At 39.8% G+C, this 70944-nt stretch overlaps 6 protein-coding genes, 1 long non-coding RNA gene and 4 other non-coding genes across 13 annotated transcripts; 5 read left to right on the top strand and 6 right to left on the bottom strand.

Annotated features, from left to right (window-relative positions):
- Positions 1–11286: 11286 nt before the first annotated feature.
- LOC125255922 lies at positions 11287–13204 on the bottom strand. 2 transcript variants are annotated; one of them, XR_007182031.1, is made up of 3 exons: positions 12978–13204; positions 12724–12782; positions 11287–12350 (listed from the first exon to the last, which is right to left on the bottom strand). It is a non-coding gene; the product is annotated as an uncharacterized LOC125255922 (long non-coding RNA). The 2 variants fall into 2 exon arrangements; XR_007182030.1 differs by having other exon boundaries at positions 12724–13204.
- A 31-nt stretch (positions 13205–13235) lies between these two features.
- On the top strand, positions 13236–15032 carry LOC125255921 (transmembrane protein 238-like). The gene is made up of 2 exons (XM_048171459.1): positions 13236–13868; positions 14797–15032. The coding sequence occupies exon 1, from the start codon at positions 13304–13306 to the stop codon at positions 13856–13858; it is 555 nt and encodes a 184-aa protein (XP_048027416.1). The 5' UTR covers positions 13236–13303; the 3' UTR covers positions 13859–13868; positions 14797–15032.
- Positions 15033–16901: 1869 nt separating this feature from the next.
- On the bottom strand, positions 16902–24467 carry foxk2a (forkhead box K2a). The gene is made up of 9 exons (XM_048171457.1): positions 23962–24467; positions 22926–23120; positions 22669–22810; positions 22437–22583; positions 21438–21631; positions 20758–20948; positions 19889–20170; positions 19174–19359; positions 16902–18499 (listed from the first exon to the last, which is right to left on the bottom strand). Exons 1-9 carry the CDS (start codon positions 24252–24254, stop codon positions 18345–18347), a joined length of 1785 nt encoding a protein of 594 aa, XP_048027414.1. The 5' UTR covers positions 24255–24467; the 3' UTR covers positions 16902–18344.
- Positions 24468–25033: 566 nt separating this feature from the next.
- On the bottom strand, positions 25034–30572 carry wdr45b (WD repeat domain 45B). Its single transcript, XM_048171458.1, has 10 exons — positions 30122–30572; positions 28858–28932; positions 28376–28477; positions 28087–28174; positions 27397–27491; positions 27080–27270; positions 26801–26886; positions 26624–26725; positions 26377–26498; positions 25034–26190 (listed from the first exon to the last, which is right to left on the bottom strand). Exons 1-10 carry the CDS (start codon positions 30186–30188, stop codon positions 26084–26086), a joined length of 1035 nt encoding a protein of 344 aa, XP_048027415.1. The 5' UTR covers positions 30189–30572; the 3' UTR covers positions 25034–26083.
- An 85-nt stretch (positions 30573–30657) lies between these two features.
- On the top strand, positions 30658–30730 carry trnar-ccu. The gene has a single exon. It is a non-coding gene; the product is annotated as a tRNA-Arg (tRNA).
- A 241-nt stretch (positions 30731–30971) lies between these two features.
- On the top strand, positions 30972–31043 carry trnaq-cug. Its single transcript has one exon. It is a non-coding gene; the product is annotated as a tRNA-Gln (tRNA).
- A 482-nt stretch (positions 31044–31525) lies between these two features.
- Positions 31526–33219, top strand: mrpl58 (mitochondrial ribosomal protein L58). The gene is made up of 6 exons (XM_048171414.1): positions 31526–31729; positions 31858–31885; positions 31976–32035; positions 32528–32610; positions 32684–32853; positions 32928–33219. The coding sequence occupies exons 1-6, from the start codon at positions 31556–31558 to the stop codon at positions 33010–33012; spliced, it is 600 nt and encodes a 199-aa protein (XP_048027371.1). The 5' UTR covers positions 31526–31555; the 3' UTR covers positions 33013–33219.
- Positions 33220–33435: 216 nt separating this feature from the next.
- Positions 33436–33507, bottom strand: trnam-cau. The gene has a single exon. It is a non-coding gene; the product is annotated as a tRNA-Met (tRNA).
- A 189-nt stretch (positions 33508–33696) lies between these two features.
- trnar-ucg lies at positions 33697–33769 on the bottom strand. Its single transcript has one exon. It is a non-coding gene; the product is annotated as a tRNA-Arg (tRNA).
- Positions 33770–34232: 463 nt separating this feature from the next.
- On the bottom strand, positions 34233–38172 carry si:ch1073-357b18.4 (uncharacterized protein LOC797129 homolog). Its single transcript, XM_048171455.1, has 4 exons — positions 37800–38172; positions 36080–36151; positions 35634–35914; positions 34233–35260 (listed from the first exon to the last, which is right to left on the bottom strand). Exons 1-4 carry the CDS (start codon positions 37930–37932, stop codon positions 34643–34645), a joined length of 1104 nt encoding a protein of 367 aa, XP_048027412.1. The 5' UTR covers positions 37933–38172; the 3' UTR covers positions 34233–34642.
- A 2375-nt stretch (positions 38173–40547) lies between these two features.
- LOC125255852 lies at positions 40548–50979 on the top strand. 2 transcript variants are annotated; one of them, XM_048171351.1, is made up of 3 exons: positions 40548–47664; positions 47939–48248; positions 48350–50979. In XM_048171351.1, exons 2-3 carry the CDS (start codon positions 48173–48175, stop codon positions 48847–48849), a joined length of 576 nt encoding a protein of 191 aa, XP_048027308.1. In that variant the 5' UTR covers positions 40548–47664; positions 47939–48172; the 3' UTR covers positions 48850–50979. The 2 variants fall into 2 exon arrangements, with proteins under 2 accessions (XP_048027308.1, XP_048027307.1); XM_048171350.1 differs by having other exon boundaries at positions 40548–48248.
- The last annotated feature ends 19965 nt before the right edge of the window (positions 50980–70944 follow it).

The following is a 70944-nucleotide window of genomic DNA, read 5'->3' as shown; positions in this document are numbered from 1 at the left end:
AAAGCTTCTCCCTTTAATCTGGGAGAGGCGGACAGGGACCTTCCCTGGCTCGATTGGGACAGACTCCATCCCCGAGCCTCTGGATGTCAGAGGACACGTCATTATGATGCCTAATAGAGATTCAGAGGAACACACACACAATGAACGAATATGCTGGAAAAACATCTAATGCATCTGTCGTGACGCTTTCAGAACTTTCTAAAGCCGTTTTACTACAGCGAGACATTCATATCATGTATCATGTCACGATTCGATACATATCACGATACTGAACTCACGATACGATATTATTGTGGTACTCCAAGACATATGGTAAAAGCATAACAAAAAATGTACTGTTGATTAAAATGCTAATTTTGATTTCATATAAGCGTGGACTTGGTGTCGGTAACCCAATGCACAGGACAATGCTGACACCAGAATAAAAATATTCATTTGCCATTATCAGCACCCACACATATTCCCCCATTGCATTATTATACATTATATTCAACATTATATATAGTAGTTTTTAATGTAGTACTGACACTAAAACTCTGTAAACTTGAATTTTTTCCGCACACAGTACTTTTCATTTTGGGTGAACTATGCACAACACATTTTGTCACTATCCACAATACGATATTGTTGCATTTCCGATTTCAGCTTCGGATTAAATATTTTAACAGTGCAGACGTATGTGCTGAATCCAGTCCAAACTATGAGTGTGAGGTACTGTTCTGAATAATGGACTGTTATGGATAAAAACATCAGAAATTATTCATTGTAACTGTTTACAGTGTAACCTTGACAGCTCAATCCTCCTTCCAAAAGTCACGGCAGCACCCAGAAGAACCGAAGCTCTCTGATTTTACATTCAGACGGGCACCTTGAACTTAGTGATTCAGGAAGATTTTATTTATTTTTTGTTTAGAGCTGTTTGGTTGGAAGAGTTGAGGGAATTGGGAAGCGAGACGGCGGGTTTACACACTCAGACGTGAGTGTAAGACGAGGTCGCGGGCTGGCGTCGCACCGGAGGCCGACAGAGGCAGGCGTGTGGGGATACTCCACTCCATGAAGGGTTAGGAAAGACTCTAGTAAACTGGGAAGTTGCTACTATAGTGCGTCTCGTGAACAGAAGCTCTCAGACTCTTACATTCAGACAGGGGCGCCCCGAACTTAGTAGTCTTTAGTTAAATATTTTTACTTCCCAATGCAATATATTGCATATATTTTTATTTCTTCTGTGATTATTTTAACTCCTTTTCTATGTAAATCACTTTGAATTACCACTGTGTATGAAATGTGCTTTATAAATAAGCTTGCCTTGCCTACAGTACACGGGTAGCTGTTCATTAGTTATTAGTTAGTGGAGGGTAAAAACAGATGTTTATATATGTGAAAAGGAGGCTTCAAAGACAAACTTAAAGTTCATTATGACTGACACTAGAGGAGCTGCGACTGTCAAATCCAGAGATCGTAGAGAGTGAAAAGATCCAATCAAACTTCAAGACAAAAAATGAGAATAACTCATTATCCTGACATTCATATGAGGTCATGCATTGGTACAGTAGTTCTGTGCTTCTACAGCTGCATCTCTCCAACATGACCACATATAGACTGTTTCAACCAGACTTAAATGCAAGACTAAATCTGCTAAAATGATCATTCTGTGTGAGAACAGAACTAGTGATGGTTGACAGTAAACACTTTAACTTGTTTGGTTTGGGAGAAAAGCAATATTAGCAGGCGGAGCCCCATTAATGTCCCACCAGCTGTGTTGTGTTCATGTTAACTCTCTCTGTATGAGACACACAGTCAACATCTGTGAATGAATCCAGACTCATTCCTGTGCTCAGCTCATCAGACCGGCGTTCAGCAGAGAGCTGAACTGAAGATACACTTACACTGATTTAAAGGGATAGTTCACATTCTGTCATCAAGCACTTGGAACAACAAACCATGACACAATGTTCAATGCAGATACACGCTCAATGTAAATACACACTGTAAATACATGCATTTCATGTATGATGGCACAAAGTTCAAGAATTAGCCATCAAATCGAATTTAAAAATAAGAAATAAGAATTTTGAAATAAGAAATAAGAATTTACAATAAGCTTCATTTGTTAACAATGCATGAACTAACAAGGAGCAAAATAATCTTACAGCATTTATTAACCTTTGTTAATGCCTACAGGAACAGGCACAGAGTCTTGTTTAAACGGACCAAATACACACTGACAAAAGAAAAGATCGGAGCAGCTAAGAGGAACTATTCTGAAAGGCCGAGAAACCAGTTTTCAGCTCACGACCCTGCGTCAGCGTGGAAAGGCCAGAACGACATTACTAAGTATATACATGTGCTGGTCATATAATTAGAATATCATCAAAAAGTTGATTTATTTTACTAATTCCATTCAAAAATTGAAACTTGTATATTATATTCATTCATTACACACAGACTGATATATTTCAAATGTTTATTTCTTTTAATTTTGATGATTATAACTGACAACTAAGGAAAATCCCAAATTCAGTATCTCAGAAAATTAGAATATTACTTAAGACCAATACAAAGAAAGGATTTTTAGAAATCTTGGCCGACTGAAAAGTATGAACATGAAAAGTATGAGCATGTACAGCACTCAATGCTTAGTTGGGGCTCCTTTTGCCTGAATTACTGCAGCAATGCGGCGTGGCATGGAGTCGATCAGTCTGTGGCACTGCTCAGGTGTTATGAGAGCCCAGGTTGCTCTGATAGTGGCCTTCAGCTCTTCTGCATTATTGGGTCTGGCATATCGCATCTTCCTCTTCACAATACCCCATAGATTTTCTATGGGGTTAAGGTCAGGCGAGTTTGCTGGCCAATTAAGAACAGGGATACCATGGTCCTTAAACCAGGTACTGGTAGCTTTGGCACTGTGTGCAGGTTTCAAGTCCTGTTGGAAAATGAAATCTGCATCTCCATAAAGTTGGTCAGCAGCAGGAAGCATGAAGTGCTCTAAAACTTCCTGGTATACGGCTGCGTTGACCTTGGACCTCAGAAAACACAGTGCACCAACACCAGCAGATGACATGGCACCCCAAACCATCACTGACTGTGGAAACTTTACACTGGACCTCAAGCAACGTGGATTGTGTTCCTCTCCTCTCTTCCTCCAGACTCTGGGACCCTGATTTCCAAAGGAAATGCAAAATTTACTTCCATCAGAGAACATAACTTTGGACCACTCAGCAGCAGTCCAGTCCTTTTTGTCTTTAGACGCTTCTGACGCTGTCTGTTGTTCAAGAGTGGCTTGACACAAGGAATGCGACAGCTGAAACCCATGTCCTGCATACGTCTGTGCGTAGTGGTTCTTGAAGCACTGACTCCAGCTGCAGTCCACTCTTTGTGAATCTCCCACACATTTTTGAATGGGTTTTGTTTCACAATCCTCTCCAGGGTGTGGTTATCCCTATTGCTTGTACACTTTTTTTCTACCACATCTTTTCCTTCCCTTCGCCTCTCTATTAATGTGCTTGGACACAGAGCTCTGTGAACAGCCAGCCTCTTTTGCAATGACCTTTTGTGTCTTGCCCTCCCTGTGCAAGGTGTCAATGGTCGTCTTTTGGACAACTGTCAAGTCAGCAGTCTTCCCCATGATTGTGTAGCCTACAGAACTAGACTGAGAGACCATTTAAAGGCCTTTGCAGGTGAAATAAACATTTGAAATATATCAGTCTGTGTGTAATGAATGAATATAATATACAAGTTTCACTTTTTGAATGGAATTAGTGAAATAAATCAACTTTTTGATGATATTCTAACTATATGACCAGCACCTGTAACATATAGTCATATACTAACATAACTCCTCCCTCTACACCAGTGACTGCACCTCCAAAGACCCTCTGTCAAGCTCCTGAAGTTTGCAGACAACACCACATTCATTGGCCTCATCCAGGACGGTGACGAGTCTGCCTGCAGTCAGGAGGTTAAAGAGCTGGCTGTCTGGTGCAGTCACAACAACCTGGAGCTGAACACACTCAAAACAGTGGAGATGATAGTGGGCTTCAGGAGAAACACCCCAGCATTATTCCCACTCGACATCATGGACAGCACTGTGGCACCAGCATCTCTCAGGACCTGAAGTGGGAGTTCCACATATACTCCACTGTCAAAGAGGACCAGCAGAGACTGAACTTATTTCACTAGCTGAGGAAGATCAACCTGCCGCAGTTCTACTCTGCAGTCACCAAATCCATCCTCTGCACTTCTATGACTGTCTGGTTCAGCTCAGCTACCAAATCAGACCTTAGAAGATTACAGCTGAGCGAATCACTGGTACACCTCTTCCCACTCTCCAAGAACTGAGTGAGTAGAAGGGATGGCAAAATCATTCTGGACTCTCACACCCGAGCCACTTCCTCTTTGAACCCTACAGAGAACTGAACTCCAGAACAACGGTTTCTACCCTCAGGCAGTCCATCTCATGAACAGTTAATGCCCCCGCTGGCAATAAACGTGCAATACACAACACTATTACATTTATTTATTTAACACACCATCCTTCTTATTTACAGTTCCTTGCATTTGTACATAACATGCCTGTAGACACATATACCGTCTATTGTTATTTTTTAAAATATTTTGTATAGGGTTATTTCCTATTCACTTATTCTATTTTTATTCTTTTTATTTTATGTATTGTCCCAGTAATTGTGCTGTGGAAGCTTCGGTCAACAAACAAATTCCTCGTATGTGTAAACATAAATAAAGCTCTTTCTGATTCTGATTACAGAAAAACAGTTTTTCAAAAATCCCTTACTGTACTTTAAACTAATGTTAACAGATACAACTTTTGCTCTTAATGATGTATTACTAAATGTTGAGATTACACTGGTATTCCTATCATTATGTGGACATTCCATAGACGTAATTGTTTTTATAATGTACAAACTGTATATTCTCTCCTCTACACTAACCTACCCCAAATCTACCCATCACACAAAATGTTCTGCATTTTTACATTTTCAAAAAACATTGTGTATGATTTATAAGCTTCTTTCCTCATGGGGACCTAAACAATGTCACCAAGGTCAAAATTTACTGGTATTACTATACTTGTGGGGACATTTGGTCCCAATAACACAGTGCTGCCCGACCAAAAAACTTCTTTTTTTTTTTTTTTTAAATGGAGTGTCTGCATTGAAGCATGGAGGCATAGTGGGCAAGTGGAAATAACATGGCTTTTTTAACACAGCATAACTCTCAATCCTGAGACTCGGCCTCCGAACACTGTGCAGGCCTATCAATATCCTTGTCTTATGATGCCCTTTCATGAAGGCCAAGTTGGCCTGGGTGAGATAACTAAGGTACATGCTGGAGGAGTTTTCTGAAACCTGACCAGCAAGCTAAGCCTCTCACAATAGCATCTGCGGCAGGGCTTTATATATTACGCACAAGCTGCAGCGCTGAGTCTGGAAACATTAAATCATTGTGTTCTGCGACGTCTTAATAATTCAAGTCACTGAATTGTCATCCGTTTTGTTGGCTCAAAACCAAGACAGTCGTTATAATGCGTGTTTGCCCCACACTGTGAGGTGGATGGCGTGAATCAGAAAATGTGTGCTGATAATGATGGGGTCGTGCGATGACAATGACTCAGTTAATTGCTATAACCTTTTCTTGCCAAGCTGGAGCTGCATGTCAGCGCTGGAGGGAAATTTGGCTTGTTGCTGTTCCGCTTCATTGATTGCTGTATTTGCTGATTTACGCACTGTGTCATGACAGGCCAAACTAAGACATGACGCTCACAAACACTATCACACCGTCACAAAACAAACTGAAGAATTCAAGTTTATAAGAGAGGGAATTCAAAGACAAGCACATATAGACACACTGAAAAAATACTGTCAAATACAATATGATTTGACATCACTTAAAGGGATAGTTTACCCAAATAAAATAAAACGTAATGATGAAATGACAATTTAACAATGAGAGAATTTATTCATTTTAACATTTAATAGCAACCTAATAATTCCTTGAATTCAAAATGTGCGAAACTGTCGGCAGCGGAGTTCAGTTCAAACAGTCGGACAATGATGCCTACAGAGCCAGAGAATATATAAAGACAAAACGGGTATAGTCTAATTTAATTACGGTTAATGCTTAATAAACTGGTAAACTTTTTATCTGTAAAACAATGATGAACTGTAATAAAGTGCTCTCCCCTTCATTACTGCCGTATCCAGCATCGCTCCAGAGACTGGATCATGAACAGTCTGTATTGAACCATCCTTGAGTAACAACTTTTTAGCAAAACCTGTGTTTTGCATTGTCCCTCGTTCACAAAGCAGTCTGGTGTAAAATGATTTGTGCAGACATAAACAAATTTAGGTATAGGGGGCGCATTCTCTTCAAAAACAAAACGAATCCACTGTGTCTTCAGCGGCTCTGATGTCGGGAGCACATGAAGACTGTTATGTTCACTCTTACATCCAACAACAAAACACCAGACATTGCTGTCGCTAAAGCTGCTCCGGCTGGGAGAAAATGGCGGACGGTGTACAACTCGCTCAGGCGAGTCTATGCTAATATGGTCAGCAGTCGTGGGCGGGGCCTGTGCAAAGCGACGTCACTTTGCCCATAATCTGCAAATGGCTTGTTCTGAGACGCTGCTTATGATTTATGGGGTATAAAAAAAGAGGAGGGGTGGATTTTTATCATTATAAGGTGGTTGTGTTCACACACTGCCAAAACACATTTATGTTCAAACACCATGTAAAAGTGAATTTTGCATAATAGATGTCCTTTAAGGTAGGATACAGCATACAGTAACGCACCACCGAAACAGAGCAGGAATGCGGTTCCTCTCGTGGATGTGCCCGTGTCCATTTACTGTCTGCCATGGGGACCTGCTGAAACGCTCCACGCTTCTCTGAATGAGGCCAAATCCACGGATCGGTCTTGGCATGCACTAGTGGGCCGCGGGAAGCACTACAAATCGCTCGCATCCACCCGTCCTGCCAAATCCCACATCGGGAGCGCATGCTAGTCAGAGGACAAATGTGATAGATGGCACGTCTTCTGAGCCGTCAGAGGGTTTGTTTTACAATTAGACATCTCCAGGTGGTGTGCGGCCCGGCGAAGCTAAACGAAGAAGGCTGAATCCTGTTTGCGTCAGACTCGGGTGAGTGTCTGACAGTTAGGTCCCTCATAAATGTTGCCTGAGATCTCATTATGCCAGACCTTCGGCCCGTTCCTGATGGGGTTTAGCCACATGTCCTTGACACGCAGATACAAGCGCAGATATTTTTCACAGTGGCGTCCGGAGAATCGTAATTGCATTGGGCGCGTGCTTCAAAGCACAGTGCTGCTAATTCAAAACAACTTGATCCGTGGGTAAACAAGTATATGTGTGGATATGAATACATAAAGAAAAAACGCCTTTTGTTACTATCATACTTATGAAGTGATTATTCATGCTCAGATCCCTTAGTCCCCAAATAAATGAAAAGAGCTTAGTTCTGCAGGCTCATTAAACAGACAACGGCTGAAACAACTCATAACAGATCAATGAAGCACTAGCTGATCATAATGATGCTTTCAAACGAGAGCCGCAGTGGTGAAGTGTCAAATTGCACACTTCCGTCCAATTAAATTATCATCTACGCTGCATTCGGGGCAAAATACGATGTTGCTCATTGTTTGTTTTTTGGAAAGTGAAGAATCTCAGCCGATCTATGGTGGTGTGGCTCGAGAGGAAAATCCACCTGATTGAAAACACTCTTCAGCAGAAGCTCAGAGATGAATCCAGTGTGTAGGACAGCACAGGCAGCTGATTTCTGTTTTCATTACACATGCAAGTATTGCTCTTACATACTTGAACAGGCAAGACAGTTTGTCAGGACTTCATCCCAATATCAAATGTCTTCAAGTCAGCAATAAAATCTGACAACAATGCTTTAGATGCTGCTTCTATAGCTCAAATCAGACTAAAAAACACATTTTTCATTCTGGTCCAGCTATTAAAAAGGCGTCTGGCTCTTTTAACTGCCAACTGATCATTGCATTTTTCTACAGATGCTCAGTCTCTCTGTCTTTGAATAGATTCTGGCCGATACCAATAAATATATAACTGATATGGTATTAATATATCATGAGATTGCTGAAGTTTATGCCCTTACCTAAATGAAAAGTTAAAAGTCAGAACAAGAACCCTGAAAACATAACCCATGAAACGTAAACTATAACTATCATCATAATGCTCAGGTTTTTTAGCCCCAGCACATGAAATGAAGACGTACAAATGATTTTATAACAGAACGGCCCTGAAACGATGGAACTAAATCTGTTTCGTTCTTATATTATCACGTGTATCCCTCAGCACAAGCTGCGTTCAGTGCTGACACAGGCATATACTCATTTACCATCTGTAAGAGAAAACACATCAAAGAAATAAAAGATGACAGAAGAATATACCTGCAATACTCAAAAATGACAAAACATCCAAAGTCAGGAGAGAAATTCGCTTCTGACAATTGGAAAATGAATGTAGTCGACTTTTTTGTCTCTGAGGGAAGACGTTTTGAGATTATAAAGATTATAATAAAGAATGTAATGCAATTTCAATAGCAGATGTCTCATGGGAACCCATGCGGTGTCGAGCGCCTGACAAAACATTAGCTGGAAGACGGTAAAAAGGTTCCTTTACTTCAGAGAAATAAGATGAAGAGGCAATGACTGAGCAGTCTTTAAAGCTGCAGTCTGTAACTTTTCTCGATTCAAAATTATCCAAAATCAATTTTTGAGCAAGGACATAACCAGCCAGTGTTCAAATCTCCTTACCTTGGCCCGATACACAACGGTAAGCTTGTTATAATGTTTACTAATTCGGATGGTACTGGTAGGTTTTTCACGGGAAATTCGAGCATGCAGCCGTTCGTCTTTGCATCATTACGTCAGGCATGAAGAAGTAGTTCCAGCTAGCAGTCTCTATCATGTGAGGATCATTTATCCTTTTCTCACAGCAGCTGCAATAATTAGACTAATCATACTGATGGCGGATTGTATGGTATGACAAATCAATGTTAGAGATTAGACTGTACAGAAATTGAAATCTACAGGTAATGCTAATACACACTAAATACACACAGTCACGCAATGCTGATGTTGTTAACATTAACGATTTTAGAAAAAGTATAACAATAATATTAATTTCCACAGTTTGATGTGATATGAGCCAAGCGATCCTTAGATTTATTCACCATTGGCAGTGTGATTTAGTCCAATGCTTTTTTTCCCCTCAGTTGGTCAGAACAAAAGTGGCAGATTTGTTATTCGATCAGATGACATTTTCAAGTGAAAATTCTTATTTTGGTCATTCTTCCACCCGTGCGGTGACTGACGGCCACATATTCTCCTCAAAACATCAGATTCATCCGCGCTGAGGAGCCGTGCCGATGCACAACATACGAAAAGATGATAATTCTGCAAATAACTGCAAATGCAGGATTCAAACAGAGATGGCGTCAAAGAGGCAAAACTTACAGACTGCAGCTGTAATAACGGCATAAACCATTGAAAACTGGAGATGTACAGCTTTTAGTCCATATCTACATGCAGGGGTTTTCCAACCGAAAGACCGCAGGGAAGAGCAAAATAAAGTTTTACAAAAAATATTTTATTCATAATTGTAATCAAGTTGGAATCAAGAAATGCTAGTGTAGTATACAATTAACTTTTAGTACACAGATGCATTAAAAATGTCTTTCTCATCCAGAAAGACGGACCAAAAATCCTGATGACTCATCCTGCGCCACACAGATTTCTGTCCAATCAAACGCTTCACCTGCCCTGACACACCCTGCAGCCAATCAGCACACGTTACCGGCAGCTTATCCTGAAGAATGCCTCTTGTCCTCGAGATAAAGAGAGTCACTCTTTTCTTCTTTTAACAGGTTGTAAATTGAAGTTGGCTCCTGATGAATGCAGTGGTTTGAGTCTATTCCATCAATTACAGTTGGCAACACAATACAGGTTAGCTGTCAGCAGGCAGAAGTTACACTTGTTGTACGGATGGGCTTTATCAGCGTACATGCAGCTAAACACCTCATGTGGGCTTCAATTCACAGATAGCAATAAAAAGAATAGCCAGGAATGACGACAAAATCATAATCACCCCAGATGGATGAATCAACTGTGCGTTTAGATAAACCTGCTGTGTGAGGATCTGTTCGGAGAGATAAGACTGATCTCTGTTTCTGTCCTCGAGCTGCAGGCCTCGTGTTTATCGCTGCGAAATCAAAGGCGTAGGGATCGACTCTAGCGTGGGACGAGCAGGACGGAGCTGCGGCCCAAACGCACGTATGTATCAGACGAGCTGATGGAAACACGCACGTGTCACGGGACGCCAGCGCATCGTCTTTCAGCCTGATTAAGAAGTGACATTCATCACGCCGCTGTCAGATAAGATACGTGGCTCTCGCGTTCAACGTGTACAGCACTTACACTTTAGCTATTATTCGAAGGATTTCTTCAACTACCACACAAATCCTAGCGGTAAGCCGTCACTGAGAAGGATAATAAAAAAACAAATTAGCCTCCTTCCCTTCCCACTCCTTTTTTCTGAATTATTGTGCTGTGGCACGGCTGATATGAAAGCTCTCAGGAAGGTGATGAACGGCGAGTGTAAACATTCAGCTGTGATTAGTGACGACGAGAGCTTAGAGCCGCATGGCCATCCGCGATAAATAAGCGACCTTGGGGACGCGGAAGGACTGACGCTAAGAGCCGGTGCACTTTGACCCTGGAAGTCACAAAACGCTGCCTGCAGCGTCAACAGATCCAGAGATGACAGCCTTGCCGTTCGAGTCTCCTCGATATGATGCACGACTCGCTGGTGTTTCAGGCGGCTCTCGTCCGAGGAAACATCTGATTCCGTGAGACTGTCATACGTTTGGGAAAGCTGCAGGTAAGAGAGAGCGAGGCGGGCAGCAGCGATGCCTCTGATAGCAGAATGTCTGCTTAAATGCTCGGGAAGCTCAAGCGTGTCAGAGCTACAGATCCTCTGGGAAATCAAGACTTGGAGGAAGGCAGACTCTCTGGAAAGATCCCCGGCTCCAAGCACTGAGATCTGACATTTTGAAATGTGAAGTTTTGGACCACCTGCTGTAAACGGAGGTCCGTTCTGAGGCCTGATTAGAAAGAGCTGTGAAAGACCTAATTTGTCTTGTTACGTCTGGAGATCGGCTCTGATTCTTCAAGCTGAGAATCTCTCCTGTAATGAGATCAGAGCCATCGCTGTCTTCATTCATCTTCTGACGCTGAATTATGCAGCGTAGATCTGTTCTTCACAAAAGCTGTTCTAGGAAAAATAAATATTTGACATCATTTCCAATAGGCTTTGGGATCTTGTAAAAACATTCAATCAGAGACAGTAGGTGACGTTCTCCTGAGATGATCGACACGCCGATCACAAAACAGAACAATTGAAATCTTACAAGATGTTTTAGTACTGAAAATATGCCATCTTTTGATCGGGAGAAATGAGTGTTGCTGCTGCAAGCTATCGAGGAAAAATATTGTTTTTTACAGAATTATCAAGATTCAGGCTATTAAAAGAACAGCTTAGCCTCTTTGAGTAATGAATGAGTTACCGTCCTCCAGTGATTATCTCAATACACATCATGATATACAGCTATTGTGAATCTCACAGCTTCCAACAAAATGGCCACTCTCACCCTGCAATGCAGTCCATGACAGAGAGTTTCGCTTCAGCTGCAGCACACCAGCGTTCAGGTGAAGAGAACATCTTCAGTCTTTCTGACTGACTTTACTGCTGTATCTACTCTATGATCCGTCCCAGAGCTCGTCTGCATCCCGTCACTCCTACATTAACATGTGGTTTATTGTCTGCATTTCAATACTGCCGTGGGAAGAGCTAAACATCTTTGACTGTGTCACTTTCCTGCTCAGTTCAGCGTTCGCTTCTTGGATATATTCAATGAACAGTTTAGAAAAATACAAGCTTTCACTAGCTTTGGTCCCCCAGGACATAATTATTTCCAACACCTTATTATGCTTGTCCTAGTCAGAAGACAGTATCGGCTGGCATCATCTCTCTGAATGCAGATGAAGGGATTCTCTAAACATCACCGAGACGTGCTCTGAGCTTCACGGGTGTTATAATGTTATAATATTTACTCATACGGCGGAAACGGGCGTATAAATGAATGATTTTGCTCACTTTGTGGTGCCATGTTTGAGATCTGATTATATCACAGCACATGTCTGCAGTTGCTCGCGAAGATCACTAGCGCCATCTGCCGGTTACATCAGCGACACAACAAACTTCCGGTACAGGTTTCAGTCAGACACTTCTGTATAACATTACACAGGACATTATTAAAAATAAAAAAGCCTAGTCCTTTTTTCACGAGCCAATTTAATGGCTAGCATGTTTGTATCATAGGCTAAAAATAATGCAATTAATGTTATCATTTAATTGCATTAACAAACTAACAATGAAAAATACTTGTACAGCATTTATTATAGGTTAGGGTTAATTTCAGCATTTTTAATCATGCATTATTAAAATCGAAAATTTATTTAAATGAAGTTGCATTTTACAGCATTAACAAAGATGAATAAATACTGTATCGAATGTGCTGCTCATCAGCGACATTAACATTATTGTAAAGTTTTACCAATTAAATCACATTTTCACACTCTTGATTAGGAATGACACTTTACCTTCATTTTTCTTTGTTTTTTCACACATTCATCTTGTTTTCTCCTGGTAAACAAGAAGCCTTTGAAATAAAACATCACAAGGAGCAAAACTGTTTGTTGAATGACGTCAGGCACTTTTACAAAGTGGATAAAAATCATTTTCACACAAAATCAAAACTGTTTTATTGTTTAATGATTAATTCACTCTTTGTTTCATCAATCAAACCCATGACCAATGTACCCATAATAAGCAACTGGTGAAGTGAAAACCTTACCTTGGAAAAACAACTTTTTCAAATTCCCCAGGATCAAAGAGAACGCTAATGCGCATGCGCGGAGCAACAATCACGCTCAGGGGGCGTTTCCCGAAAGCATCGTTATTATTGAACTCTGTTGGCAACTCTGAGTTCGCTTGGAAACGCAGCCCAGGTTTGCGGTGCACGAACGTTATTTAACGTGTTTCAACTTGAAAGCTTCGTTCACGTTCAAAACAACTCCGCGTGTCAGAGAGCGCATGCGCACTTCCAGGTTCGTCCTGGGTGACGTCACACGCAGGGCGGTGCTACGAGCAGGTGTATTTCACAGGTGTAAAGAGAAGTAAATGCGAGCGCGTTTTGTGCGCTTGTTTGATGTTTGTCTCAGGAGCGTCATGGCCCCAGAGTGCGTCGGGGGCTGCGCCGCGTTATTCGCCCTCGGGCTCGCGTTTGATATCACCGGGTTCGTCTTGCTTTTAGTCGGGATTTTTGCCAATCTGCGACTGGACGGCAGATTTTACGGAGACTTTCTAATCTACACTGGCTCCTTAATAGTGTTCCTCAGTCTCTTCTGGTGGGTCATGTGGTACACGGGGAATATTAAAGTTTCCTCGGAGGATCTGGAGAAAACCACCTTTGATAACTTTGCGCACTGGGCGCGGAAACTCTCCGAGCGCCTGTCCAAGAGCGGGAAAAAGCCTCTGGAAGCCCGAGAGAAGCGCATCGATAACGGGAAGAACGGCGATGTGACACATCACGCTCCGACGCGGATAACGTGGGAAAACTCGGGAACGGCGGGACGCGTCAATGAAGCGTACGAGAGGAGCTGCGATGAGAAGACGGTGGAGCTGGAGATCCTGAAGAACTCCGAGATGTTCGGGAAACAGGAACGAGTCCTCTGACACCGAACCGGTACGCGGTCCATCTAACGCAACCGACTTCTGTTCACATCACGGGGAGTAACGCGACGCACGCCTGTAGATTTAAGGATGTTTATCAAATAAATTATGAAAATCTATAGCAGACTTTCAGAAAGATGCTAAAATCACTCATTTACACAAAGGCAAGAAAATAAACAGGCTGAAACTGAACAGGGTGGAAATAAAGGGACTGAAGGTGTCAGAAGATATATTAAACCATCCTCTGAAATTCTGATAATATTGTACTGATTTATGTAATTTGTATCTGCGAGGATAGAAGGTTTTGTAGTGAGAGAAACTAATAGAATAGAATAGAAAGAATGACGTCACATCCTGGAGAACATCTGAAATCTCTGATATGAACACTGAATCTGTCTCTTCTTCAGCTCCTCATCCTCTGCTTAACTCTCTCTCAGAGGATCTTCTGGGTTTGGTCTTCCATTTTATTTTTGATTCCTAATCATTTGATGTAGTGCACTTATCGTTTGTTAAAGTGATATTACAAAAGACTATCAGGGTGGAAAGTTTGTTTACCAGTTAAACATGTTAGTATCGATTTAAGAAGTTTCTTCATGTCAGAAGATATTGTAGCATCTTCAAACTAAAGTGAAATAATTATTCAATTCACTCCACTATTAAACACACACATATATATATACACATACATACATACGCATATTATATATATATAAATGTATGCATATGAATGATGGGGAAAATCACAAAATTGACTGCATAACAGTAACAGAAATGGCCTACAACTATAGCTTGTGTGATTCAGGGTCAGGCTGATGTTCAGCTTCTTGTACCATTTTGCATAAAGTTAGGATGTTTTAAATGTTTATATTTTAAAATGATAGATGCAGTTCTGTGGAAATGTGTTTCTGATGCCGTCAGACTCAAAGCGTTTCTCTCCGCAGGTGCTTCTCTTCCACGAGAGTCTGACGAAGAAGGAGAAAAGCAGCAGTTTTTAACCAAACCTTCATATTTGGACTGGCTGAGAAATGAAGTCATTCATCAGGGAAACGTTTTTAATTTGATGCATTTCTATGAGCACTTTATACATGATTTATGTATTTGTACTTTTAACTTGTACATATGAAAGGTAAACTTCAGATTTACCATCTTTATAAAATAAAGGGTTGTCAGAAAATGATTCATTTGGCCAGTTTCTTGGTTTTGGTATTTTTCTGGAAAATATTCTGTTCTTCTGAAATGTTTGCATTGTTTAATGAAGCCCCTTTAATTCTGGCTTTTAAATAGTGCAACATCACTTTTAGTTTTAGTTCATACTTACAAACTTATACAGCTTTTCCAGTCATAAATTGCACTTCAGGTACTACTTGAACTGTACATTAAAACAAACATTATGAATAATCCTCTGCAAACTTTATGAGGATCAAAGTCTTCTTCTGCTGAAGAGCGAGACCCTGATCATGTCAAGAAACCGGTTCGCCCTTTTGCTCTCGTCCTTCTCCAGTGACAGGCAGGGACTGATGACTTTAACAGACCGGCGTTTACTGCAAACAGAGCCGCTCTGAGCATTAAAGCATAATAAAAGTGAAGTGAAGGAGACATGTACTCTTATCAAGGACTGGAACAACAGCTTTTCTCTCCTGACTTCAATACAAACCCAGGCAAACCTGCCAGACAAATATAAGAGTTTAGAGACACACCCTGCTATTGTGTATCAGGATATTTGAGCCATTAAATCCTCCAGTCTTTCAGAATCACAGCAAACGGACAATAAGAGAGTACAGTAACCACTGGAGAAACACGTCATGATGTTGTTTGATAGTGATATTGCCATCTATCAAAGCAGACACGGTAGTGATATAGTTCATTTTAACCAGTACAAAGTCATTAGTAATTGATCATTCCTAAATTGAAACACTAAAACAAGCATTTTATGTAAACCTGCTTGGAAACAATATGCATTATAAAAAAACTTAAGTTAACCACGCTGAAATATTTCAGAACTCAGTGAACAGTATTACTTTACAGCAACTGCTGTTTCTAAGTTTCGTGCCACCATGGAAATGCATGACAAATTACCCTCCTATAATTAATTCATAAACGCTGTCAAGAAATCAGACAACCAGCGGAACAAGCAGAACAAGACGGTTCACATGGACAGCAGGTCAAGTTTCCATCAACAGTCGAGGTGTCAGAGATATATGGAGTGATCTACTTCTAACACCTGACAGAGAAACTCGATGCGGCGGAGACGTCCGGCTCGCCTTCAGATCACGGGAAACAGTCAGTGTCAGGATCCTTTAATCAGACAACATTAACATCAAAGCGCTTCGCTATAAAATCACATGCAACTCAACAGTACGAGAGCCTTCTGGGAAAATCTTATCCCTTAGAAATGTAAAGGTGAAAATAAACAGGCCTAAATCTTGTGTCAGCAAATAACTCAAAACTCATTACGTCACTCTCGTGTGTTTAACAGTAGTGACGCCGTTACTGTAGTTTCTGTCAACAAATGAATTCTTTATCCATAAATCATTGTTCTTTGTTTCCAAACCAGATTATAATGACAGTAATCAGCAGCAACCTGGAGAGAAAATCTAGTGCATTTCACAATAAATCATTCAAATCCTTAGAAAACAGAGTCATGGCTGTAAAACACTCCCTTCTGTCTGTAACTTCACCAGGAGAGTGAACAGTCTTTTCCAGCGAAGGACTGATTCACACTCGGCTCTGGTTCGGTTCGGATAACTTTAAAACACATGATGGTCATTTGGATTTCTTCACTTGTTTCTCTCAAGTTCCCCAACAAATTCCCAGCTGTACAACCGAGCGGTTGGATACTGGTGTGCACGTGACAAAGAGTTTATCATCCTGATACAGCGCCATCTAGAGACACACAGCAGCTACTACACCTTCAGCAGTCTCTCACACACACACACACACACACACACACACACACACACACACACACACACACACACACACACACACACACACACACACACACACACACACACACACACACACACACACACACACACACACCACAGAAGTTATGGAGTTTTTAATTTAATTTATAAAAAAAATGCATATACCCACTGAAGCTGAACAACATCTACCACTTATTTTTCCGTGTGGAACATGTACTATCTGTGTAGACTCTTTCAGATGTTTGAACAGAATAAAATAATATTATTAACAGGCAAAGAGACTTCAACTTCAACACAAAGATAACAAACACAGCCAACGACATCTCCAATAGAAAAGGAAAAACATTGGGGAGGAAAGGAAATATTAGAAACGAAAGGTAAGTGCAGTAATGATCCCAATTGTATAAAATATTATTTTGCATTTTTTTTTCTTTCATCCTCTGCAGGTTCCCGCAGTCAGGAATCGAATCGGGTACAGCACATTTTCTCAACACGTTCATGCAAGCTGATATATTTTAACAAAGTACAAATGGAAATATATCTATCTCATAGGTTACTGGTTAAAATATGAAAAAAAAAAAAAAAAAAGAGGATGCGAGTAAACATCATTTTGATCTGATGTAATAGCGAGTAACTCAAACCCTCGATAGTGTTTCTTTTGTCTGAAAAAAATAAAAATAAGAATGAAGTAACTACATTCATTTCCATGACCACAAGTCCACGTCTTTAAAAATAAAACAGAATGAAAAAAGCCGAATGAGTTTCAGCGCTGCCTGTTTCTGTTGAGTATTTGTGCCTCAGGAAACACACACAAATAAGATCCTAAAGAACACGTACGACAAAATACTGCATATCTACTCAAGACTGCATTAGGTAGGTGGACATGGAGGCTAGCTGCCATGAGACTGGAAAAACCTGCCCACATTTCCCTTTGCCCAAGGGAAAAACGCTCATTTTTTCCATGTGTGAATCTGAAGCTGAAATGGTGAGCAGGTTCACATTTTAAGAGCTAATCGGTCTGAAATGATGTTTGGCAAGTCCGTTTCTGACCTGTCGTCTCAGCTGAATGTTCAGGACTCTGGGAACGGCGAGCACACGTCTGATACACATGCGTGACGATCACATAAATATCTATGTCGGTCATTGGCCGGGTGTTTGTTCGGGGAACACAAAAGGGGGTTCGTCTGTTTGCTCTTCATCCGCATTCAGCCCGAGACTCTCGTGATGGAGACCTTCTCTGCTGGGTTTACGCCCAGATAATACATTTCATTCTGTAACTTCAAGTAGGCTATAATAATATATGTGTGTGCATATATCTGTGAGTATTTACCTATTGGTGTAAAAGGTCCCTCCCTCCCTCCTCCAGAACAGCATCGCTCTCTCTCTCTCTCTCTCTCTCTCATAATCTAATCCTCACATCTCTCCAAAAACCACTGACATTTCATCTCACCTCACTATTTGGCACCTTGGGTTCATTAACGGGTGACGCGGGTGCAGCAGGTGCGCGGCAGGCGGGGAGAAACAAAAAAACGCGTTGAGGTCAAAGGTCAGAGACGGCTGGCCTAGTTGGTGTCGGTCTGCTTGTCTCTCTCTGCGGTGACGGCTTCGGTCTTCACTCTCTTGGCGTCGGGCTGCTCGGCCTGCTCTCCGTTCTGCCGTTTGGTGGGGAGGGACGCGGAGGCCGAGGCGTGCGTCGCCAGCATGTGCAGCGGACTCGCTGAGGACGACCAGACACAGCGCATTAGCAAAGTTAAACTATCAACAGAAAGCGTCTACTAGATTCCACTAATGCGCTCACAAAAGCCTGAGAGCACTAGTGAAAATACAGCTTTTGTCCTGTTTATGTGCAAAACTGAATCAAATAATGATGCCAGATCTGCATTAGGGGCAAAAAAACAAAAAAAAAATCAAATGAAATTTCTGCATCATAAACACTAGTGCTGCTCAACTGCAGCAAAAATCATAATCATTGTTTTGGTCAGTACTGAGATTAGGAATATTTAACATGATTGACTTCACAAATTTACTGAGCTTTTAACAGTGGATTGCCTTGAATATATATATATATATATAAATATATATATATAATTCAACTAAAACTATGTAATTAATATAAAATATTAAAATAAATACAATTAAATTAGGTAAATAAGCAAGTAAGATGCACTTCCACAACCTACAGAAAACTACTAAAACTGCAAGGGAAGGAGAGATGATCTAAAACACGTCACTGTGAACACTAACTGTTTCACAATAATCTTGTTTTCATTATTAATGCAAGTCAAAATTGTAACTGAAAAAACTCAATGATTCGCCCTAATAAACAAATACCGTGATAACCTTTGCTGTAGATATTCCTGAAAACTGTAGTAACGCTAAACCGTTCCTCACCCGTGCTGCCGGAGCCCTGCACCGCCGCGACCACATGCGTCCCGTTCTGCGTGATGGCCTTGACGGGCAGCTGATGCTGGCCCACTATAGTGACCGTCTGTATGGGGCCGGACTGCGACGTCTGGAGAATACGAGCCGTCCCACCTATAGACGAGGCCGTGATGGCGGGAACCGGCTCCACTTTCACTGAGAGAAACGTGACAAACAGCATTAAAGAGGAGCGAGAGAAGAGATCATGTACATCCAGCCCTTCTGGAAACACATTATACACAGATGCTGTCCACAGAGGTACATTTTGATTTGAGAAAAACTCAAAACTTCCAAAAAGAACAATGAAGTAGTAACGTACAGTCATAGCATTAATTACACAGCTTTTCACCAAATAAATAGTTATTTGGACTAGAAATATTGATATGACTTAAAATGGATTTAAACTCTCAGCTGTTTATTCTTATAATCCATTAGAGTGTCAAAAACACAACGCTCTCACAGAGCTACTGATACTGAAGTCTGAGACGAGGATGGCATCGGCTGAGTGTGAATGACACGGGAGAGAGCGTTGCTATTGACGACGGTCGTCATCAGGAAATTAGGCCTCGGGCCAATCGGAATCAAGTATTCCACAGAGCCGTGTAATTAGATACAGTAAATCACCAGCTGCAACTTCTGATATTCATCTCTATAATCAACATCCATAGAGCTTCTGCATGCTCACCTTTGACCTCCTGGTGCTCTCCGTTCTCGTGCGCTCCTGCTGTGACGATGCTGGACTGGGTGAACACGGGCTCCGCCACGTGCGTGTTGCTCGTAGACAGTCCGGTCACGGCCGCCACGGACACCGCAGGGATCTGATGCACCACGTGCAGCGTCTGCATGACGGGCTGCTGGGAAGCGGCAGCGGACACCGGCGTGGCCACGGCGTAGGTCACGGGTTTGATGGTCTGCGGAAGCTGGCGCTGGACTGTGATGAGAACGGGTTGGGTGTTTAGAGGTGAACCTGTGTGGGATCAAACCGGGTTAGATGCGGTTGAATCTGTCTGCTCTGTAATAATGCTGACAGCCAGAGACACACATGATGAGAAAGAGCCGTGAAATATAAACTAAGCTACTTATTTATATTATATTATATATATTATATTATTATTATATATTATTTATATTATATTATTTCTCTTTCATACTGTGAGAACAACAGTAAATGTGTGCGCTACTAAAGTCAAAAGAAAATAGATCTGCAAAATATTCAAAGTAATGAACACTGTTTCATAATAAATATTGGTTTGTAGTAAACGCCCGTTTTTCTGAATCGAATAAAATAAAATAGAATTTAAAATCAACTGTGACTTATTTTCTGGAAAATACAGTTACCACATGGAAATCAGAGTTGACCAATGAATTCAATTTCTATGACTATCACTTTTTTGTGATTAATGGACGGATGTTTGAAAATCCGTTTGATTGAGACCGATCCGTCCGGAGAATCAATCCGGCTGATTGTGAATGCCCACAGAAACCCCAAACACCCAATCCCTATACGGCTCTTGATTTCAGCACGGCCAGATCTGACGCGAGGGGTGACGTCACCTGGAGCGTTCTGTGTGAAGCAGGCCTCCTGTATGACTGCTAGTTTGGGCTGAATGGCCGGAGCCGGAGCAGGCGTGGGATCGGGGTCCATGGGAACAGGCGAGCCTTCTCTCGATAAGCTGTCTGGAGTCTGAACGCCGCTGGAGTGGGCCGACAGCGCCCCGGTGTGGTTAGGAGATGCTGGAGCGCTCCTGAGGAGAAGAGAAGAACACTGACTGAAGAAACTCGAGCAACACCGTTCATGAAGGTTTAGTGAATAGTCCACTTTAGACGTCTTAATATCCAAGTCTTGACACAAACGCTTCAGAATACCGTGACTTTATTTTCAGTCAGGCTGGTGAAGATAAGTACAGGAATAGATCACCTACAAATGACGATTCTGTCTTCATTTACTCATCTCAATCTCAGTTTAATTATAAAGCACAATTAAAACCAATGACAGTTGACCAGTGTGCTGAACAATGATTTAAATGAGTTACAATTACAATAAAAATCAAGACTAAAAAAGTAATGCAAGACGAACTACAGCAGACATCACAAGGGCTAAAGAAAATAGATGCGCTGTTGGTGCAGTTCTAACAGAAACAGGAAAGCTGGTCCACAGTTTTGGTGCAGCTACGGCGAACGAAACCGCATTAAACTCACCTTACGGTAACGAGACGGGGAGAAAATAAAATCACCTGGATGAGAGCGGGCCGAGCGGAGTCCTAAAGCAGGGAACGCCGCGCGGCCGGCGCTTGCGGAAAGCCTGTTCGATCAGCTTTCCCTCGGATGAGGGGTCGATCCTCCAGAACGAGCCTTTGCCCGGCTCCTCCTGAGATCTGGGCACTTTGATGAAATAGCGGTTTAAGGACAGATTGTGACGAATCGAGTTCTGGAAGAGAAACGTGACAAAAAAGGTAAACAGTTTGGTGAGGGTCAAAAGAAATGTAATCTCATTGGACAGAGTGCGTTTACATGCACGTTCTTAACCCGATTACGCTCAATAAGCCGACAGTGCACGCGGTCATGTAAACGCGCTCGCTGCAACGATGAAGCAGACTGTAATGAGGCCCATTAAACGGGTCGTGTCGTACTTTTCCCTCCTGTGGTCTACTTTCAGGTTTATTGTCTTTCTTTTGCCCACATGATCACTCTCCACACTTTTCTTTGCAAAACGAGGAATAGCTTTGCACATTCACTCCAGCTCCGCTCGCGAGTTTGCGCTCTTTGCAAAGTCTGCATTACGTCACAAAATGTGTAATGCGCTCTGAAATGTAAAGACTGAAACCAGCGGGAATCTTGTTAAAAGATGAACGTCAGCCACATCATGCAGTTACAAACACAGGAGGAGCCGTTTTGAGCATTTATCAGTTCTTTGGGCATTAAGGAAAAAATGCTTTAATCTTTTTAATTTATAAATGTGGATGGTCATGTGTTGATGAACCCATCTGGCTCTTATATCACAGGATCAAAAACCATGAGATTGATCATGGAATATGAGCCCTATAAATATTTGGACTAAATGGGAAAGCTAGGACTCTCATCTTGTCCCATCAATGCTGTAAACATCTTGTGGATTTTCCCAAACAATAAGTCTGTCTGGGCCGCTCGAGTTCGCCTCATCCACATACAAACACTCCAGCACTGCAGAAAGACTAAACACATGAACCGAAACAAAAGAGCCGATTGACACTCACTTGCCAGCCCTTGTCTGCCGTCCTGTAATATGGATAATTCTTAGTAATGTGGGTATATATTCCATTCAGTGTTAGTTGCTTGTCTGGAGCCATTGTGATGGCCTGAACAATGAGCTGCGCGTACGAGTACGGAGGCTTGGAGTCGTCCTGTGAAAGACAAGAAGAACGTGACGTCCACATATGCACTGATAAACGAGACATCATTAGTCAGGGTTATTAAGAAGCCACATACTTTCGGACTGTCTCCTCCGGAAGCTTCCTTGTCGTTCTCGGATTGGGAGTTTTCATTGATGAGATCCGCCGTGAGGCCACGACCCATTTTGTAGCTGGAAAGCCCCGCCCCTCGCGGACTTGACGGACATGAGTTGGCAGCGCTGAGGAAAAACGACATACGCATGACGCATTAAATCTGAGCTTTAAAAATATCCCAATGATGATAAGGCTTCAGGCCCAGGGGGCAAAGGTCAAGTGTAAGTGTAATGCACGCACCTGATTGTGCCGGTCGGAGATGGGAGTGGACTCATCAGGTGGGCGATGTTGTCGGGAATGTTGATGGTCAGCGGCGAGATCTGGGGTTGGACCGCTTTCACAGGAGACTCCGGGGCGTTCCTGCGCTCTCTCTTGTCACTGGACAAGGCCGTGAATGTAATTTTGATATTTGTGCTGGGAAACCGGAAAGTGCACCTACAAAACAGGAAACGAGCGAGTTAGCGATGTCAACCCATTACACGCTCATCAAGTGGCATTCAGAAAATAGAAATCCATGTAAATAAAACGCAGAGAGATGTTGATAAACCAGCCAGTAACAGTAGAGCCGGTTTATATATACAGACATCAGATTGATCACACGACAGACATTATTTCATCAGAAATATATATATATCTGAACCTCTGCAGTGTGTTCAGCCTCAGGTGACGTTAAAGCATGTCAGAAACGCTTCTGCTGACTATAATAAGTGTCATTAATCTTTGCAATCTGAGGTGAGGCTGATTTAATAGACTCTGCAACTTGGCAAATGATGCATCGTCTAAATAAAGATGGAATAACAATAAATGTGAACAAATTTAGTACCCTTCCTCCATGCATGTACTAAATACAAGGTCAAACTATGGCGTTAAAACTATTACTTTATTACATTAGCTAGAAACGACGATCTCATAATCAAATATGAATTATATTACTCAGGCCATTATTCAGTGTACGTCAGATGGGGGTCAATTAAAAGGTCATCGAGGACTGAATGAAGCCCAAAACACACTGACTCCTGGATCTTCGTGCAGGAATAACAGCACTATGTTCGTTTGATATGCTTTAGAAGAAAACTGCCATTAAAGACACATGATGGTGTCAGATGCAGAAGCCTTCAGTGTTGTGTAAACAGAGCGAGGCGGCAGCAGACGCGCGTTAGTCGCGCTTGTCATAATCAACACGTGCTGAAACGAAACAAAACAAATACCGCGAGCGTTCGACGCAAACGCATTCCCGCGGCGCTCGCCTAATTCCTACCGACAGACACGCGCTTACATGCGGGGAAGCTGCAGAGGAGGCGCCCCTCGCCTCTGGAACACCCCGTCCACGAACACCCCGTTTTTGCCGAGGCATCGAAGATAGAAATCTCCGCTTCCCGTTCCATCCTCGCCGGCGGAGAAAATCTCGAGGTGCCTCCGTGAAATAAAGCTCGAGTGGCCCATGCTCACGTCCACGGAGCCTTGTGACGAATTCCGACCGATGGTGACCGAGCGCTTCTTCATCAGATACTCGAACTCTCGGCCCTCGAGCCGGGCGACAACCGAGCCTGACATCCCGCTCACCGCCATCTTTATTATTTCTCTTGACGGGAATTTGACACAATAAAATGAAGGAGCAGACGGCCGTTTGTCGGTCGTGAGGCCCGGTTGCAAAATTTAGAGGGGGGGAATCGAATCAAAGGATGAGAAATAAACACGAAGGAACGCGCAGCCCGGGGACAGCGGCTCCAACCCACCGCCGCGACAGAGAGAATGAGAAAAGGATCAACTCTACCAAACAAACCGTGGAGGCGGGGCTAGCGCGACTGACAGCGGTAGCGACCAATAGCTCGCCGACTCTCGAAGAGAAAAATGCAATGCACCAATCAGCAGTAGGCGAGCGCGCGTGCAGCGCCGGGGGTTGGTTGCAGTGTGAGCTGACACGCATGTAATTAGTGTGTTGTAAGAGACGGATTGGCGATGCCACAGAGTTACCGTCGCTGCGGACATCCTACGCGCAAAATAACAAGCTTTAGACTGCAATGGTGCTTTACCGAAGAGATATGATAATCCACTCATCTTCACACGACTTTGGTGGCCTTGGGCGATGACTGTGTGTTGTAATTATTTACTTGGAAACTATTCCAGAGCAGCTTCAGTCTGCTCGTGTGCTTCTGTAATGATGCTAGTAGCGATAAACAAATCAGCATGCAAGAAAAATATGCAGCATCACCTTTGCCAAGTTCCTCAAACTGCACAACCCTAACAGAGAGAGAAGAGAATCACACTCACACTCATCTATATCCAAGACAAGAGTTATTCCCAACCAGATCTGGTTACACCTCGTTAACATGAAAAAATTGCCATTCTTTATTTTTACAATCATCTTTAATTTGTCATAAGATACTGAATTCTGTGGGCATCATCATCATCTTCATGAAATTATGCATATCATTTGCATGTTATCAATGACAAAAGCATCAAACGAGTAACAAAATAGCTTATAGATACATTTCAAAGAACAGTTATAAGAATGAAGACAGAAACTAACTAAAAAACACTACGTTCTTCAGGTGATCAGACTGGCACGTCTGGTTCGAGTGCGCGAGTCTTTAAAAGAGATCGGCGACTGCGACACTACAATCTGCAGCCGCGTTTCAAGAGTTTACAGTCTACATCCAAACTACTGCTTACGTTAACCTTAATTGAAGTAGCAATGTAGTTATTCTCGATTAGTTTGTGAAGAAATTTTATTTGAAACAATGGAGAGTGTAAATGTGGACTAAATATGATCATGTTGTGCTCGTTTCACGTCTCTCGTGTGATAGCACAGTCACTGAAGTAAAACTTTTACACTGAGATAATATTGTTTCCTTAAAGCCGACGAATCCTTGCCAAAGAAAAATACTGCATTACATGAAATGAGAAGCACACATTTACACCATAAAATGTCTGTTTTGTTATACTAGTCTATAGAATATGTAGTTACGTAATTTTCATCTGGTGCTCTTACAGCAAGAAAAACAATATCTAACACTAACAAATACATAGTGTGAATGATGTACATGTACACCCACCTCTCGCCTGAATTACATTAGATCAGGTTAGTGGACAAAGAGAATCGCTCTCGCTACCTAGCCAAGGACATCAACGCTTAAAAAATCCCATGGAAGACCATTTAAAAAATGCTGTCCTTTCAAAAAAATAAGGTTTCCCTCGTCACTCCACAGAAAGCGAATTCTGCGCTCACAGTTTTTCAGTCATCTCTCGTCTTCTGTGGTTTGAGTCGAGAGAATTTAGAGTTTCTGTGTGTCTCTGCGTCACGGTCGCCTCCGAATGCCCCTGGAGTCTTTTGACATCCTGGAAACTTTGAGATGTCGAGAAAGAAGCAGTCTGGTAAAGTGAAGTAGTGTCTGCGCTCAGATCTTCTCGTCGGTCATTTCCAGGAACTGCGCGTACACGTCCCTCGAACACTCGCCTTTCTGGTTGAACAGAAACTTGTAGTAGCTGCCGTCGGAACAAATGGCTGGAAGAGGGAGGGAACGGGTCGGTGGGAAAGTTGGTCACTAAACAGCTGAGAATGACCGTTTGCTTATTCACAACACATGCATATTCATATTACACGGTTCTTTTTGATAATATGACCTCATGCGTAAAAAGTGTGCTTTCAATACCAGCACAGAGGAGCTCTTAAAAACAAGCTTCACTCTACCTATGACAGCGTTGGGTTCTGTTCCAAAGGCACAGACGCAGGCCGAACCGGACGGGACCTGGAACTTGGAGAAACTCCATTTGGAGCTGAAATACTTGGGGAGAAAACTGGCCGATGCCAAGCTGAGGTAAAAGAGGGTTTGAGGGACATGTGAGCAAGATGCCTGCACTAAAATACGTGAACATAAATGCCAGACAATAGCAGCAACGTCTGATCATTAAAACCCCGAGTGTGCTTCAACACGAACCTGGACTGCTTGTTCCTTTTGGGATCCTCTGCAGCAAATATGTGGACTGTGCCGTGATCGCTCGAAACGCAGATGAGCGACGCGTCCTGGTTGAAGTTGATGCTGAAGTACAAATACACGGTTATAAACACACACACGTTGCTCTTTACAGTAATAGAGTAGGATGTAATGGGTTACCAGTATATATTGGCAGTCTGTGAGCCTCGTCTCAGCTCCTGGATGAGATGACCTGCTGAGGTGTCGAATATTCTGATCAGGGTCCCCTAGAGAGAGGACAGATTCTCCATTAGCCAAGCACTGACGTATTCTTGGCCATTCAGTGTCGGAAGTCAATCTAGTGACGTGATCGGACAGAGCAGTTTGCTGTGTGTGTCAATGTGTGACGTCAACACAAGAAACGAATACAAAGACAATTGAGGTGGCGATGCCAAAACCACCAGTGGCGCGAGAACTGACTTTTTCTGACGCCGTGGCGATCCGTGTGCCCTGCAGGTTGAGCGCCACGCAGCACAGCGCCCCCTCGTGAGCAGGAATATCCACCGGCGGTTTCTCCGTGTTGGCCAGATCGACTATCTGAACGTGTCCGGAGTGCGTGGCTGGGAACGCCAGCAATGAATTGTTGCTGTTTGGGCACAAGACACACAAACCTGCAGAGACGGTCAGAGTGAGTGTTCTTATTCAACACAGTACAGTTCTTATGTCTGTCCCGCAGATTAGCTTATGAGAGCACAGATGAATCGCTACTATTCTCTGTGAATGTAGTGATGACCTACCTTTGGGGTTATAGCATGTTTCAAAGACGTGCAGCTGATGAGGATTATGGGTAAATGTAAAGACTTTAATCATGGAATCCAGAACCACCACAATTCTGAAACACCAAACGAAGAGGTTGAGCTAGAAGAAGGAACTTAAAGCTGATTATTACTGTAAGTTCACAGGCTAAGGAGTGTCGTAAAATGTAAAAGTAATTTGTGTGCGTGTTTTTGAAGCATTGCACAATCACAGACGCTCGTGATAACCATCAGACAACAATGACTTCAGGAGCTTTAATAAGCCTCTAAAAGACTCTTTTTGATGTGTTCATTGTAATGCCATCCGTTGTTATTCATTCTATTACTGACTTTTCACTTTTTCTTCACTTTTGAACTGTACTGTATTATAATAAATTATTCCAGGAGTTTTTGTTATGGTATCAAAATTAGCACCATGTGTAGCATGACATTTCATTGGTATTTCTGTACAATATTTATCAGTCAATGTCAAAGATGGTTAAAGTAACCTGAAGTTATGGCTGATCTGTAATATGATGCTGCTGTACTGCATCTGTGATACTGGAACTTTGAATCTCCTAAACCATTTTATCTCTAAAACATCCTGAATCAGTTGTCAGATATTTTCACAATCAAAATCTAACAAATATTATACCAAAGTATTTAAACGCATATGAGCTCGAGTTCAAATACCTGTCACGGCGAAGCTTCACCGCTTTGACCTCAGTGGAAAACTCGATCTCTATCACAGTCTTTTTCTTGAGATCATCCCAAATCATCACTAACAAAGATGCAAACATATGTTTTTAGAGATTTACTTGCATATTACACTTATGCTAAATTCTTTCATAAACATCAAATATGTTTATAAATTACCCACTGAAGTCAGAACATGCACTAAACGTGTGTCACCTTGTTTCACAACTTTAGCAAATGATGCCATAAAGCCTTCGACCAACATCCATCTCAAAGAGAAATATACCTTTATTGGGGGGGTACTTGGGTTTTTTCCCGCCTCCCACGAGCGCAAGATAATTGCATCGAAAAAGCATCTCCACGTGACCAACGCCTCCCTCCAGAAACTCTGAACAAAGAGAATCACTGAGTCATCAGCTGCCACAGTAAAGATCCATAAACTGCGAGAGGTGAATGAGTAACTGTTGCTAAAGCTGCTCCTCGTGTGTGTCTGTAAACTATTCCTGAGTCATCATGCAGTCAAAGAGCAGGACTGAACTACAGACAAACGGATCTCTTCATCTGCTGTATGTATTTGCATTAAAAGCAGCAAGTTTTAAAAATCACATATGAAAAATGAATAAGTTACTAACTATCACATATTGTTGTAATACTGTGTTATCCCTTGCTGTAGCGGCGTCTGATCTGAAGTGTTTTCACCTGTAAACATCTGTCCGTCTGAATCTAGTGAATGAACATCTGCAGCCGGTGTCTGAACAGCAGACTCACCTTGTTTTTCCTTCTCTTTGAGCGGGTCTGTGTTATACACCCTGAATCCATTTTCCATTCCACAAGCAAAACATCCTGGTGGGGAAAAACAGACATTTTAAGGGAAATACTGGCATTTCCTGTGATCTGCTGTTTGACCTTCAAGAGGACAGTGCTGGAGATGGACTACTGACCCTAACCAACCCTAACTAACCCTAACCCTAACTAACCCTAACCCTAACTAACCCTAACCCTAACCAGACTAACCAGATCCACATAAAGGTGTCAGTATCAGATACACGCCTGTACATGTCCATGTGGCTTGAGAACCAATTATATTTATGAGAATCCATTTATTAGCATCTTCCTGGGAAGCAATTAGTGAGAGAAGTACAACAAATCGATTGATTGATTTTAAGGCCCGGTTTCACAGACAGGGTTAGATTAAGCCAGAATCAGTTCAATTAGGGCATTTAAGTAGCATTTATTAACTGCCTTAGAAAACAAACATAACTGATGTGCATCTTGAGACAAAACAATGTCACTTACACATTTTAAGATATCTCAGTGATATCTGATTTGATTTAAAACATCTCAAACATGAGGAGATCGAGATATAGAGCTTCATTACATCCAGTTATGATTATTAGATGTAAATGTCACTGTGACAGAGAGAAACCTGCATAAATCCGTATTTTAAACCCGTCTTCATTCTCAGTGGCTTTAACGCGTCAATAAATGCTGCTTAAATACAGTTATTTGAGCCCACATTGTGGTATAGTTATTAACGCACGTTATCGAATCCTGACAGACTTTAATAACACACAACAGAGTTATTTAGCTTAAATGAAACCCAAATGCTCAGATTGAAAGCTAGCGCTATTACAGTTAGCATGGCTAACCCTAACTGTCAATGTTTATTTGACAACATGTGAAACATGGTCACTTTTCAACGACGTTACCGTCGATATTCATAGCTAACGTTACAATTGTTGGTCAATTACAATAAAAACATAAATACAAACACGCTGACAGCAGCCCTAAAGGAAACAATCATGTGATCTCTGTGGCTAACCAGCTGTTCGTTAGCTTGCTAGCCAAAACAGCAGTAATGTTCATCAAGTTTAACATTTCTTACAACCAGACTCTTAGACTGGCAACAACAAGCAGAATGAAAACACTGATGTGTTTTAATGTGTAAAATAAATAACAGTTCTCTGGCCCTGATTCATAACGGTTACGGTGAGTAATGTTAGCTTGCGTTAGCTGATAGTAAACATCTTACCGTGATCCTGGTTAAATCCAGCATACAGTAATCCATTACCGTGAGGGTTTGATGGTAATAAATTCATAGTGCTTGGTGTTACTGGTCTGATCAAAACGAAAAGACTGTAACCCTAACTAAAGGACGGCATTAGGAGCTGTAGGCTAATGCTACACAGCCCAGTTTCGCGTCATGACTGTCTGTCAGGAAATAGAGTTGGCCGCGCGCCTGCGGTTCCTCCCGCCGCACCGACTGAGCTCCGCCGCGATCCACTGCAGAAACACGCTGCTCACGCGTTATGTGATGTGTTTGCTTTCTTAATAATCAGATATGACCAAAACATAAGACAACACATGACTTATGGACAACTGCTATCGTTATTTTATTGTATATATTTTATGTGTTACAAGAAACACGCGGTTATACTAAAGATTTTTTATATATACAGGAGCGAAAATGATACTGCAAGCGACAGTAAAATACCAGAAGATGGAAGTGAAAAAAACGGAAGCGTCTCGTGTATAAGTATGAAACTGTTCCGAGTGTTTATCGTCACCGCCCCAGTGGCCTAATGGATAAGGCACTGGCCTCCTAAGCCAGGGATTGTGGGTTCGAGTCCCATCTGGGGTGATTTATTTTTACATCCAACGAGTCTTTTAATCGCGCATGCGATCCCAGAAACGGTCTAACGGTGGATAATTCAGTTTAATATGTTACAAAGAAGGGTAAATCTCGGATCAGGTGTTCCCTATGGCTACCTAGAGGAGAAACGAACGGATATTTAATATCACATAAGTTCATTTTACTCTGCCTGAAAAAAATTATATTACAGTCCATTAAAAACACTCTTTGAATCCGCTTAAGAACGAGCGGTTCCATGGTGTAATGGTTAGCACTCTGGACTCTGAATCCAGCGATCCGAGTTCAAATCTCGGTGGAACCTTCCCTATTGTTTACCTTCACTGTCAAGGGGAAATAATTACACACTTCTTTCCGTCTCTCTTATTATGAACCTTATAAAACAATGAAAATGAACATACGCACCAGCAGTAGACATGTGTTTACAGCGACATTGTAAAGTTTTTCAAAAATGACCACTGTAAAGTCATTATCACAAACAACATTTTTGATCTCAGATGTTATTCTTGCACTCCTATTTTGAGAAAAACCACAACTACAAACAAACGCAATTTAAAGATTAAAGCTCTTTTGGGATGATTTGTGCCAGGCTCAGCGTCTGCCTCTAATATTAGATACTTGCTAAGACTGAACAATGCCATATATGAGGCTAAAATTAGTCAATGAAATTTGTGGCTTTGAAAAGGATGTAGGGCTGATATATATATATATATATATTTTATAATTTCTGTTTAATTTTAAGCTGCATGTATGAAGTAACCGCCCATTTGACGCAAAAGCGGATGTTTTTCTTGCACGTGGTTCTTCGTTTTCAACATGGCGGCGGCATCCATGGTTACAAGTTTCTGTTTCTTACAGCTGAATAATCTGTCATGTTCGAGGAATCTGTGCCGTCGATTACTGACTGTATTCAGTAGTGGTAAAACGCGATTGAAACTCTATGCAGATAGTAGTGATTTTCACATGAAAAAAGCATCGCATTTCACACAGGTGAAACATGTTTTTTATCTCCATAATTTAAAAACATAATTTCTGCATTTGCTCCATGACTAAATTATGTGCGACATCTCATTGCTTCTGCCAACATAACTGTGATAAACATAACTGTTTATTGTCAGGAAGATCTGCTCTCGCACATCCCTGTTGGTAAGAGGTTCATCATCGACACCAGATGTGTTTATTATTATAACTCAACTGGCTGAAGCTCTTTTCTACTGAAACTCTGTCTTTCCTCAGATAAACTGAAGATAACATACAGTCGGAGCAGCGGACCGGGCGGCCAGCATGTCAACAAGGGTAAACCGTGTTAATGACTGATGATCTGGTTCGGGTCAGTAACAGACAGAGTCGCTCGTGTTTTGCGCTGATCGTTGCTTCATGGCGCCACCTGCTGACGCGACGATGAAACCTGCTGTAACCCGCTTTAATAATAATAATAAATAATTGGTTACATTTATATAGCGCTTTTCTGGGTACTCAAAGCGCTTTACATATTGAAGGGGGGGATCTCCTCCTCCACCACCACCACCACCACCACCACCACCAATGTGCAGCATCCACCTTTAACTAGTGAACCGTGTGTGTTAGTGCAGACTGCACACAAATATATTAACATTAATACATGTTAAACATGCTGAAATGAGTGTGTGTCTGATGTGATTTATAGAAAAAGTGGTTCAAGACAGGAATGGATTTGTCAAATAATAATGTACTTTCTGTTCAGATTAAATGTGAATTTTATATACACATTCATTTTTTCACCTAATATTCTGTAATGCTGGTTTGCAGTCAGTACGAAAGCAGAGGTCCGCTTCCATGTGCAGACAGCAGAATGGATTCCAGAAGAAGTGAGGAGGGAGATTCTCCTGAAGGTGAGAGTAACATGTACGTATGTATGTACATGCATGTGTGTAACTGCTCACGCATGAACACTTGTGTCAACAGAATAAAACTCGTGTCAACAAAGCAGGAGAGTTAATCGTGACCTCTGAGATGAGCAGAAGCCAACAGAGGAACCTAGAAGACTGTCTTCAGAAGATCTCAGAGATGATCGCTGCAGCCAGTCAGCGGCGGCCGGAGCCGGAGCCGGAGGATCTCGCCCTCAGAGCTCACAGGTGAGATGAAGCACAGAGAATCACAGAGAATTGCTAATGCAATGTTGTGTCACAGTGCTGTTTTTTGTTTTCAGATTAGATAAAAGAAATTTGGAAAGACTCAAGCAGAAGAAGATACATGCTGCAACAAAGCAAGCAAGACGAGTCGACTTTGACTGAACCCAAAACATTATTTCATTTGTTCTGTATTCAAATTTTGATTAAAAACTCACCAAAATATCACACTGTAAAAGTTGTTGTTGTATGTATAGCATGTACTGAATTATGTCAGATTATTTATAACTTTTTTTCTGAAAATAAAATTTTAGATTTGAAGCAAGATTTAATAAACTGTAAACCTGTGTTAAAGCAAAGAGCTGGTTTATATTATACATGTGCTTTGACTGTTAGTAGAGGGTAAGACAGAGTTAAAGTGTTTGAATAACACACTAGAAAAACCCCATTACTCATCCAATCGTGTTCATTGGCTTTTTTAAATGTGAATGAAACTGAAAAATTGAATAAAATATAAAGAACTAAACCTATTTTTTGATACAGTGTCACAGAGAAATCCGCAACTTTGTTACGGGAATAAAAGGATACTAGCAGAGGATGGTTTCGATCCATCGACCTCTGGGTTATGGGCCCAGCACGCTTCCGCTGCGCCACTCTGCTGCTGTGGTGAAGCGGGATTTATCTGCTAATAGTCATCTATATGTCACCAACAGACTGACTTTCAAGCGTTAGTTGACACATGAATTTATACTTTGTTTTGAAAAGCAAATTCACGGATTTCATTTTTAAATGATATTAGTATGTTTTACTTATATATATAAAAAGAAAGAAAGAGAGCGAGAAAAGAACCGACCACGAAGGGACTCGAACCCTCAATCTTCTGATCCGAAGTCAGACGCCTTATCCATTAGGCCACGCGGTCGACGTAGACGTAATATTATCATTACATGTATGTATTATTCACTAACGTAAATTCTCAAACGTAACTGATTCCTGTAATCCTGCTTTAGCGTTTTTGCTTGTTGTACATCCATGTGAAATAGCGGTCGAATAATGAACGAGCACTGTCCTTTTAACCAACTTAACTTGTCAGTTTTCATGTACCATGGCATGTGATGTCATTAAGTACTTATGCATCTACCAACAGTCGGACACACTCAACACACCCTAACGGGTTTCTCACCGCAGAATTTGCTCATCTCAAACGAGCCTGATCCTTAAGCCGTTTTAAGTAATGCATAAAGAAATTGCGGGTTGTAAAATAAGGCATCGTTCAGCTGTTACAGTCAAAGCACTGGGGACTTCATCAGTTTTGGAGGCAGATTATTTGGCTTGCATTGAATAAGAGCCAGTGTGGTGTGTACTGTGCTACTGACCACTAGAGCAACAAGAATGACTGCATGTTTATTCTTATTTTTCATTTTAAAACCGTCCATCTTCCAAAAGGAGTTTTTTCCCCCCTTCATTTACAACTATAATAATAATATTTTTTGTGACTGAACATTAAACAATACTGATATTGAGTGTCAAATAGTAGTCAAAACTAAAAACCCTCTGTGGAACAATGTTGTAAAACAATAAAACATGAAAACATCTTTTTTTTTTAGGCACTGTATGATAATGTGTTAAAGAGTCCATATGTTTGTGTTTTTACATTTTGCTTTCAAGCTTTTAACAGTAACCAGGATCTCAAATCAATGACTTAAATATACTATTAACAACAGTTCATACACTTCAAATCAAATTCAATTCAGTTTCAAAAGCAATATTAGCACAAGAGAAACAGGAAGATCTCTCAGTGTTTATCAGCCAGCCTCTGAAGCAGCGCGATGATGGTGTCCTGTTTGGACGAGATCAGCTCCAGCGCCGTCGCCATCCTGCCCATGGCATCAGCCGTGGCCCGCGCCGCTCTCTCCCTGCGCCGCTCGCGCGCCTCTGTCTTGCGCTGGTGTTGCTCGTCTAAACGAGCTCGCTCTTCTTGACCGCTGAGGAAATTGCGAAGAAGTAAAGTGCGTTCCTCGGCCTGCCCGTGCTGCTGAGCGACTCGAGAGGCGGCGGAGTTGAGCCGGAGGTGCCGTAATCTCCGCTTCAGAGGCTGGCGGTTCACCGGCGGAGCTGGCTTTGGTGAAGGGGACGGCAGAGGTGCGTCTGTGCTGCAGGAGGGGCTGGCGGTCAGTTTCGGGCTGACCTTGCAGAGCACTGGGGACGTCACCAGCGTCGGGATCTGGGAAGAGGTTGTGATGATTCCGGTGGGAAGCAGACACGGAGCGGCCACCGCAGCCACCGGAACACTGCTGGATGGAGGATCCTCAGACTTTACAGATGCTTTGGCTGTAGTTGCAAATCCAACAAGAGTGGCTGAAGCAGGGCCTCGCTGAACAAACTTAGTCTTTCCTAATATATTGTCCATCATCTGTGATTAATAAACAACAGAACAGAACAGAGATCATTCAGTCACTGTAATTCCACCATCATAAGTTTTCTGTGTCCATGATGATCCTACAATAACTTCAGGATTGTTCTAAGGGTAAGCTATACTGTATTCAACATTTTAATATTTATTATTCAGGTTTTTCAGGTATTTTTTTTTCAGGTTATTCAGGTATATTCTCATTCAAGTTTAGTGTTTCTAAAAAAGGAAGGGTATTTGAGACTCTTGCAATAATACGATTTCTTGAAATGAGAATATAGTGAACGTCTGCAGCCAAGTCATATGATAAAAAAAACATGCTGGAAGCTTTATGAAATGAATATGCATTATTAATAACATGTTTCCAATCTCTTACCTCAAAGTACTCCCACGAGGTCTTTGTTTGGCCGCCACACAACAAGCTGCGATCTTTAACTCTCTTGTATGTAACGATGAGGTTATTCCATTTTCTGCGAATCTTCTCCACAGGTAAGGAGTGACCGTGACTTTCCAGTTCTTTTTGGACGCTCTGGAAGAGAAGCGATCGCTCTCGTGCGCTGTAAACGTCCCAGCACCTCTGCATGGCTTCGATCAGGTGCACAATGGCACCGTGGGTAAACTCAGAAGATGTGGAAACCGCCTCAATCCCTCGAACACCTGGAGATTTTGTGGATTGCAATACAATGTTAAATCAAAACATTTCATTTTTTATTTAAACATCACAATCAGCACATTATCTAGAAAAAAACAGCTGTTCATTTACAAATACTACAGCTGGACAATACTTTGTGATATATGATATAAATGCTCCATAACACTGACCATGCGGGACTTTGTTGTCTCTGTTGTTAAAAACTGCTGACGTTGGTAAAGCACTGTTAACACTGATGGGATCTGTGAACAAACACAACGAAGAAGTTGAAGAACAGCTCTATCACTTCTATAGAGAACAGCTGGGCTCGGTAGGTTACTTTTTACTTTTACTTTTATTTCACTACAGATTACAAAATACATGCTTTTAAAAGTCATCTGTAACGTATTTTGTTAGATTACCCGAGTTTCGTAATTTAATCTAACTACTTTAGAATACTTTGGAATACTAATAATATGTAGCACAAAAAATGGTACTTGCAAGTTTTTATTTCACAATTCTGACCTTTTTGTCCAGAATTACGTGATATAAAGTCGCAATTGCGAGTTATAAAGTCAGAACTGAGATATAAACTCGCAATATTGAGAAAAGATGTCAGAATTGCGAGATATAAACTCACAACTGAAAGAAAAAACAGTCAGAATTGCAAGTTATCATGCAATTTTCATGCAAAAAACCTAATCCTGGCTTAGCCTAAGCCCTGTCTGTGAAACCGGGCCTAAATCTCACAATTCTGAGATAAAAACTCGCAATTACCTTTTTTTTTCTTTTTCTTTTTTTTTTTTTTTACAATTACAAGGGACTCACAAAACATGAAAACAGTCATGGATCATCCAGGTCAGGGCAGGACAGTTCAGATTCAAGGGTCTGTGCATTTTTTAATGGGGCATTTTATATCAATTCAGTCATTTGTCTTGTGGAGTATATGTAAACATCTGTTATGTGAAATAACTTATTCAGGACAGTACTAGCTAAATAAAAATAACATGCAATTTTTATGATCCCGCTTTTTTTGTTAAAATGATTCAAATGCTGCATATTCTGCAAGGAGTATGAAGCTTATGAGCAGAACTGTAGCTTATGATGCTTTAATCTTTAATTGCTGTTTACATTAATTTCCCGTCACAGTTTACATTAATGTTTAAATAAAATAAATGACATTAAAATTCAAAGTAATCACTTTGGTAATCTAAAATACTTTTCGAATGTAACTGTAATGAAAACAGTTGCTCAAATTCTGTATTTTAAAAACATAACTTAGTTATTTCGTTACACCCCAACACTGCTTGGAGGTATTTGGATCCAAGCCATGAACCAAACCTGAGACGAGTCTAAACATTAAGAAGTGTTTTGTTTGTTTGTTTGTTTGTTTGTTTAAAGAAGGGATTAGCTACTCATCCCATGAAGCACTGCAATCGATGTGATCAAATAAGAAAACTCAGTATAAAATGATTGATTTATAGACATTTACTTAAAAGTAAATATATTTTATGTTTACAGCAAAACAATAAATTTATACAACTATATAAGTTGTTTTAAGAGTGTAGGGAAACTGACTTGATCACATAGTTTGCAATGAGATTTTCTGGCAAAGCAACAACGACTTCTCTGATTGGTAGAACTCTCTTAAGGATTATGGGTAGTGCAGTTCTTTATTATTATTTTTTAATGAAGCTAAAAATCACACTGGCTTGTGCAGAGGTAGACAGAGGTAGACAAATGTTTATATGTTATGCTTATAACATTTCTCCATGAAGAAATTAATTAGTTTAAGTCTAATTAAGTGTCTATATTGCGCATACAGTAGCCAACTTCACTAAAAGAAGCAGTCAAATGCTTAAACAGTGAAAGGATTTATTAAAACTGGACGAAATCCAGCGATAGACTCACAGAGCAGAACCGGAGCCGCGGCCTCGAGCTGTGACGCTCGCGCAGAACACGAGCCTGCAGGCGCGGCGTCATCATCGCATAACGGCACGCAACTCGCCGCAGACGACTGATTCCTGAGAGGAGTGCCCATCATTACAGCGCAGTGCGAGACGCGAGGACTTGCAGGAGGCGAGGGACACTGACACTAGCAGACGCGCTACACCTTGTGAAGTTTCACAACTTTCCTGGGCAGAGATCAGTAAAATCCCGCTCACATTTTGAGCTACTTTCAGTTCACCATAACGGAATTAGTAGAGAAATGATTTGGCCAGTGCAATCCGAGCGACGGTTTATAAAGATTTAAGATCAAGTGTAATGGCTGCGCTCCTCACCATGTAACTGCGCAACTCTGCTGCGCGTGTGTCTCTCGCCATTGGCTGCTGGTCGCCTGCGTCACACGCAGTCTCTGCAGACGCGCATCGCAGACGACGACACTAAAGATGCGCGGTCTGTGACCTGTGAGATCATTCATTAGTGTAAGATCTTTACTTTGTACTCAATCTGAAAGCTTGAACAAAACGGGGGTCGTTACAGAAAATTACACAGTTTTTGCGATTAATCAAGCATGCATCTCTCGGTGTTCAGCGTTAGTTCAGCCATACAGCTGCATTTAAATGGTTCCAGTTTTGCCACATTAGTTTGCAGGGCTTGCAGTGAGTCGTCTTGGTTATTTCCTTTACTCCACAAGAATCAGAACTTTTATATAATCAAAATCGATGTTACTTCTAGGTTAAAAAAATGTAGGTAGATTTTGTTGTTTATTTGGTGCAATAACATAAGAACTGTACTTACCTCCAGATGGCGATGTTGAATAATTAATTGTCATTTAACTGAGCGAAAACTTGGACCAAATGAATCAAGAATTGCAGCGTTGTTATATATATTCATATTTAATATATATATATATATATATATATATATATATATATATCTTACATAAACAGTTTATACATAGTAAAAAACTTACATTCTCGATTGGGTTCTGATTGGTTCATTGTATTCTAAACTTAATTGGCAATCAATTGTTGAAGCTATTAAGGTGTTCTGACCCAAAGATCTATTACAAACCTGGGCCAAGTTTAATCCAGTAACAGCATCACAGCTGGCAAAGGGGCGTGTCTGACTTTGACATGTTTATATTGCCATTATTATGTAATCAAAATGAAAGTTATTATTGCTGATCTTCAATGATAATGTCAAGTTACTTTAATGTATTTGCACCAAAAAATGATAAGGATTTATGCTGATATCGTCCAAAACCACACTTTGCCAGGCGTGTTTCCAAACTTTTGGAGGGTAGTGTGTGTGTGTATATATATATATATATATATATATATATATATATATATATATATATATATGAATTACACAATAAAATTTTTTACACAATAAAATGTTTACATATACCTATTTGTTTTCACTAATTATGGCTATGGGTGCAAACTTTGGTTACCTGGCTGGAGAGACATTTTTAATTTCATATTAATGCAAATTACCCAAATACTTAAACCTGAACTTGTTCTAGATGCACATTTTTAAAACTGTCCCTATTAAAGGTGCAGTAAGTGATTTATGTGAAATCACCGAAACACACCCTTATCCAAAAGGATCACACCCCTATATTGATAGCCCCGCCCCCAAATTCACAAACACTATGCAGAACAGATACGTCTCCCATCATTAGAGGACACGCCCCTTACTACTGATTGGCTACAGGTGTGTTTTGGTGCTCGGTCAGATCCACTTTTAACAGCGTTTCTCAGAAATCGCTTAATGCACCTTTAACTTCACCTACCATATATGGTGCGTTAGCTAGATAGCTAATATTACTAGCTAGGCAGATTTCTTACTGACTAATTAAAAACAAATTGCATTTATTTTTGTATGCTCTATATTGTGAGACAAAAATATCACAGTATATAGTATATTGGCTACGTATTAGGGCTGCACGATTATGACAAAAATCATAATTGTCGATTATTCCCTTGAAATTGTAATTGTGATTATTAATTACGATTGTCATAATTTACACTGAATGATGTTTTGAATAGCTTTATACCATTGTTTGGAGCAACTGCATGAACAAGCTGAACACACTCTTCCTTAAATGTTTTTATTGCTTTTCTATAGCAATAAGCCTCAAATTTCTAATTGTGCGTTGATTTAGGTGCTTTAAAAAAATAAAAAATAAAAAAAAACACATGGGCCATTTTCCTGGTTGCGTTTGCGCCGCCAGCAGGAACTCTGAAGTGACGTAAACTGCGCTTGTTGTTGTGACTTTTATTTTGATGGCGCTGAGAACAGCTCAGCCAGAGCTCGTATTCTCCGTCTGTCTTCATTAGTTTACGTTCTGTTTAACAGTCCTGTCTAATAAACTGTTAGATAGAACTGTTATTCAAAGAAAGTAGAGAGTATATGAAAAAGTGTTTGTTTGCTGTGTTGTTGATGCCCAATGTGGCTAGCTGACCAGAAAATTGGGGGCAGTCGTGGCCTAATGGATAGAGAGTCGGACTTATAACCCAAAGGTCATGGGTTTGAGTCTCAGGTCCAGCAGGGATTGTCGGTGAGGGGAGTGAATATCCAGCGCTCTCCCCACCTTCAATACCACGACTGAGGTGAGACCCTTGAGCAAGGCACCGTACCCCCAACTGCTCCCCGGGCGCCGCAGCAATGGCTGCCCACTGCTCCGGGTGTGTGTTCACTGCTGTGTGTGTGCACTTGGATGGGTTAAATGCAGAGCACAAATTCCGAGTATGGGTCACCATACTTGGCCACAAGTCACTTCACTTTCATAATCATGTTTTGTTTGGTCCGTTCAAAGGCACGCTGGATTTTCTTTTTAGTCTAAGGTTGAGAGGTCCATCTACCACTGTTTTTATGTTTGTAGAGTTAGTTCGTGGAGTAAATATATAGGCTGTGTACACAGCTTTTTACAAATGGCGGGTGCTGGTGTTTCGCGTGCGTTCGACCAATCAGCGCACACTTACGGCACTGCTAGTTCTTGTTGTGCTGGGTTAGACCGTTTACAGTCTGAAGTAGCCGTGATTCGCCTCTCACAATGTAACATGCTCTAAACACACAGAATAATGTAAGTGGATTATTTTTTGTATTCGCGCCTTTGAACATTGCGAAATCATGGCATCCTTCACGAGTTTACACGTACATGAAATCAAATAAAGTAATTTATGGTATATTTATAATTTATAGTAATTTATGCGTATTTGGAGTGCTGTCCGGTGGAGGGCTCCGAGCTCAGATTTTGGCCCGAACCCAGAGTACGTCCCCTCCTTAACTGGGATAGAAACCTGCCAAGAGTGAGGTGATGGGGTGGTGGAGGGATGCTGTGAAACTTGTCGCGGGATAGAGGTGATAGACGGCTTTATATACCGGCTTCCTCTTGCACTGATTGGTTGATTACCTTAACGTGCGCCTCCCAAATTTTGTTAAATAAAACTCCATATAATCGTAATCGCAAATAGAAATTCGATTAATTGTGCAGCCCTACATATTATTGTTTTTAAAAAGTGGTGTATACGAAATAAGCTTGTCCACAGTTATAAAGCAGAAATACAGATTAAAATCACTAATTAACAGCTAAAAGGGAGAAACATAGATGCAGTCTAAGTGTGAACACGTCGGCAGGAGAATGTTCTATACGGACCTCTGAATACATTAGTTTATTTTTCCTGTGGGGCCTAAGTGTAAGGGATTTAATAAGATCCAATTACAGTTACTGTACAGTTTCTTGTGTAAATTTTATGATACTTGTAAATGCTTATTTTAATCTAAATTATTGTGCTAATTTCTGTTCCGTTTGTTTTTAAGTTACAGACTTCATTTCCCGATTACATTAAACACTGCGGCTCAAATTAAACTCCCTTTAATGCCCACTGAAGTTCAAGACACACCGTGACCTTTTCCCAATGTGGTTTGCTCAGTAGCCACTGCCATTTTTAAAGGTATCGTTTATCTTACAAACTCATTTTTTGCTGCTGTAAGTGACATTACTGACAGAAGTTTTCCACAAATTCAACTAATCCACAACAAAATTATTTTTTGTAACACTTGAAAATTCCCCCATCCGGCTGATGGCAGCTATATGTAGTCACTTTGCTAAGTGCATAAAACTGATAAAAATTGCGTCACACGGACAGACAAAGTATACTTTGGACTTAATATATTATTGGCATGGTAAGGCATGGAGTGTTAGTGACAAGCCTGTCCAGTCATCTCTCATTCTTTTAGGAATATCTGGTCTCTCTTTCCCCATGTATACAGAACACGAGTGCCATTGGCATGATCTGTCTGGAGTATAAAGGGGTGGCATCGGGTACAATCACATTGCTATTGTGTTCAATTAAACTTTTATGGTTATTTCATGGTTATTTGCCCAGAGGGAGCAAATTCCAAACACATCACAGTTCCACGGATCAGATAACCTGCAGACTTGCACATGTTGTGTGAATTAAAGTTCTGCCACCCCAAGAACAATAGCTGATGTGGCACTTTAACCCTGAGATTGTTTTGCCTTCATTTGTCGCTATAAATCGTTAAACTTATTTTTTCTTAGAAATGGATGTTGCTTGTTTTTGTTTCCCCCAGATGCTCTTGACTGTGTCACTGGACAAATTAAACACACAAAACTAACTTGTTAATTTGAAATGAAGCACGGATGTCATTTAAACATCATGTGTTTATGTGAGTGGCACATCGTGACTCACTGTGATGACTTTTGTTATGCTTAGTATGGCTCAGTTTCCACAGAGACATCGATATGTTGCTATTAATAATGACATTGGCGAACCTGCTTTGAATCCCCGAAGCTTAACTGTAATTGGAAAAATGGGAAATGATATTGCTTGTTAAAGTGCATGTAGCTGTGATTAACAGAGAATGATGCAATTATCCACCCAGCACATAACCGTGGGTTGACTTATAACAATCATATCACCTACAGTCAAATATGAGTAGGCTTTGTGAGGCGTTTATGAGCCCAGAAAAGACCAAACATGTTTTACCAGCTGCTTTGAACAAGTCATCTTCCATAATTCTATAATTCTGTTCAGCCTTCTGAGGATTTTACAGAGCTTGTAGTGAAAGTTGAACACTGAGTGGCATTTTGTTCTCAGCAGGTACAGAAGTATATGATGAGCTAATGCCACATGGGAATTTGCCCTTTCAGTATGTGATCTTCTCTTGCTGTCCTTCTGCTCTCTGCGTGTTCAGGACGAGTTCAAGGAAACTAAACATTCGACTAGGACTCAAGGCTTGTTGTTGTATTCTTATTTGTAAGTAACTTTAGATAAAAGCTTCTAAATGATAATGTGCAGTGATGTATCAGCATTATATTCAAATAGTTAGAAATGTCATGAAAATCATTAAAGAACATTCAGTAACACTTTAAAATAAGATTCAATCCATTTCCATTATAATGCATTAGATATGATTGTAGCAGGAGAGGTGAGGATCTATTAGCAAACCGTCTTTATTTCATGAACACACGAAAAACAAAGATAACCAAACATGAAGACAGGGAAAACAGGGAAAACATAAAACACAGGGATTCCCTGTTTCAGTATACTAATCAACAACTTTTTTACAGCATTTTCATAAATATTATATTCTATATCATATATTTTAGAGTATAATTGTTATGTTTAGGGGCCATTTACATGAGATTGTTTTTAATGCTTTTTGGCCATTCATTTACACGACAGCTGCGTTTTGGGGGCCTGAAAATGCAAACTTTTTCAAAGTGCAAGTTTTTGAAAATGATCTGGATCTGTGAAAATGGTGATGACATGCACATGCGTATTACGTGTTCTCTGTGAAAGACTGCGTATGTGCGCATGCGCATAGTCTTTCTTTACACAGTGACATCACAAACTACTGGCCTGACATGCACAATTCAGCGTTTTTAGTCGTTTTCACGGATCCGTGCGAACGGGGATCGTTTTGACAGCGTGGTCTATATAAAGAAAAATGTTTCAGTTTTTTTTATATCATTGTCGTGTAAATGCCCCCTTAGCCTGCGTTAGAGTTGTTTTTCCTGTTCTGTTTTCTTTTGTTTGCATTTGTTTTCTTGGTTACTCATTGTTTGATTACAATCCTGTTTCTCGTTTCCTTTCAGTGATTATCTTTTGTATTTATATCCCTCAGTTTGTAGCCATGGCTGTCCATTCTCCTCAGTTTTATTGTGGTTGTTCTGTCCGTGTGTAGAGAGTTTCTAGTATTTTGTTATTTTGATTTTTGGGGTTAATAAAAGACTGCTGCACTTTTCTCATTCCTGCATCAACCACAGCATGACAATAATAATATGTTAAAAAAAAAAAAAAAAACCTATACTATTGTTCATTGCCGTTTCATGTTTGTTCTTTATACTTTACCTAATTTAAATGAACCTGTAATGCTAAAAATGTATAAGTATTTGTAGAAATGAGAATTAATCAAGATCAGTAAATGCTGTCAAAATATTGTTCATTGTTACGTCATGTATTGCATTAAAGGGTTAATGATCATTCATCATCATTTACTGTCCTCGTGTTGTTCTTGTATGACTGACTTTCTTCTGTGGAACACAAAAGGAGATATTTTTAAGAACGTCGGGCCCAAACAACATTGGAGCTCATGCATTGACTTCCATTCATTGTATGGACCAATAAACACTTGAGACATTTCTCAAAGTATCTTCTTTTGTGCTCCACAGAAGAAAGAAAGTCACAGGTTTGGAATGACACGAAGGCGAGTAAATGATGACAGTATTTTTATTTTTTGGTGAACTATCCCCTTAACTTATGTTAATAGGAAGAACCTTTTGAGTGTTACTGGAAATTCTATAGGCTGTTTTATACTGTATATTTTCTAGACAGACCTCGCTCAGTCTCTTCACGGCCCTTTGAATGAAATTCCTGGATTTAGATGATTACTCAGACTTTGGCTCTTTGAAACCTTCAGGATTTCCTCAGATTTTCCCTAGAGTGTGTCTAGGGAATCTTTCTGAAAGCATGCCTCTGTTAAGTTCGTACAATATGGATAAGATGCAACAAAGGAGATCATCCTTGCTCTTTTCCTCTTCTTTCAATCAATCCATCAGCGCTCCTCCTTCCATGATAGTTCTCGCCCACGTGCTCCTACAGAACTGGGCTAATTACCCATCAGCAGCATCCAAGCCTTTCGCCATGACTAGTTTGTGCTGTAGATGCTGTGGAGAATCAAAGACTCTCACACTCCCCAGCCAGTCTGTACGGCTACGGCTGTGCTTTAAACAGACAAAAGTACATTTCCCCTTAGAGTGCATTTATCATTTGTTCGGTGGCTGAGATGCAATGATAAGTTGGCACAAATGGCACCAGACCGGGTGACAGGTGGAGCTGTAGGCAGAGCTCAGTGTGTCGTACCTCGCTGGGCACCAGTGAGTCATCGCACTAATGTCAGGTGACCGGACATATGGCATCCTCTCACTGCTGTAATGCTCCTCGGGTTCATCTGATAGGCAACATTCATTTCCTATGCTCTTTTCACACAATTTATCACTGAAATGTGTTTCTATAGATCCAAGTGCTGGTTTAAATGTGTTTACTACTCCTCTTCATTTCTCTCTTTCTCTCACTCTCCCTGGGCTCCCCTCTCCTCGTTCAGTCACCTATAACATCCATTAGAGGGGGATTTTCGTAGTTATTGAATGGGACCCTGCAGGCTACACTTTGCTTCCCACGACATGAACCCCACATTGGAAGGAGAGAAACTACAATAGTGCTAATGGTGCAAGCTATGCATGAACTCATTCGGTGCATATAGACAGCTGCACAGGTTTAACGCATGCAGAGCTCACACAAGAAGCCCTGTATTTTTACACTGAAATACATTTCAGTTGCTTCTTCAAGAAATGCTCCTTTGACCAAATGTTCTTGTAATTTGTGTAATTTCTCTATTTGTGCAGAACGTGATCCAGCAAATCAGATCACATTGTTCTTACTCTGTGCTCGTTGCGTTGAATCCCCCAGTTTGATTCTCGTGGTTGTATAAATAGAAGCAAGCATATAATTAGCCACATGGACTGCAGATGTTGAACATCTTCATCTAAAAGCTTCTCTCAGATAAAAAGCTCTGTCCTTTTGTGCATCATGTTCCATTTGGCAGTGTGTGATGTTGCTTTGTGCCTAGAATGAATTGGTTTTTCTTCGAGTGTTGATGTGGGGAGTACATGCCATTATTAGAAAACATTAACTGAGTGAATAGATTTGTTAAATGAGAACAGGTTTTTTATTTAAAATAGAAACAAATGCATAACAATTTTCTGAATATATATAATCAATCACAAAAGTTCTGTCATTTAACTCTAGATGGTGCAGGCTGATAGGTCCTTAACTCAATCTGTCTCTTAACGCAATCACATGATTCTCTATAGGGCACAGCCGACTGGTTCCTGCTGTATCAATAGTAGAGACGTGCCCGAAGCGGAATACCATATTCGGAAAGGAAATGACGTATACTACGGAGCCCCTAAAGGGAATACACATGAGATGGGAGGAAAAAATATATTTCTTTCTATATATATGCTTTGCTTTCTCTTTCAGTTATATAGTTGGGTAATTATAATGTAAATAATTTGCCAGCATCAGGAAGCTTCTGTTAATATGCAGAGTATTGAAATCGCTTTTGAATGCGTGCACACTTTTACTTTCACTTTCAAGATTCGCAATCACACATACTGTGTGTATACTAGGTAGAACTTATTACACATTTCACAAGATTAGATATTTCTCAGTGACACTCAGGAACTGCAAACCATTCACCATTGTCCTCAGCCATCAGCCATCTCTCCTTACTCTTTATGTGGTAAGTGAAATCTGTTGTACTACAAAGTAACAGGCTCCTGCTAGCAAGCGACTAACCATGTCCCTTTCGGGGCTCCGTAGACAGTGTTTTTTCCCCCCGTGCCTTTCCGAATACGGATTTAGTATTTGGGCACACCTCTTATCAGTAGCCAATGAGATCGCTGCTCAACCTTTAAATACTTGGTCAGTGTTTGTTGAAGCAGTTGCAGCGCACTTTCAGAAAACCTCCACTTTCCCCAGCTCCACCTGTATAAATCTGCTACGGCTTATGTATTTATGGGTTATGTATGCTGTATTATTCGGCAGCAGCATGTCTTACTCGCTCACAGCAGCGTGTCGTGTGTGTTTTGGTAGTAGCAAGTCTCTGCAGCAGCGTAGCAGATTTATTCCGCCAAGACCAAACATATCATCATTGTCGTATCCGTTACAATGCCAAACACTCAGAGACCTGTCATTACAGAAATATATTAATCTATATAGTCTTGAATTGTCTTGGCTGTGTGCTTAGGGTGATTTTCTTGTTGGAAGGTGAATCTGAGCACTCATGTCCAATCCACTGAATTTGCCACAGATTTTTCTGGTAAACCAGAGAAATGGGATACACCTGATCTAAATTTCAAATGTCATAGCAAAGGGTCTGAATACTTATATTAGTGTGATATTTCAGTTTTTTCATTAACAAATTTGCAAAGTTATGACAATACTGATTTTTGCTTTGTCATTATGGGGTATGGAGTCTTAATTTGAATAATTTTAGCATAAGACTGCAACATTACAAAATGTGCAAAAGAAAGAAAGGATCTGAATACTTTCTGGAACCATTGTAGATCCAATCTTTGAGCTTGTCTGGCCATTTTATCCATTTTTTTCCTATATTTTCCAGTGTGAGATGTGGTTTTGTTTTAACTCCACCTTAAATGTCCAGCAGCTTCCCACAGTCTTTTCTTCACTATTGCAGACAAAGTTCAAACTGTTCAAAAGTTTTCCAGGTGAGACATTTATATTCTATTGCAATTACAAACTTCATTAAGGAGTGCAATCATTTGCAGCTGTATTAAAAATAAGAAATGTCTATTAATTAATAAACTACTGCGATAGAAAATGTGGCTTTGCAAAAATACTATTCTACTGTGTGTGTTTATAAAGAAGCACATACACACACATTCATTCATTCATTCATTCATTCATTCATTCATTCATTCAAGGTCTTGTTGTTTTGTCTTTTGAATTCAGTGAATTCAAACATTTTATATGTATTTATAGAAAAAGAAAGACCAGAAGCGTGAGAGGGCAGGACACGAGCATTAATGTAGGTGGCATACGCTGTGGATATATCAGCATCATCAATAACACTCCTGTTTGGAGCTCTCTCAAACCATCTGCCATCATGAGAAAGGCAGCCAATCGGACGGCTCCGACCAGACCCTCTGCTCTCATTGGCTCCTCCCTGGCCCTCGGCTCTGAAGACTCCAGTCAGCTCTGCTAGCAAAACAGACAATGTGCTGCTGCTACAAGCAGGGGAGACTCAACAAATGCAACGGAACAAGGAACACGTCGCAGCCTGAGAGAGGAAGTGAGTAAAACTGTCACCTTGGCAAATAACGATTGCATGACTCTCCTGTTCTCTTCCAGCTCTATATATAGATCACTGCCAGAAATATCCCTCCTTCCCAGGCAAATGCTCACTCCTGAAACAGCCAGCAGGAGGAGGATCAGCAACCAGAAAAGACATCAGCGGCGACAGTCAGAAGGTCAGTGAGATGGGCTGCTCTTCTGGCCGCTTGCCCTGCCAGCCTCCAGCCTCCGCACAGCTGGCGACGCTGGACCCCGACTGCAGCCTGTCCCACGATGGCACGAGCCCGATGGTTGCAGCCAAAGCGCCGGAGGACCTCTCCACTCTGGAGCGGCTGGCCCAGGCCACCGGAGGCACGGAGAAGTCCTGGTACCGCTGCGTCTTTCCCTTCGGGTTCATCTCGCTGGTGATCGGCATGGCGGGCTCCGGCGTCACGTTCACCTTCAACACGCTGCCCCAGACTCGAGTGCTGTCCCTGGTGCTGCTGGTCATGGGCTTCGTCATGCTGCTGATAGCGGCTGCCTGCTGGAAGGTGCACCGGTCTCGCAGGAGAGAAAAGAAGGAGGGCGGCATCTTCAGCTCAGAGCAGTGCACTCTATGAGACGCACTTAACAAAGGCAGAAGTTTTTCTGCTGTTCTGGAAAGAAAAGGAAAAAAAAGACCTAATCCGCTGGCTCAGTTTGAGGGCAAGTTGTCCGTAACATCTCCTCACTTTCACTGGTGGCCTGTGGAAACATTTTTGTGACAGTACACAGGCAAATGCATTTTATGTTTCTATTAGGTAAAAATCATAAAGAAACGAGGACCATGGAGGAGCTCTGTGTGTGTCAGTTTATAGATTGGAGAAATAATATGGTTGGGTCATTGGAGAAACAGGAGAGTCCCTGATAATGCTGCAACTTTCCCTGCTTTCATCTTGAGGGTTTTGTGAAAGGAGGATGCAAAAGAAAATAATGTAAATCTCTGTACAGCTGACTGCAGGTCAGGAAAGGAAGGCTTTTGTGATAAATATGAACACTGATAAAAGAATGACAGCTACTTAATATGTTAACATGTACATCATGTATGATTAAGTTACATGCAGTTTGCAGTGAGTTCCAGGACTTACTTTTATTTATTTATTTATTTATTTATTTATGCCAAGTCAAATGTATTAGGACAAGATCAACAGATGAACAGCATTTAAGTATGATTAGAGTGAAATTTGTGCAGTTACATATTTGTGTTGCGTCACAGAAGTGTTTTTGAAGTTCCAGACTGTTATTTTGCTATTACCTATTGCTTTGTCTGTCAAGTGACTGCAAAGTGAAATCTGAGCACATGAAAATGTTCCTATACATCCTTGCATGTATTCCTGTAAACCTGTGTGTGTTTTTGGGAGTAATACATGTTTTCTCCTGCACACTGTAGCTAACTCTAGGGACATGAATCAGATCATATCTACTGACATCTTAGCAGCAAACCAGTGTCAGCCAACTGAATGTGAAGTAGAAAAAGCTAAACAAGAACCCGATTTACTGACATGTGAAAAGTGGTACATTTAGAATATGCTGCATATGTGAAAATGATCAGTATTTCGGTTCAGTACTTATTTGCACTGTTAATGTATTTCAGCTTTGGTGTGTTTAGGGAGTTTAAAGCCGTTTTTGATCTTTTGCTATGTACCGTAAATTTGGTCTTATATATGTTATATATTTTTATGATATGTATTTTTTGTATATTTCTCTGTGAGAAGAATTGCCAGCTGTTTGTATGTGTTTTCTGAGTGCCTGTATTTTAACAGTAGATATTTTTGTATCACCCACCACAAGGTTTTGTGAAGAAAAAACGTTTTCATTTTTAAAAAGCCGTATTAATTTTAACAGATACCCCTAAAATCACTGTAAGTGAAAATATTTCTGCTTTCTGAAACAGAAGGGGCTCGTGTTTCGGCAGTTGTGAGTCTGATGTTTCAGTTTCTGTGATTTTACCCTTACAGAGGGAAGAGGGAATAGGGAGAGAGAGACAAAAAGAAAAAAAAAATCGTTGGTGAGAGGGAGGTAGAGTAGTGGTTGGGTGGGTTGGAGGATTCATTAAGAAAAAAACGTCAGGAAACAGCACTACGTGCTCGGAATAAAATAAGTGGGAGAGGAGAGCTGTGGCAGACACTGCGACGTCAAAAACCAGCCTCAGAGAAGGTGCTGCGTGACTCATTTGACAAACATGTATTCTTCGCATTTTTGACTATGCTCCCGTTTTCAACCCTTGTATTTGGGGCAAGTAGCACAGTTGACTGTGAAATGCTAGGTATCTAAAAAAACAACTGTGTAGTATGACTCATTATGAGAGATGCTGTGATACAGATTATGATTCTGGAATGATTAGACGAATCATAGACATTCACATTTAGAGACAGATCTACCTCGTTCATAATATACCAGCCCAGCACTCTGATGTTAATCAGACATCATTTCTTCTCATCCAGCTGAAAGTATGCAAGATATTTATAACTATATAAGTATAGTCTAACTATAACTATCTGCACATTTGCTTAAACTAAGATGAATTCTCACAGATTGAAATGACACTCCCTGTATTTCACTTTCTATTCTGTTTCAGCCCTTTATTTTGAGGCAGATATACATTAGAGTTTTGCATATTGTTTGTGTGCATCTTATTGTCAGTAGATGTATTTATACTTTTGTTTTTGGACTATCAAAAGAATTGTATTAAATGGAAGAATGCAATGCAATTCAAGCTTTGTCGATTTCATTCTTGACAACTCCAACAAGCCAGGACTATTGAATTGGCATCTGGAATCCAATGTGCCGAAGTTCAGGCAAATGCCACCATTCGGAAAATTATTGTATATCACACGCAGAAAATCACCTGCACTTTGACACTGTTGGAATAATGCTGTTTTGGACACTGTAGTAGTTGGGTTAGGGTTTTGAGTTTGGATTGGCAGCATATTAATCTGATTTCCGCTCAAATCTTCCATCGGACGCTGTTGCCTTTCCATGCATTAATGAAAAGCAGTTAATGCACACTGTGTCCCATTTTAGCAACCTCCTGTTGTCAATTTATTTATTTTGCATATATTTTTAAAAATATTGTTCAAATTGCTAAATATCTATATTGTAGAACAACTAACATACATACATGCATCAAGTACAGATAAAAGAGTTGAGTGGTGACATTCAGAGAGGCAGATGACAGTCAAAGAGATTAATTAGGCGCTAATATTGCAGCGTATCTACACTTACTGTCATCCGTGGCCTCTGACTCACTGTTCCAGCATCTCAACTAATTAGCAGGCATTGATTACATGGTTAACCGCACAGCGAGAGCGGCAAGAGCCACGTAACATCCTTGCCATTGCGCTCCATGTTCCACGGGTTACGCAATATCTACAGACCCAATCCATAAAACCGGTGCCAAAAGCCAAGGGGACTTTTGAAGACTTGGTTACTTGATGATGGACTGATTCATAATTAAAGCTGATTATTTAACTATGATTGCAGTAACCTTTAATTTATTTAGATATTTAAAGTTATTTAAAGGTACATTTTAATAGGTAATATTATCAAAATGGTTGCTTGCTTTTCTTCCTCAAGCAAGTTTATATAATATATTAAATCCCCAAATGTGACAGTTACTGTTAAGATGAGACTGAAATGCACAAAATTGGACAAAAAAGGAACTAAATAAATAAATAAACCAGAAGGAAAATAATTGAAAGTAAAAAAATAAAAAAATAAATGAGAAATATTATGAAATATGAGATCAAATACTGTATAAAAAGCACGTTATGAATTTGTAGAAGAAATCTGACCTCTGTCACCTTCAATATGTTAATGGATTTGATGACTTAAGAAAAGTCAGAAAAGGGGAAAATATTAATTATCATAGCTGAACAGTTAGTGCTAAATAGTGGATATTAAGATACACAAAAATATTATTGCATCACCGTAGTTATTTTTTTAAGTAATGTAAAAAAAATGGAACCCCTTGAATTTGAATGAGACTTGAATGAGGACTTATTATTATGAGAATATTAATTTATACATACAAAAATATTTAAGTATGTACTGTTAATACCTAAACCTAATTTTGACAAAATGGTTTGCAGGACAGGGATTTGGCCTCTTTTAGTACATTAGTTGGAACAATACTGGATCATTTACACGTTTACAGAATAAAAGATGAATCACAGAGACCGGTTAGAAACAAAGAGGCTGTTTTACTATTGTATGAATTTACATGGATCAAAAGTGCCAAACTGCTCATAACCTTATTATATGAAACAAAGATTACTAGATGTGAGTGTGTAAACACCAGCGTAGTTCTGTCTCAATGCACAAAATCAATCAAACTTGTGGGAAATCCCATTAATGAAACTCTGATTTTCGAGAACTTGACAGGATGTTCAGCACAAACAAATATGGGTCGACTTGATTTTATCCATTAGGAACTGACCGGATTGTTAAAAGTGGCCGTTACATAATAGAATGCCAGACGTAAAAGCAAGTTTGATAAAACAACCTAAGATAGCTATTTGGGTAACACTGAACTTTTTTAATAAGCAAAAATTAAAATAATTCCTAATATGACCTGTTACAACCCCCGCAATAATCTAGGGGTACAGGGGTCCAACTTTTCAAAATTGAGATATAGTGCAACAAAGTAATTTATTAAGTGGGAGTACAAACTAAATATAAAGGTGTGATAGCAAAGCATATACAAAATAGTGGAAAAATATATTTACAGTATTTACACAAACAATCGTAGAAGAGATAGAGAGGGCAGCGCCAAAGAAAATAAAGTAACAAATACTAATAAGTAATAAATATCCCCTAATACTAACTACAAAAAGAAAATGTGAAAAAGAAAAGTCTTCAGCGTCCGAGACGCCTCAACTAATCTACACTGCCTAACCAGAAAACCAAAAGTACAGGGGGTGGCTCTCGCTCCTAACCTAACCTAATCTCAAATTACACCAGTCCGACACGAGACAGAACCATGAAACTCATTTTGCATGTGCTCTGTGGAGATCCCTCTCTGCATGCCAAAGGACAAGCTTCTAAATCATACTTGGTAAAGTTTTTCAACAAACACTCATTGAGGTATAAAAGTAATTTTTCTCATCTACAGTATTTTCCTTATACTGTCTTAACCATTAATGTCTATGAAATTAAATCTGATGACCATTAGATATCCTTGTCAAACATTAGCTCTGTTGTTTCAAGCTAGCAGGGTAGCTTGTCATGGGGTGGTACAGTCGGGGGCAATTGTAACACTGCATTACAATTGCCCCAGACACCATTAAAATAGTGTCCAGCTTAGTAAGGACATCAAAATAGATTGATAGATTCCAATAATTTAAGAAAAGTGTTTTTGCCTCTCAATCTGCGGATCCATTTTACTGAGTCGGCCCTGTACACTCTCTGTTCACAGCATGCCTAGGGTCAGACCAAGGAAAACACAAACAAAAGGGGATACAAGAATTAAACAAGATGACAACAAAATTACTGGCACAAAACAACAACAACAACAACATGGGGGGCTTGTAAGTGGTCTGGCGTGCTCTTTTATCTGTGATTGGTGAAAGGATGGGAGGATGACGTTAGAGGATGATGATGAATGACTGGACCAATGAGCGGTGTCTAAGAAAGTGAAAGTGACGGTGAAAAGTAGAGAGACAAACACACACACACACACACTCACACAAACACACACACACAGCACGAGGACGTAACACGACCACAAACATGCATTAGGAAAGTAAATTTGCTCATGCGTTTCTCTGATGAGTGAGTGGGAAGCTGGACACAGAAAACCCGGAGTAGAGTTTGGAAAACCTGGAGTGATTACTGTCAAATTCTGGAGCTCAGCAAGCAAAATTTAAATAAACTTTATTTTTCACTCAGACAAGTCATTACTGATCTAATTAGCAACTCTATAAGTGTGAGCATCTCTGAAAGAGAAAATAAGCAGAAAGAAAAAATGCTAATATATTTTTGGAAATATTCATTGTTACCATGGTAAATCCTGAAGCCAATGGATGTTACAGATTTGATTGATGTTTTTGCTTAGTGCTTTAATTAGCCACAGAAATATATGTCAGTTATGTTTTCTTTCAGCAGCACATACAGATATCTTGAACTTGGAGAAGTTAAAAAGCAATTTGTATTCAATACAATTCTAACCAGGCCATTTTAAATTAGTACCATCATGTTAGTTGTGCCATAAGCTCCATGTAAGTGGAATCATTCCAACAAATTAATTACTGTGCTACATGACTATTTATGGAAACTAAAATAATAATACTAATAATAATAAAGTTCAATGGACACCCTCCCACTCTGTGATGTAAGCAAGTGTGTGAAGTTCACATTATACAGAGGTCTTGGCCACCGCCGGTTGCAGGCAGCAGGTGGGCTCTAATGTCCTTGCAATCAAAGTCTTCATCTTGAAAGAGGTTCAGGCAGTTCAATAAGCCAGCAGCACTGTCCTTCATCAGCCGCCAGCATCCCCGCAGGACAGGAAAACACATACATACCTACACACATATATCCTCATCAGCCACATGCTAGAGAAGAGATCTCTCATCAGGACCTCGTCACAAACACACACTCTTCAGCCACAGCTGCTGCTGTTTTGGATCCAACATGGAATCAATCAAGCCATAGGAAGGGAAGATTTAAGCAGGCTTTTATAGTGAAAGGCTGAGCTCTGTGTTAGACCCAATGACCAGAACTGAGGTAAAACTCAAACAGATATGGCAGGAACACAACGACGAGGTCAGACCAGCACTGAGGGAGTGTGTGCTCTATATAGGTGCCAGGGAGGATGATGGGAAATGCAGTCTGTGACATATATCTAGTGACCATTCTAGTTATCTATAATGATTTAACCACTCATATGCAGACATTTTAACATTTCAAGTTTAGATTAAAGATTAAATTAAAAATAGTTGAAGCTTACTGTTGCCAATAAATATTTTTACAGAATTATTTCAGCTGCTGCATAAAATTGAATGCATTTCACTTCAGTTGATGATGATGCTGTTTGTAATGTGGTATGCAATGCTTCATGTAATGTAATGATTATATATGTATATAGATCTGAATGAAGTCATTTTAGAGTGTTTTTTCAGTGAGTTCTCAAGAGTAAGTAGTGGGTCTCCTGCATAATTGGTACTGAAATACATGAGCTGCGATATGCATGAGAGAACAGTGACAGCAGTAATAACAACCCCATCATTGTTTTAGCAAGTACGTTATCCATCACAATTTTTAGTGCTTCTAGTTTTTCTCTTTGAAACTATAGTAAAGAGCGACTAAGAGTTTCAGTATGTGACACTGACATCATCAGGCTCTTATGCCTCAATCAAAACTGTAACAACTAAACATTTCCTCAATAAAATTCCCCCTTAAAAATATTCTCACACAATGCAAATATAACGACAACTGATGGAACTCTGGTGAACCTCCCCACCAATGTTTTGTTTGAAAATAACATGAAAATATACAGTTATGGTTTACGTTTTCTTTATTGGATGTAGTTGAGATTATTTCATTCAGGTGGCTTTTTGTAATCGGTATCTGCAAACAGTACTGTAATGAGGCAGACTCGGGGAGATCCATTCTGCAGCTTTATTTAGAATATCAGAGTCGTACAGGCGAAGGTCAGATACCAGCAAAGACAGTGTCAGAGGCAGGGCAGATCAGAGTCAAAAACCAGGCGGATAGTCGAGACAGGCGGCAGACAAAGCAGGGTAAACAGTAAACAGGCAGAGATATCAGTAGGCAGGCGGCGGGCAGACAACAGGGGTAATAGGCAGTCCAAGGTAAAACACAGGGGATCATACACAGGAAATAACGCTCAGAAATGTAGCCGTGGCAAACAAGACTTCGCAAAGCATGGTGGGGTATGAAGGTCTTTTATAGTCCAGGAGATGTGGATCAGGTGGGGTGTAATCAGGCCAGGTACAGGGTTATGGGAAATGTAGTACAGGAGCAGTTAATACTCAGGTGAGGGCGCCCTCAGGTGGCGATCGGAGGGAGCCACAGAGGCCGAGTTTGTGACAAGTACATTGTTTTTCCACTTGGGCAAGCTAATAGCTACAGCTTTTCTAGCACATGAAATCGCTCATATGCCACGCAACCAATACGAATGTGTAACAGTGACACAAGTTATAAAGTAAAATATCGTCGTGTCAGTTAAGCTTTTTTCATAAGTTGAATACAGAAGGTGTAGGACGTAGCATAAGCGTTTTGAACAGTAAGAGGCGTTACACCTTCTTCTCAAGTAGAATACGGAAGGCGGTCTGGTGGAAGCTAGAAATTTTACTTTATAACTTGTTAAATATGGAAACTTTTCATACACAAATGCATCACATCACTTCAGAGGAGTGGAGTACCTTTTGCTTTTGATGGATGAACTTTCTTGAGCTTTATACTCATTGGTCCCATTCACTGCCATTATAAAGCTTAGATGCATCAGGATATATATTAATATAACTATGATTGTGTTCGTCAGAAAGAAGAAAGTCATATACACCTAGGATGGCTTGAGTGTAAGTAAAGCTTGGGGTAATTTTCATTTGAAAGTGAACTAATCCTTTAATGCCTTATTCTGCATGACCATATTCTACATCCCATAATCCTACCCAATACCTAACAACTACTTTACTAACTATTAATAATCAGTAATAAGAGTTTATTGAGGCAAAAGTCATAGTTAATAGTTAGTTCATAGTGAGAATTGGACCCTAATCTAAAAAATGACCCAAATTTCAATCAAATTATGCTTTTCTTTTTTTTACTTTAGCTAGTGTAATGTTGCAGTTTGAACATAAAAAAGATCTGCAAGTTAACAAAGGTCAAAGTCCACTCCAAAGGTAGATATCCTCTTTAACAGAAAACACTTTTCCAGGACTACAACAGAACGGCTCGTTGGGACTACAGCACACTTTTCTGGATCTTGTGACAATGTCACTCATTTAAATAATCCTCGCCCACATTATACGGAGAAAAAAAAAAAAAAAGCGGAGGGTGGTGGGGGGTGATGAGCTAGAGAAGACGAAGAAGACCTGCTTCATAGCGTGTTGTTGCCATGTTTTTCCATCCTGGTTCCAAAACCCCTTTGTTTGACTTTACTAAGGCAGACAAACTTAGAAAACAGTAGTTAAAACTTATTTTTAACACTGTTCCTGAACATCATAACCCCAAAGGTTGTCTGTGTGTGGCACATTTTACGGAGGACAGCTTTCAGAACCTAAGAGAGTAGACAAAAACTTCTCCTGAAATACGGAGCAGTTCCCACTTTGTCGGTACAATCCGTTGTTTATGGATCACAACCTGTAAGTATATTTGTGGCTCCGCTAGTCTGCTAGCTAACTTACAGTGTTGAGGAAGAGTTTAGCTATGGGGCTCTCGCTTTTGTAAGACTGTTCCATGATCTTTAGCAACTAACCACTCTGAAACATCCTGTAAAATCTGTGCTTGCAAATGTTCTGTACGACAAACATTTTCAGGGTCTGAATCAGGCTTGAATTGTTATAGCAAAATTGACGTCATCATTAATATTTACACCTGATCTGATGAAGCTCGTGGTCATGATAAGGGACGTGACATTTCCGGAATACGTTCAAAGCAGTTCGCCAGTCACAACACACTGGGCCAGCCGACCAATCAGAGCACATTTCGTATTCAGAAGGAGGGGCTTCATCGAAACAGGAACTCAACAGTGCATTTGAGACAGTCTGGGAAGAGGGGTGCTGCAATAATGTAAAATAATAGGACCCCTTTAATGTAACCATTAAAAAGCAAATCCCCACCCTCATTCTCTCAAATGGCTCAGGTAATGACTCCTTCTTTTGTCGTCTAATTCTGCTTCAAGAGAGAGTCTGCCTTGAAATACAGGAGTAGTGTCCTTTTTTTGGTTCAAACTTATTCATCTGACATTGATTTCCACTTTTTCGTGGGTTAAGTATGTCTGGTTTTAGCACTCACTAATTGGTTTAGTTTTGTCCAGGAAGAGCAGAACAGCTGAGAAAGCCAGTGGGAAAGAGTAGGCATGTGTCTGCTGAAAGTGTCAGAAACGCAGAGCAGTGCGTCGTCTGTGCTGAACTTCTTCACCTCTGCACATGATCTGTCACAGACTTCAAGGCCATTCATTTGTGTGTTGCATAATAATTAATCTGCATACAATTTAATACCCTAACTGCCTCTTGATTTGACACTTATCCCCAAACATGAATGATGCATGATCCTTATCTTTTCATTCCTTTTTAACGTCTTACTGTATTTCACCCCAGAATTAATTTTTTTTTATTCACCCTCATGTCAAACCCGTGTGCTGCTATCTTCAGCTTCAAAGATGTGGTCACTGGGAAAAAGCACATTTCTTTCTTTCTTTTTTTTTAAATGCATTTGGGTGTGCAATTACATTAAAATAACAACATAATTTTCATTTATCTTTTCAGTTTCTTTTCAGGTATACAGAAATTAAATCATAATGATTAAATCATATTTTGCACATATATTAAACTATTTGCTCACACTGCGCAGGACTCCTGACCAACACAATCTATTCATGAGTGATCATGATTCACTAGCCCTGGAATTCAATTTATCACTAAAAATTGGTTTTACATGTTCTGATGGATTCTCGGCCAAAAATATAAAATAATTAAACTTCAGACTTTGCAAATCAAAGAACTAGCAGGAGGAGTCAAAAGACTATGAGTCAGCATAAACCAGTATATAACCAGCATGTTATCAGCTGCAACAGAACCACCCTGAGGAGTAAATCCCAGACGAGATCCATTCACTCATTCAGAGCGTTTTTAAGTCTGTTCATGTGTCATATGTGGAGTGCTGACATACATGAGATTCCTTGACATTTATATGATGATAAAGCGATTTCAGAGATTCCGCCAGCAGCTGAGAAGGAAAACTCATTGCTTAGATGGACTGCTTTATAGGAATATAGGTAACTTTCTTATACATGTCATGATCACCAGTTTGGAGTGCCCTGGTTAGCCACCAGAGAATACGTAACAATACATAACTATTCGTTTGTAAATTTTGTAATATTATACAAGTTTTATTTTAATTAAATTTAGGAAACCCATGGCTCATGATAATTTATTGAATTCTTAGATTTGTATTATCCATTACCTTTAAAGAATAGTCTTCCATATAGTCAATTTCAATAAGAATAATAAGAATCTCAAAGGTTAAACAAATACAACCAGTGGAAGAAAAAAAATGGAAAAACAATCACATTCTGATTTATTAAAGAAAAAAGATAAACATCAAAAAAGATAGAGCAAGCTTTAGTGAGAAATTGTCACAGACACGCCAGGCTCTTCACTCAACCAATCACATCACACTCCCTCTCCTGAGTATTAACCAGCAACACTGACACTCATCAGCACCGCAGCATAAAAGACACTTCAGAGCACTCAGTCACTGTCCGGTCTCGTTAAGACATACTTCCTGTTATGCTTACTGTAAGGACTACTTACCTGTCTCCATTGTCTTCCAAGATCCCTCGTGTTCTCTGTGTCTTCAGTGAGTTGTCTCCATGTGTCATCTGTTCCACGCCTGCCCGCATCTACGAATCCTGGAGAGAAGATCAAGACAAGTATCACTGCCTTGATAGCCATCTGCTAAGAACTTTATCTACATTCACTTACCTGCACTCTGCTATAACTCTGGTTGTTCAATAAACATCATATTTGTTTTACCTGTGTTTCCGTCCCCTTCTGTGTGTAACAGAACTAAACAAATATTTAATTACTACAGTAGTAATTGCTTGCTAGAAATTACATCAAAACGTTGTGAAAGTGGAAAACGTTGGTCAAAAAATGTGCATTAACACACAAACTGACCAGAAACTTTCAGACGCCGTGTTTCTTTTTAGCTCATCTGTCATAGAATGGAACAAATAAGATTGTGGGTTATCAAAGGCAGCGAAGGATATATCTGTGCTGCCTTCAAAAATCAATCAGATTAAGGCATCTCATGAGACAGGAAGTGAAGCTAACATTGGATTCGGACATGCCTTGATGCCTTCCTACCTTGGAATGCGTCCTACGAAGGCAGCATTTTTACGTTTTCGGATGCAGCCCTTTTTTCCTGTCCCTCTTCTTATTTGTTGTCATAGTTACTGATTTGATTTTCCTAGTTATTGATTCTCTTCACCTGTGTGCCATCTAATTTCCTTTGTTAGCTCTGTGTATTTAAGCCCTCAGTTTGAGTTAGTTCCCTGTATGTATTATTTGTGAATTGCTATTTCTAAAGCTCCTGTTGTTCTCTTATTGTTAAAGGTGCCATCGAATGGAAAATTGAATTTACCTTGGCATAGTTGAATAACAAGAGTTCAGTACATGGAAATGACACACAGTGAGTCTCAAACTCCATTGTTTCCTCCTTCTTATGTAAATCTCATTTGTTTAAAAGACCTCAGAAGAACAGGTGAATATCAACATAACACTGACTGTTACGTAACAGTCGGGATAATTAATATGTATGACCCCAATATTTGCATATGCCAGCTCATGTTCAAGGCATTAGACAAGGGCAGCCAGTATTAACGTCTGGATCTGCACACAGCTGAATCATCAGACTAGGTAAGCAAGCAAGAACAATAGCGAAAAATGGCAGATGGAGCAATAATAACTGACATGATCCATGATAACATGATATTTTTAGTGATATTTGTAAATTGTCTTTCTAAATGTTTCGTTAGCATGTTGCTAATGTACTGTTAAATGTGGTTAAAGTTACCATCGTTTATTACTGTATTCACGGAGACGAGAGCCATCGCTATTTTAATTTTTAAACACTTGCAGTCTGTATAATTCATAAACACAACTTCATTCTTTATAAATCTCTCCAACAGTGTGTAATGTTAGCTTTAGCCACGGAGCACTATCAAACTCATTCAGAATCAAATGTAAACATACAAATAAACACTGTACTTACGCGATTAGACATGCTGCATGATGAACACTTTGTAAAGATCCATTTTGAGGGTTATATTAGCTGTGTGAACTTTTAAGGCAAGCGCAAGCTCCGGGGGCAGGGAGCACGAGAATTTGAAGGGGCCGCAGCCTGAATCGGCGCATATTTAATGATGTCCCAAAATAGGCAGTTAAAAAAATGAATAAAAAAAAATCTAAGTGGTATTTTGAGCTGAAACTTCACAGACACATTCAGGGGACACCTTAGACTTATATTACATCTTGTTAAAAAAACGTTCGATGGCACCTTTAAATAAATAGTATTTTCGATTACTCCTGGTCTGTTCCCGAGCAATGTTTGACAATTGGCATATTTTACAACCTGATAAGAGACTCGGGTTTCTTCAGAATCCCCGGTTTACGATGTTTAAGCGAGGACACAATTTTGTTTGATCAGATCAGATCTGATTCCTGAAAAACACAAGACACATTGACATATTTATTCCAGAAGGCAGTTATCATTGTGGTGCATGCAGTCAATGTAACCATACATATAATTTAAATATTCCCATATGGGAAAATCCATTCAGATAAAAGGGTTTAAAGTTGTAAAAAACAAAAGCTGTTTTTTTACCTTATAACATGACCTTGTTGTAAATCATAAAAACAAGCAGCAAATTAAAATTTTTACAATAAAATGTAAAAATATCAATGATCCACACTTCATAGAACATATTCATCCAACTGCCTCAATATAGGAGTTGAGAAGGTGTCTTTACCAAGAAGAGGTGGGGATTTAAAAAAACTTTTATTGAAGCAAGAAGCCTTTTGGATACACAAATTAAAAACTAAATGTAAAACTGACAGTCAGTTTTTGGGATTAACAACCGCATTTACTTACATTACTTTAAGAAATGTACTTTTATTCTCTGAGTCTTTAACCGTTGCACTCGTGTGTCACGGCCTTTGCGGCGGAAACAAAACTGACGGGAGCCGCAGTCACTGTTCTCCACCGGATGCACAACTGTCGCTGTAAGGTACCCAAAGCGAAACCACGCACAAAACACCTTAGAAGAGCGGCTCTCTCACACTGTATGAAGTGACAGACAACTAGTTGTTCAGTTCTGTTCTGTTCACACAGCGCAGAATTTCTGAGAATGCAGTTGTGAGTCCTGAAAATTTACGGGTGTGAGTTCTGTTATAGAATGCGGTTGTCAAGCCGCCTTTCCACTGCACATGACAAACCACAGCCGTTGGACCGGAAGTCATTCATTTCCAATGGAGAGTAGTACGGGGGCTGCGTGGAGTTCCGATCATATGCGAATGCGGAAATTTCGGATCCGATTTGAGCTTCGGATGCGTTGAAATATTTGAACTTCTGCGGCTAGACCGTATGCGACCGGCCGACCGGATATGATGTATTCTAATCAAAACTATGAGCGCGAAGTTAGAATTACCAATATTTTAACACTTTAATGTTATTCTGTAAACACTATTTCTTTCAAATGGTGGTTATTAATAATTATGTCAAAAAAGAAGATATTTTATGATTATTAAATATTTTTTTTACGTATTAGCTCTATAAAATCTACTAGTATGTTTTTTATTTTAGATGTATTGAGGGTCATTTGCTTTGTATGGATATATTCATACATGCATTAATGTTACATTCATTAAAATCGTTCAGTTTACCATGGTGGTTGCTGGGTTGGAATAAGCCGAGGGTAACGGTTGCTTCACTACCAATTTCAAAGTTCCGTGCGACTGCCGCTAGGGGGCGAAATGCGACAATCGGATGCGAATGTCGTGTGCAGTGGAAAGGCGGCTTCACTCCCATAAATAACCGTATTGCATGTGAACGTAACCATATTAAGGACTCAAATACAGGACTGACAACCATATTCTGCTGCTGTGTGAATGTGGCCATTGCATAATGAGCATGAAACTGTCAGTTGCACCATTCAATGCCATAACTGACCATTCAGATTTAATGACTAATCAAATGTAGTAAGTACAGGGCGTACAAGCCTGAAAACAAGCAAAAAGTAGTAGTAAAATGTTAATTTGATGCCAAAAATAACATATGTTAAAGTATTCTGTAAAATAATAAACAAGTTTAGACCTGATATATACATGATATAAATCTATTCTCCATCAGTATTACCACATCACTCATCAAGCCTGCTTAATTTTAGTAATTAAGAACACAAGAGAGAGAGAGAAGAATGGCAAGCACTGTTGAAGGGAAAAACGTACACACACACTCTTTCTATCACACACAGACTATTTCTTTACCGCAACACAGTTTATTCAGTGACCCTGAAAATCTTTTCAAAGGCCAGTCTCTCATAGCCCTCCAAAATGTTTAGATCAGTCTATCTTCCTCTCCGGCTGCAGCTCTGCTGTTTGTCCAGATGGCGAGGAGTGGGATGTTTATGACAGTTATCTTCGAAGCAGACGGCTGGCCCATTCCCTCCCCAAAGACGCCTATATCTGGGCCCTTTCCTCCTGACTCACTTCACTACTCATCTCCCTAAACTAGACCAACTGATCTAAAAGCCATATCGACTCTTTCTCCTCCTCCCACCCACACTGAAGTGTTTTTATCACTGGCTGGTTGTGTGGGCGGAAGGGTGGATGTGGTGCAAGTATTTTGGGAAAATATAGAGGAAGAGAGGCACATGTGAGAGCATAGATGATATGCTTATTAATATGGGTGTAAATATTTACTCTGGCAACAATTCATAAATGATCGTATTAATACATTATGATGTAAGGTTGAAAATAATCAAAGATATTTGAAAATGAAAAAAAAAAAAAGACTTTTGCTTACCTGTTCTAAACCTCTCTATGTCTTAGTTCAATAAGGGCCATCTGGAACTCCTAAAGGCAAAGAGTGATCAAGGCCTGTAGGCCAAGATGTTTGTACATCGGGGTTTTCCGAATTGTCATACCTTTAGTACAGTGGGGGGAGTTGTACTCATCTGATTGGTCATTTTGAATGTCTCACATTTTGGGTTTCAGTCACGTGGTCAAGGAAGGGATAAAAGAAGATTGTAACTGTTGCTCTGGCTCTTTTGTTCTCTGGCTCTTCTTTTCGTTGGGACTTCTTGTCTCTGCTCTTCTTTTCCTCTGGTTCCCTTTCTTGGGGCACTCTTTCTTTGCCTCCTCTTTTCTTTCTCTCCATCTGACTCTCTTTATATCTCTCAGGTAATGTTTTACATATGCTGGGTACGATTAATGGCATAAGTTTGTCTCATCTCATACATACGTTTTGTAACTATTTTAAGTGTAACCATAATCATATTTTGTAATTGAACTCTTATTACAAATGATGTGCTAACTAGTTTTCATTTGGTATTAACTTTTAAGTTTTACCTATTGCAATATAAAATCATCACACTATAGCAACGCTCTCCCACATATTTTGCTATTAAAACTGCACTTATTTCCGTCATTGGTATAAGTAGCAGTGGGTGGTAATAGACAAGAAATGTACAGTTTTCTACTGTCTTGCTGATAATATTTCTTTAGACATTCAGCAACACTGCAGCCTAAACCACTGTAGGCAAAACCACCCTTACATTGACATCTAAAATGTGATTAAGATTTGGTTAAATATGATTCTATTATTTTAGTAGTCATAGTTATTAAGTTTATAAAGTATAATTATTAAATTAAGTCATAATTATTATCAAAACTAAGATAAAAATATAAAGGGGAAATCAAATGTGTACAAACTAGATTAGGGGCCTCATTTATCAAATGAAATCGTCTTACATTTGACTTACGACTTACGATCATTTCTCAAATGTGCAAACATGTGATTCAGAGAATGAACGTATCCACAAAAAACCCTCTCTTCCAGATATTAAATTTATAAATCGCAAATGATGTTGAAGTTGTGCGCAACTGAATAGATTTCCACCTTGTAAACGCTGCTTAGTATATGTCATTAACATATAAAAGAGCAGCAGTCAACGTCTTTATGATTCTTCAACGTCCGTGATTCTCTTTATTGAGAATCAATCACGGGGCATTAGACAAGCCAGTATTAACGTCTGGAGCTGCACAGCCGAATCAACAGACTTTATGCAGGTAAGCAAGCAAGAACAACAGCGAAAAATGGCAGATGGGGCAATAATAACTGACATGATCCATGATAACATGATATTTTTAGTGATATTTGTAAATTGTCTTTCTAAATGTTTCGTTAGCATGTTGCTAATGCACTGTTAAATGTGGTTACTGTATTCACAGAGACAAGACTGTCGTTATTTTCATTTTTAAACACTTGCCGTCTATATAATTCATAAACACAACTTCATTCTTTATAAATCTCTCCAACAGTGTAACGTTAGCATTACCCATTAGCCACGGAGCACTATCAAACTCGTCCAGAATCAAATGTCAACATCCAAATAAATACCATACAAACAGCAATGCATGACAGCCTCTCAGAACCAGTGTTTCTTTCCAAAGAAATCGACCTATAGATGGTTTACTTCTAGTTGCCTCTGCATAGTAAACTGGGAGAGGAGAAAATACTTTAACAACGAAAACTCTTCTCATTCTGACAAACCGGATTCATCCTCTGCACATCTCATTATTCAGGAGACGCATAATAATTGGACACAGCATTTGTTAACCATTGCTCATGGTTTAATTGCCTTTTTGTCTTTATACTGTGACAAACTGCAGCTGTCAAATCCTGATGGCTGAACAGCTCTCAACAATACGCTATAGAAGCTCAGTATTGTCTCCTCCATCCCTCAAAATCTACAGTGTTTTTAGGGCCATGTCGTTATATTTCCTTATTGTGGCATATTTTTAGGCTTCCCGTTTCATCTATAAAATTTATTCTGTGTTCATGAAAGATTATTTATTTATTTAATAATATTTTTGACTGAGCAGAGTAGAGGAGGGTGGTAGAAAGCAATGAATACTAAGCAGAAATAAAGGTCACAAATCAGTGGCTTTTATGTGAATTTGGAGTAAGATGCTCTTCATTTTATGAATAGTCTGAGATATTCTTTTGCATCAGTCCATAACACTACAAAGGTTTCATTGAATGTATTTGTTTTGGCCAAATTTTCAGTGTACGGTTAGGGTTAGTTGATCTGTGACTGTCCTGGATCTCACGTTTGAAAAATATATAAACCCAGAATAACAATGAGCAACAACAACAAATATATGCAAATTAATCAAGTGAAAGTATAATTTTGGCTAGAATTACTTTTGTAAACATTACATGTAACAGCAGTTTGGTTTAATATTAGAGAATAGTACAGTCATGTTGGGCCTCGGCGCGAAATGCTCAAAACACCATGTGCACTGCCAACGGGAAGGGAAGCAAAGCATGCTGGGAAAAAAAGCATAAGGGTTCATAACAGAGGCAAACCTCATGAATATCAGTATCCTATATGTATATTTTTTACATTTATTTGTTATACTTATTGTGCCAACTATGTGAATAGTGTGCTTATGCTACATTTCTTTAAAATAAAAGCCACTGGGTTTGATATTTTCATATTTTCATTAACATTCAAATTTTTTTACCTGTGTCTGATGGGTCCAAACAGTTTTTGGAGCCACTTCGCATGCCTTTGAAATGCTTGAATTATATCTGGTATTCACAGACCAAATGGACCAATTCTTTTTTTTTTTTTTTTTTCCTTTTCAAAAATGGCTGTAAAAGTAAATTTCTTAGAGAAATCTTATTTTAATTTCTCATTAAGACTCATAAACACACACAGGTGCAGATGAATGATTGAAATGCATGGATGGCACTTTATTAATTCATGTTGTTATTTTATGCAATCTATGTGACTCTTTAATGAATCATTTATAAGCATCTATAAGCCTGTGTTCTACATCTAGAACAATCCTGTTTTAGTTAACTGCATTTCATGATATTTCACTTGTTTTTATCTTCTCATCTTTCCTGAACATTGATTTGCCTTCTTTAACGAGATGATGCTGTCAGCCTCTATGAACCCTTGTGGATTAAATTACACACTTAGCACTTTTAGATTTTTAGCTAATTAAGTTTAAAGTCAAGGAAGAAGCGTTCCTCTTCATCTGAATTAAACTGCTTGTTTGGTCTTACTGTAGAAGCCATATTTAGACTCTTGTGCTAGACAAAGAGATTTAATTTAATTTATTTATTTTCTATTTCAAAACATTGCTTCTTACTTGCTCCTCCTCCTTGACGTGTCACTACAGTGTGGAAGTGCAAGTCATAATAGTCAGTCAGAATTGTTTGGCAGGAACAGGTTAGAGGGTGAACAGTTTCTTCAATCGCATGCTCACACTGGTATTTCACATTCTTGCAGGTTTCATTTTGTATTTTTGTTTGAAAAGTAAACCGGAGATTGTGATTAATAAACTACATTTTGTTGTTGTTGTTGTTACGACTGCATCTCTGTGTGTGCTTTATGGACGTGTATCTGAAAAGACTCTGTCATGTATTTACTAGAAAAAACAAATACGATGACGGATTATCTTTGATGATATTTATTTGCTGATTAACTAAAAGAATACTAATAAAGAATTCATGTACCATTCACATGAAGGACTCCTTATTCTGCATGCCACACAAAAAGCACGCCCCTTTTTTATATCGTGCTCTCACAGCCAATCAGAAACAAAGTCAAAAGTCAACTCAAACAAGTTAACAGTATTATTCAATTATACCCTTTTAGGTTACAACAAAGCTTAGACAATAATTTTGATACACAACAGACTCCTTCTCCACACAAATGCTGCAGAATACATGCAAATAAATACAGTAAATATGCCAAGTCGAGAGCTCAGTTAAAACCTATTCTGTAATGCCAGCTCATTTATGCTAATGTTATTTGAAGCAGTGTTTTGTTACAGTCCTCTCATCTCTCTTGAGGGAACATGATTTGGGTCTGACAATTTATCAAAAACACAAATTACATTTTGTAATGAATATTTCATAAAACGTCAACATGTTTTAAAATCAGCTGCATGTCACGATGAACGAATGACCACTGTTATGCTTTCACATCAATATATTGACACATCTAGAGAGGATGATATTTCTGTGACACCATATGTGATCACACCAGACTGTCAGAATCAGAAATGATATTAAATCAGAAATATATTTCTTTCTCTTCAAACGCATTGTTCACAGTATAGATTATCTTATTTTAAAAGCTATCTGATTTGGGAAACTCATTGTCCCTTTCTTTGAGCTTCTGTTTGCTTCAGTAAACTTGTGACCCCGTCAATCAGCTGCCTCTTCTTGAAGCAATGAAGCCACAACAACAACAAGGAGAAAAACAGACCCTTTCCTGAGAAGCATGCTCTTTCTGCTTCTGAAAAGACTTTGTAACCCACTTGAGAATCTCATTAAGCTGGGATGCTTTCTACATTTTCAATTTATGGAAATTAAGTCGGTGATAAGTGTCGGATGGACTCCTATGAGTTTGTGAGTACAGAAATTGAATAGATTTCTATGCCTATGGCTAAATTTTTAATGACTAGCTGGATAGATACTCATTAAATTAATAATTATGTATATATAATATATAATATATAATGTGCTATGTATATTTACCTTGAAAAACTGACATCGATTGTTCTTTGTTGTCTTCTTGTTAAACAAGTACACATACTTTTGGGGAAAAAAAATGTTAGTTGTGGTGGAAATAAAGCAACAACTGAGGGCAATCAGTTTGTGTAATCAGTATAAATTACTCAAACAATCAATACTTAAATAGCTTATTTCATATTATTTCACATTATTTCATATTTTTATTACGGATTTCCATAGTGTAGGATTGAAAGTGCAGGCCTTGGATTAAAGTTAAAACAATAAAATCTATTATTTAATTAAAATAAAAAAATAAATTAAAAAAATGCTTGGTAAATCGAATGGTAAATCAAGTCACCTTCAAGTCAAGTCACCTTTATTTATATAGTGCTTTTTACAATGCAGATTGCGTCATAGCAGCTTTACAGTGATAACTGTAATAATTTTGGCTGCACAGCAGCTCTTAAATAAAATGGCATCATTGTCCAGCTTAAATAAAATCAGTATTGATTCATTCGGTTGTAAAAATCAATAATTATTTCATTTATCTATATATCAGCACTGGAGAAAACAGTGATGTCATCATCCAGCTCAGTTCAGTTCGCATACAATGGTGTCAATGTAGGCAGATCAAAACACTGTTGAATATCAAGTGTACCCAACTAAGCAAGCCAAAGGCAAACAGCGGCAAGGACCCCAAACTCCATCAGGTGACAAACAGGTGATAAAAATTGAGGGAAAAAAAAAACCTTCGGAGAAACCAGGCTCAGTCAGGGGTTAGGTAAAGTCAAAATATTTGGTCCAGTTCCATCTAGTTGAAGACTGTATTCATCACGCCGGTATGGGGCGGTTTGTTGAGGATCTGTGCCACTGGCTGTCGTGTCGGTGGGGCTTCAGTTTTGGGTACAATATCTTATTGGGTACAATACCTTTTGAATGGTCAGTGATATAAGGCCATGTGAAGTGAAGCTGATTTCAACAGAACTACTGTAGGACAGCTCATCTATAATCAGTTAAATATGTTAATCACATATCTAATAGGGGAGAGCGGAGCAAGATGGCACACTTTGACAGCAGTGAAGATTTCTCATATTGTACCTCAAAGCAAAGAAAAGCTATTGAAAATTTCCACCTTTACTGCGGAAGAAAAAGACTGGCACATAAATGTGACAACTAGCCACCGCAGTCACCACACTCTCAAAATGAACTGCTACAAAAATAATCTGCTAATCAACAGACTTAATGGGAATGGTAATTCTTGTCAAGAGAGATGTGGAAAAAAATCATTTACTCAGCCTGAACATTCACTGTACCTCAGTTCTTTAGAACTCTTTTGATGCATTCCTCTAAGTTGGAGGAAATATTGTTGAAGCAACTATTCTAATAATGGCAAGACTGGTTACAGTACATGAGTTAGGCCTTGCATATAACAAAATGCAACATCCTTCAGTGTAGTCTCATTACCTCCCAGCAGAAACAAGCTCAACATGGCCATACATCAATTAGCTGTCAAAGAAGGCAGCGGTTTTCATTCATTACACATTGAATGCAATTACATGCAAAGTCAAAGTATCATTTATCATACGCTGCTGCCAGGATTCTGAGCAGAACCAGAAAACATGAACACATCACACCAGTCCTCAGGTCCTTGCACTGGCTTCCAGTTGCATTTATAATTGATTTTAAAGTACTGTTACTTGTTTATAAATCACTCAATACATGGCAGATATGCTCATAGAATATAAACCTAACAGATCACTCAGTCATTTAGAAATACCAAGAGTTCACTTAAAGTAAGGAGAGTCTGCTTTTAGCTGTTACGCCAGCCGCAGCTGGAACCAGCTTCAAAAGGGCTGTGTGGCGCAGTTTGAGGTGTCTTGGCAAAAGGGGAGATTGAAACTTTGTTCATCAGTTTGAAGTGCCTTAACCAAAAAAAAAAAAAAAGCAGTCCTGTTGTGTGAGGAAGATCCATTCAGATCTGCTCTGATGGATAGATCCGTTTAGATCCACTCTGACGGACAACAACAACAACAACAACAAAAAAACCTCCCTAAGACTTCCTTGCTCATCCATCCAGATAGCAAAATTCTCTGTTTTTACTGTTATTTCCATTCCTTATGTTCTATTCTTATTCTTCTTCTTTATGTAAAGCACTTTGAATTACCATTGTG

This window comes from Megalobrama amblycephala, linkage group LG20, assembly GCF_018812025.1.
Source record: "Megalobrama amblycephala isolate DHTTF-2021 linkage group LG20, ASM1881202v1, whole genome shotgun sequence".
NCBI classification, from domain to species: domain Eukaryota; kingdom Metazoa; phylum Chordata; class Actinopteri; order Cypriniformes; family Xenocyprididae; genus Megalobrama; species Megalobrama amblycephala.
This window is presented reverse-complemented; position numbering and strand designations above follow the sequence as displayed.

Coding starts and splice junctions, on each gene's coding strand:
- wdr45b (XM_048171458.1), bottom strand. CDS start 30,188: ATGAATTTATTACCATCAAACCCTCACGGTAATGGATTACTGTATGCT. Junction 27,492..28,086: donor GTGAAGCTTCGCCGTGACAG/GTATTTGAACTC, acceptor TTGGTGTTTCAG/AATTGTGGTGGTTCTGGATT. Junction 27,271..27,396: donor AACATGCTATAACCCCAAAG/GTAGGTCATCAC, acceptor CCGTCTCTGCAG/GTTTGTGTGTCTTGTGCCCA.
- LOC125255921 (XM_048171459.1), top strand. CDS start 13,304: ATGCGAGCGCGTTTTGTGCGCTTGTTTGATGTTTGTCTCAGGAGCGTC.
- si:ch1073-357b18.4 (XM_048171455.1), bottom strand. CDS start 37,932: ATGATGGGCACTCCTCTCAGGAATCAGTCGTCTGCGGCGAGTTGCGTG. Junction 36,152..37,799: donor CGCGGCTCCGGTTCTGCTCT/GTGAGTCTATCG, acceptor GTTTGTTCACAG/ATCCCATCAGTGTTAACAGT. Junction 35,915..36,079: donor AGACAACAAAGTCCCGCATG/GTCAGTGTTATG, acceptor CAAAATCTCCAG/GTGTTCGAGGGATTGAGGCG.
- LOC125255852 (XM_048171351.1), top strand. CDS start 48,173: ATGTGCTGCTGCTACAAGCAGGGGAGACTCAACAAATGCAACGGAACA. Junction 48,249..48,349: donor GTCGCAGCCTGAGAGAGGAA/GTGAGTAAAACT, acceptor CCTCCTTCCCAG/GCAAATGCTCACTCCTGAAA.
- mrpl58 (XM_048171414.1), top strand. CDS start 31,556: ATGGCGGCGGCATCCATGGTTACAAGTTTCTGTTTCTTACAGCTGAAT. Junction 31,730..31,857: donor AAGCATCGCATTTCACACAG/GTGAAACATGTT, acceptor GTTTATTGTCAG/GAAGATCTGCTCTCGCACAT. Junction 31,886..31,975: donor GCTCTCGCACATCCCTGTTG/GTAAGAGGTTCA, acceptor GTCTTTCCTCAG/ATAAACTGAAGATAACATAC.
- foxk2a (XM_048171457.1), bottom strand. CDS start 24,254: ATGGCGGTGAGCGGGATGTCAGGCTCGGTTGTCGCCCGGCTCGAGGGC. Junction 22,584..22,668: donor CCGGAGGAGACAGTCCGAAA/GTATGTGGCTTC, acceptor TGTCTTTCACAG/GACGACTCCAAGCCTCCGTA. Junction 19,360..19,888: donor AGAGCACCAGGAGGTCAAAG/GTGAGCATGCAG, acceptor CGTTTCTCTCAG/TGAAAGTGGAGCCGGTTCCC.